Genomic DNA, 72,089 nt, shown 5'->3' on the forward strand with positions numbered 1-72,089 from the left:
TATCAGCGAGGGTGGAGGAGCGGACAGAGGTTCAGGGCACTCTCTTGCCCTAGAAGTGGGAAACTGTCCCTAAGGGCGGAAGAATCAGCAATGATCAGCGGTATGAGGATGCAGAAGGCAATGGAAACCATTGCATTAATGACACGTAGTGTGTATCCACAAAACATGATCATGATGATCTCTCCATTGGCAAAAGATTCCGGAATAGACCCCCAGTCGGATCTCCGGGGGGAGACTACCAAGGGGGAGGTTACCATGAGAAAACGATTGAATAATCAACGAAAGAGTAACGTTGTACGAGTCGGGGCGTGGAATCTCAGAAGCTTGAACGTGGTAGGGAGTCTAGAAAATCTGAAAAGGGAAATGCAAAGGCTCAAACTTGACATAGTATGGGCCAGTGAAGTGAAGTGGAAAAAATACAAGTATTTCTGGTCAGATGAGTATAGGGTAATATCAACTGCAGCTGAAAATGGTGTAAAGGGAGGAGAATTTGTTATGAATAGGAAGATAGGGCAGAGACTGTGTTACTGCAAACAGTTCAGTGACTGGGTTGTTCTTATCAGAATCGACAGCAAACCAACACCGACAAGGATAGTTTAGGTATACATGCCGACGTTACAAACTGAAGATGAAGAGATAGAGAAAGTGTATGAGGATATTGAAAGGGTAATACAGTATGTAAACGGGTATGAAAATCTAATAGTCATAGGGGACTGGACTGCAGTTGTAGGGGAAGGAGTAGAAGAAAAGGCTACAGGAGAATATGGACTTGGGACAAGGAAAGAGAGAGAAGAAAGACTAATTGAGTTCTGTAACAAGTTTCAGCTAGTAATAGCGAATACCCAGTTCAAGAATCACAAGAGGAGGAGGTGTACTTGGAAAATGCCGGGTGATACGGGAAGATTTCAGTAAGATTACATCATGGTCAGACAGAGATTCCGAAATCAGATACTGGATTGTAAGGTGTACCCAGGGGCAGATATAGACTCAAATCGCAATATAGTAGTGATGAAGAGTATGCTGAAGTTTAAGACACTAGTCAGGAAGAACCAACTCTCAAAGAAGTGGGATACGGAAGTGCTAAGGAGTGACAACACTCGATTGAGTTTCCCTAAGGCTATAGGTACAGCAATAAGGAATAGCTCAGTAGGCAGTACAGCTGGAGAAGAATTGTCATCTCTAAAAAGGGCCATCACAGTAATTGGGAAGGAAAATGTAGGTACGAAGAAGGTAACTGCGAAGAAACCATGGATAACAGAAGAAATATTTCAATTGATTGATGAAAGGAGGAAGTACAAAAATGTTCCGGGGAACTCTGGAATACAGAAACACAAGTCGCTGAGGAATGAAATAAATAGGAAGTGCAGGGAAGCTAAGACGAAATGGCTGCAGGAAAAATGTCAAGACATTGAAAATGAAATGATTGTCGGAAGGACGGACGCAGCATGCAAGAAAGTCAAAACCACCTTCGGTGACATTACAAGCAAGGGATGATGACATTAAGAGTGCAACGGGACTTCCTCTGTTAAATGTAGAAGAGAGAACGGATAGGGGGAAAGAATACATTCACAGCCTCTATGAGGGGGAAGATTTGCTGACGTGATAGAAGAAGAAGCATGAGTAGATTTAGAAGAGATAGGGGATTCAGTATTAGAATCAGAATTCAAAAGAGCTTTTGAGGGCAAAAGATCAAATAAGGCAGAAGGGATAGATAACATTCCATCAGAATTTCTAAAATCATTGGGGGAAATGGCAACAAAACGACTATTCACGTTGGTGTGTATAATGTATGAGACACTGGACCCGCATTCGGGAGGACGACGGTTCAATCCCGCATCCGGCCATCCTGATTTAGGTTTTCCGTGATTTCCCTAAATCTCTCCAGGCAAATGCCAGGATGGTTCATTTAAAAGGGCACAGCCTTCCCTAATCCGGTGAGATCGGTGACCTCGATGTCTGGTCTCCTTCCCCAAAACAACCAACCAACCTATAATTTATGAGTCTGGTGACATAGTATCTGACTTTCGTAAAATCATCATTGTCACGGTTCCAAAGACGGCGAGAGCTGACAAGTGCGAGAATTATCGCACAATAAAAATAAAAGCTCATGCACCCAAGTCGCTTACAGCAGCAATTTTTGGTTAGCTTTGTTTTCTACGTGATTATCAATAAGGTTTTAAATGATCGATGAAACAGAATACAATTGTCTACAGATCTGGGCATAATTCTGGTTTTGTGCATCCATTGTTTTCCACGTCAAATAATTTTTCGGTGATTTTAAGCACGTGGTGAATAAAATCTTTAACGTATAAACACCGAAACGATAATCAACTCTAATAACCGTTTTTTTATCTACACATATGCAGCACTTAAAATGCAACACATTTCTACGAAATGCAGTTTCATGTGCACACGCGTAATTTTTCGCACGTAAACCCCGAATGATGAAGGATTTTTGTAAATGTTTCTTTCAGGTAGTGCCTACCATAAGAATACATTTTTGGTATAATCTGTATCACTTTAAACTGTTTCAGATCGTGCGATTCCGTAAAACTGTATTTTACCTGAATTTTACGTGAAATTTTAGACCGCTTTGTCGTGGCAAGGGATAAAAGTTTCAGAAAACAACAGCAAAAATGACAAGCGGAGATTAGCAGAGATTCGTGCGTCTTTGAAAGGACCTATACGCAAAGCATACAACAACTACCACCGTCGAAACTTAGCAAAAGATCTGACAGGAAACCCGTGACATTAATGTACTACGACGGTTGCAGAGAAAGTAATGCATCGCATTTTTTTTTTTTCACAGCCGAAACAACTCTACGAATGAGAAACGTTACGTATGTATTATTTGAAATCTCCTGAGTGAGCGCGCCAAGTTTCCGTGAATTCCGACAGACAGCGTAGCAGCAGGACAGTTTCAAAATGACGTCTGTAGGTGTGTTCGTTACAAGCAACGTGCCGTCATTGAATCTTTTACCGCAGAGAAAGAAACTGTGGGGAACATTCACAAACGCTTGTGCAATGTCTATGGAGCATGTGCTGTCGACAGAGGTACAGTTAGTCACTGGGCACGGAGGCTGAGGTCATCAGGATGATGAGGAGGCGATTCACGCAGCGAAGCACTGGTTCCGCCACCAGGACAAGGATTAGTGCCGACAGGGCATACAAGCCCTTTTTTGCGCAGGAGGAAGGCCATAGAACAAGATTACATGGAAAAATAGGATATTTAGATAAAACACCATTCTTTCGCGTATGTAATTCTCATTATGTTCAATAAAGAATTGCTGAAAAAATGCGGTGCATTACTTTCGGCCACCCCTCGTATGTAAAATCGCTGACTCCTTACAAGTCTCTTGTTGACCTGTCTTGTGTGGCAGCTAAACACAGCAAAACGAAATCCAAAGTTTTAAATTTCACGTTCAAGAAATCGTTCACACAGAAGAATCGTGGAAACATACAGTAATTTGACCATCGAACAGACTCGCGAATGGACTACACAGTAATCAGCATCCCTGGAGTAGAGAAACAGTTGGAATCCCAATTCTGTTTTACAGAGAGTACTCTACGTCATCGGCCATTGGCTCCTTATATAGCTTGCATTTATCGTGAATATCTGCCCAGCACAAAGTTCCAAGTGACTGGAAAAAACGCGGGTGAGTCCAGTATATAAGAGTAAAAGAACGGACCCGCAAAATTACAGATTAATTCCTAACTTTGGTTTGCTGCAGAATCCTTTAACATTTTCTCAGTTAGAGTATAACAAACTTTCTTGAGACTGAGAAGCTTATCTCGACGAATCAACATGGTTTTAGAAAGCATCGCTTGTGCCCTTTTCTCACATGAGATTTTGAGAGCTGTGGGTGAAGGGCAACAGGCAGAGTCCATATTTCTAGATTTCCGGAAAGCATTTGACATCGTGCCCCATTGCACGCTGCTAACGAACATTTGGAACAATTTCACAGACGTGTGAGTGGCTCGAACGCTTCTTAAATCATAGACTGGAGTAGGTTGTCCTGGACGGCGAGTGATCATCAGAGACAGGGGTATCGTCGTCAGGAATGCCCCAGGGTATTGTGGTCGGACCGCTGTTCTTGTACATATATGATCAGGCGGACAGGGTGGGCAGCAATCTCCGGTTGTTTGCTGATGATGCCGTGGTGAATGGTAAGGCATCAGACTTGAGTGACTGTAGGAAGATACAAAACGACTTAGACAAAATTTCTAATTGGTGTAATGAGTGGCAGCTAGCTCTAAATGTGAAAAATGTACGTTAGTGAGAGTGGTTAGGAAGAATAAATCTGTAACGTTCGTATACGGTGTTACTAGTGTCCTGCTTGACACTGTCAAGTCGTTTAAATATGTGGGCGTAACGTTGCAAAGCGATATGAAATGGGATGAGCATCTGAGTACTGTGGCGGGAAAGGCGAATACTCAGCTTCGGTTTACTGGGAGAATTTTGGCAAGGACTGGTTCACCTGTACAGGAGACCGCATGTAGGAACCCGGTGCTACGTGTTCTTGAGTACTGTTCGAGTGTTTGGGTTCCGTACCAAGTCGGATTGAAGGAGGACATCGAAGCAGTTCAGAGAAGGTCTACTAGATTTGTTATCTGTACGTTCGAACAACACATAAATGTTATGGAGATGCTACGGGAACTCAGATGAGAATCCCTGGACGAAAGACGATGTTCTTTTCCAGAAACGCTATTGAGAAAATTTAGAGACCCGACATTTGAAGCTGACTGCCACACGAGTCTACTGGAGCCAACATACTTTGCGCAGAAGGACCAAGAAGATAAGATACGAGAAATTAGGGCTCATAGGGAGTCGTTTCTACCTCGCTATGTTTGCAAGTGGAACAGGAAAGGAAATGATTAGTAGTGGTGCAGGGTAGACACCGCCACAAGCCGTGCGGTGTCTTAGATGTAGATATAGGCCTTACAAAATTTGAAGCGATTTGCACAAGTCTGAAACACAGAAGCGGCGCACGTAAAAACTCGCACAAAGACGTGTTTATCTGCTAGTAAACTCCGAATTAAGCTTGATTCCTGAGCGCGTTTTTTTCAATTTCACCGCAATAATGCACTGCTTATTTATTAGATCCACCTTACTGCACTGTTGTCATATCGTTACCAAGTTTTGGGTCTTGGTTGAAAATGTGTTGGTAGAGACATAATATTTTTCGAGCTGCAACAGCGTTGTACAAATGTATTCCTCGTCCTAAATATCCCGAATGGACATACGTTTCAACAATAAATCAAATTTCTTGAATTAAAGTAACTTTGAGTACAATGTTATCATTTTTTTGTTCCAAGAGCACGTGAGTAATAAATTGCAAAGAACGGTCGTAACAGTGCTTAACATCAGATATTTAAGACCGCAACGGTTGGGTCCAAATAAATTACTACGTGTGAGTGCAGTTGGGTAATTCCATGATAAAAAATTTCTTGCGCTCAAATGGCTGATTTTATCAAGTACAGGAAGAGGATAAGAAATGGATTATCCGTGTCGTGCTTTGTCTACATAGCTAAATGCAACACGAACTGCAGAATGTCGTGCACTTGAAAAAGCGAGAGAGAGAAAGGAGATTTTCGTGATGTAAATGACCTAGATTCCAGCCTAGTTGACTGAGTACCGCAAGGAAATTTAGTGCACAATCGAATACCAAGAAGGTGACTGCAAGACACCTCGAAAACTGGCGGCAGTGGATCAAGGGTATTCAGTGCAAATACTTCAAACTGCTTTATGGTTATACAGTGTCGGATAACGAACATCAACACAACAAAATAATCTTACACAGACGTTCGTTACGACGTACCAACAAGCACATTGCGGATTCCACAGTAAAATGAGTGTATGAAAAAAACTGTCAGAAAGGAAACGAACCTAAAACAAGATTTTGTTACGTACGGCGGAGAGCAAACTAGTTTCACTTTTGCAGTTCTGTAGAGCGATGAATAAAAAAAATGCAAGGACACGTGGTATTTAACGCTTAATTTGAGGTCGATATCATTAAACTCGGGAAACAAGGGTGGGTGGACAAGATGCACTAATAAGATATCGTCCACAAACTCATCTGTTAATATAAAAATAAACCGTGGAGCCGGCCGGAGTGGCCGTACGGCTCTAGGCGGTACAGTCTGGGGCCGAGCGACCGCTACGGTCTTAGGTTCGAATCCTGCCTCGGGCATGGATGTGTTTGATGTCCTTAGGTTAGTTAGGTTTAATTAGTTCTAAGTTCTAGCCGACTGATGACCTCAGAAGTTAAGTCGCATAGTGCTCAGAGCCATTTGAAACATTTTTTTAAAACCGTGGAAGAGTAGAGCACATTGACTGAACATTTACTTACGTCCTGCTCCTCCATGTAAATCTATCGATCTGATTAGAGGTTGTCGTGTGAACGGTAGAACTGGAAACTGCTGTTCGTATTTATTTCGTGGAAAACGTCATAGAAGATATAGAACCACATTCCGCCACAAAATCTTTCGTGGCGTATGCTGGCAGAAATGCGTCAGTACGATTTTTGTTAAACTCTGTGGGGATGTTCATCAGGTGACGGATATTAAACGATTAAGCTTTCATTCCTTTCGAAACTGATGTGTGTTGTCAACATCAGTATGAGGTATGACTCTCAAGAGCATGAATACACCATTATATTCGTCGTCAAAGGCATGCAAACAATCACCGAATGTCATCTAGAAATTTTTTTTTCATCAATGCCGTGGTGGTTCATATAATGAGTTACCTGGCTTTTGGTACTAAAATATACGGCTTTCTACTTCATACCAGACATGCAGTGTTGGTAAAATCAAGAAGCCGGGTAACCCAGTCATGAATCCGTACGTTCCCCAAAGCGTTTGTGGTGTGAGTTGCAGTGTGGGCTCTGTATTATCCAATGGAAATATTTGACTTGCTAGTTGCTAATAAAGATATGGCAGTATAATTTATCACGCATGCCACATGGGAGAATTCAGTCTACCTTAAAAAATTACGGAATCCGACCAAATGTCATATCCAATTGCTCCCTGCAGAATAGCGAAGTGGATATCGATAATTACTGCTTCTTGTGAATCTTCACATGGCCATCTACGGAGACAATGGTGGCGATGGCACCAAATTGCGAGGCTCATTGCTACATGTCACACAAATGTTATTCAGTGTTGCTGCTGCCTCTGGCTCCACGGCATGGACGTCTCTGGAACAGATTCAGGCGGAAACGAAGCAAGAGAACCTGAAATATCAACTCAGCTTCCAGAAAACTGTTCCCGAGGGCTCACGGAGGCATTACGCCTGTAACCCTTGCCCGGATTTCAGGTGTTGTCATCCATCCGTCAGAGCCAACGGAATAGTCTTACGATCTTTTCATGGTGACTCCGTCTGGAAAGGCTCCTGGCTACCGTTCCCGCCAGACTATTACCCTGGGCTCATGTCGTCCCTGCTTGCGCTCCATTAATTGCTAGGTAATTGTCTGTGCGATGTGTAGGCATGGTCCTCCCATGTCCCTCGTAGCATAGCTCGACGTTTTGGCGATAAGCGGCATATGCACCTCCTATAAGCATGCTTTTCTCCATTCTTCTCCTGGAAAATTCCGATAACCGAGATGGAAGTACTGGACTATTAGTTTGATAGTGTTCAGTCAAGGTGCTTATGCTGTAACACTTCATTTAAGCTGGTGTACTTTACGTAGAGAAAATGTGCAATGTGCTTCACTGATAAGCTGTATCACTTACTTCTATCATGTTGGTATCCTGTACATTACAAATGAAAACTGCATGAAGCTGATCCGAAACTGTATTTACATTCTAAAAATAGTGCCACTACCAGCAGTTACGTTCATTTGGCCCACGGATATTGCGTCCCGGTATGGGTATTAACGCAGTAGCCAACTTTGCTGTCGTACAGGTATGGAAATAGCGTCCTTCGTGTCCCCTCAGGCTGCAGAAAGGACAGTGAAGGTGCCAACATTGCAAATTTCATAATAACTGAAATGAGTAAACATTGCTTTTTATAGCGTTTGGATGATCGAAAGTAACTTCTTTAAACTGAATGGTACGACTTGCGTTCTTGGCTCATGTCCAGTGAAAACTAGTTAAGTATCTAATGGTACTACTTAAGCCTTGTTCATGTCAAAATGTTTCTGACTTATTTACATGCAACCACATCCGAATAGAACCATGAATACCCGCAGATATGATGCACTCTTATAAAGCTCGCTACGACACGACTATCCAATATAGGCCTAGGTTACGTTGCGGACCGACTGTTGAAATTACGAATGATGTAAATGAAGGTACCATCAACTTTTATGATCATGTGAAGAAGCCTGTTTGTACACAAACAAGTTCCATAATTTTTCACAGTTTTCGAAGCTTGCTAAGCATGTGTAGTTGAATATACTCGGAAGGACATTTGTGAAAGAGTCGTCATTGGTCGTGTGGTTGTTTCGATACGCGCGTCTGGAAAAGGTTGAAGCTGAAAACTACGCGATTGGCAACAGAGAGCGCTTTAGGAGACATTTGGGGGTGGGAGGCCCTGCTGCGTGCCAATCGCTGATTTCCGTCTCAGGTAAAGACAGTTACTCCAAGCACCATGCCCTCAAAGGAGTATGAATCGCGCGCTGAGGACAAAAATCCGATCTTATAACAGAATTAATCTTTCACTTTGCAGTGGCGTTTGAGCTGTTTTGGAACATCATGGACCCGAAATTGAAGAAAAACTATGAGGGAGGTTTGTGTCTGGGTAGTTCAGTCTTTCAGAACATTCACTACGAAAGGTGAGGGTCTTGATTCGAGTCCCGAAGCACTGTCTTACTCTATCAGGGCGTTTCCGTGTTCAAAATAATGCTCTGTTGTTTCGAGATCGTACTAGATTAATAAGAATTACAGACATGCTTGGCCACTTCACCTAATTTCGATGATATGGTATTCTGAGTTTTCGAGAAAGTTGGCAGCGGATGAGGTTGATTGTGAGTTACTAACTGGACTCCCTCGTGCATGGTTGTATGTGTTGTTCTTAGCATAAGTTACTTTAAGTAGTGTGTAAGACTAGGGACCGATCACCTCAGCAGTTTGATACATTAGGAATTCAGACACATTTGAAAATTTTACTAACTGGATAACTGGTAGGCAACCCGCACAACCGCACAACCGCACTTGGCAATACAGTACTCCTGTGTGTTGCGATACGCCATCGAGTTGCGACTGACAGAGATGCACAGATGTCCATGAGAGCTACAGCACCAAGAAGCGCTTCTAGGCTTTTGACAAGATATGTGTGTGGTTCTTTGCGAATCAGGGTTCTTTATTTATTAGTATCAAACTATCAAGAAATTGTATAGCTTCACATATACCGTAGGCTGCCCTTAGGTCTTGCATCATCTTTGCTGCAGGCGGTAGCAGCGAACAGCCTCATACCTGTACAGTCACACTGGACACGTAGCCCTTGCTGCGACTACGGCAGCGATTAGAAACAACGTTGTATCTAAGTTCGAGCTAGGATCTTAGGCAAACGTTTGTTATACACTGGGCTTCCTTTCACCATTCTACCAACACATGCCTCGAAAGATGTTGAGCGACAGACGCAAACGGACGTTGCAGTGTTAAATAATATTAGATTTCGCCATATTGGATACATATTACGTTGCTGTTTCCTGATGATGGGAGATGCGATCTTCCAACAGACCTAGCTTAGAGCACAGGCTTCCGCTAATCAGCCCAAGATTATCACGTCTGCCCCAAATCTGTGAGGGATCTTCTGGTAAAGCAACTGATCTGGGATGAATTAGTGCCTACATCGGTTGAGCAATTGCGACAGCAAGATAGCAGACATATTTATGATCGTCTCTGCGCAGGCAGCAGCTAGAGCTCGATATTATTACCCAAGAAAATTTATTCGTAAGTGTATCGTCCGAGAATTATGATAAAATGAACTGTTTATTCAAAAAAAAATTGTTCAAATTTGTGTGAAATCTTATGGGGCTTAACTGCTAAGGTCATCAGTCCCTAAGCTTACACACTACTTAACCTAAATAATCCTAAGGAGAAACACACACACCAGTGCCCGAGGGAGGACTCGAACCTCCGCCGGGACCAACCGCACAGTCTATGACTGCAGCGCCCAAGACCGCTCGGATAATCCCGCGCGGCGCTGTTTATTCCTCAGAAGTATTTCTATTAGTAAAGAATAGTTGTTTTTACAAAATGAATTCGAAATTGACAGTCTTTGGCAAAACTGAAACGACAGCAACTATTTTGAATAGACAATAAATGCAATCTACCTGGAAGTGCACAGTTACTCTGTTGTTGCTGTGAAGGAAATGGTTCACGCTAAGGCCGAGAAAAGTTGAATGAAATGTCTTCGATATTGCAAGTGTCACAGTCGTCATTTCTTCTCAGAACGAGCGGAAATTGAAAGAGCCCTAGGCTCGGCCTGAGCAGCGAGCAATATCCGGGCGAGGAAATTCGGCGCCCCTGTAAGGCGTCGCTGCGACAGGGCAGCGTGACCCGCATTTTGGGCGTAAGTAGGCTACGATCAGCGGCCGGCGTAGCGCGTTCTGCACGGCGGCCGCGTGCCGTAGCTCTGGAAATAGCCGCGGAATTGGCCTTGCGATTTGAAATTACAATCAGCAGCAGCAGCAGTAGACCCGTGCGGCGGACAGATGTTATCTGCGCCGCCATCGGGAATATGCATGAATCTCGTTAGAATAGCGGCCCACGGGCCGTCGGGTCCAGCCGCCGGCCTGGCCCTGGCACGCCGTGGACATCGATTAGCGGCCAGCGGCAGTGGCAGTGGCGGGACGGTGCTGGGCTGACCGCTCCCGCTGCCAGCTGCCAGCTGCCCGCCGTCCGGCGTCGCGATCGGACTGGCCGCGCACTGCCGTGTTCCCTCGCGCCGCAGCGGCCAGTCCTCGGGTTTAGTGTTTTAGGGGAGTGGAGACTGAGAAAGCTAGGAGGTGAAAACACAGGTGTAGGATGTCCAGCTCGGGGGACCGGTAAGGATGACTACCATATGCCCAGAATCCGTTAGCGAAACAGCGTTTTCTGGAAACGTCTTTGTTTCTCATGATCTTACAACATCGACTGTATTCTCTGGGGCGGTGAGAGGCGCTCTCAGTACACTCGTGTGTGGCGAGGAATGAGGATGCAACACCCTGGAGGCTGCGGATATTGCGAAGGCCAGGACCCAGCAGCGATGTCATGCAGATAGCGGAATCTGGAAATTGTCGCTACAAGCCAACAACGGCTCAATAACAGCATGCCAAGCCACGTCCAGCGCTCTCGAAGACAGACGCGAGTTTAAGAGTGTACCAAAGGTATACCAAGCATGACGACTGTCCTGATGGCGGAACCTCACGACACAAATCAGCAGCACAGCATACATCCGCGGAGGCAGTAATACGTGCCTCGCCCAACAGGTTTAAGGTGGCGAATTGCAGTTACTTGATACGGCCCTGCACCAGAGGAAGTCCAGCTCGTTCACATGCACTACTGACCATTCCAATAGCTACACAAAGAAGAAATACAGATGATAAACCGGCATTCATTGGACAAATATTATACTAGAACTGACATGTGATTACATTTTCACGCAATTTGGGTGCATAGATCCTGGGAAATCAGTACCCAGAACAACCACCTCTGGCCGTAATAACGGCCTTGATACGCCTGGGCATTGAGTCAAACAGAGATTAGATGGTGTGTACATGTACAGCTGCCCATGAAGCTTCAACACGATACCACAGTTCATCAAGAGTAGTGACTGGCGTATTGTGACGAGCCAGTTGTTCGGCCACCATTGACCAGACTTTTCCAGTTGGTGAGAGATGTGGAGAATATGCTGGCCAAGGCAGCAGTCGAACATTTTCTGTATCCAGAAAAACCCGTACAGGACCTGAAACATGCGGTCGTGCATTATCCTGCTGAAATGTAGGGTTTCGCAGGGCTCGGATGAACGGTAGAGCCACGGGTCGTAACACATCTGAAATGTAACGTCCACTGTTCAAAGCGCCGTCAATGAGAACAAGAGATGACCGAGACGTGTAACCAATGGCACCCCATACCATCACGCCGGGTGATACGCCAGTATGGCGATGACGAATACATGCTTCCAATGAGCATTCACCGCGATGTCGCCAAACACGGATGCGACCATCATGATGCTGTAAACAGAACCTGGATTCATCCGAAAAAATATTTTGCCATTCGTGCAACCAGGTTCGTCGTTGAGTACACTATCGCAAGTGCTCCTGTCTGTGATGCAGCGTCAAGGGTAATCGCAGTCATGGTCTCCGAGCTGATAGCTCATACTGCTCCAAACGTCGTCGAACTGTTCGTGGAGATGGTTGTTGTCTTGCAAACGTGCCCGTCTGTTGACTCAGGGATCGGGACGTGGCTTCACGATCCGTTACAGCCATGAGGATACGATGCCTGTCATCTCGACTGCTAGTGACACGAGGCCGTTGGGATCCAGCACGGCGTTCCGTATTAACCTCCTGGACCCACCGATTCCATATTCTGCTAACAGTCATTGGATCTCGAGCAACGAGAGCAGTAATGTTGCGATACGATAAACCGCAATCGCGATAGGCTACAATCCGACCTTCATCAAAGTCGGAAACGTGATGAGACGCATTTCTCCTCCTTAGATGAGGCATCACAACAACGTTTCACCAGGCAACGCCGGTCAACTGCTGTTTGTGTATGAGAAATCGGTTGGAAACTTTCCTCATGTCAGCACGTTGTAGGTGTCGCCACCGGCACCAACCTTGTGTGAATGCTCTGAAAAGCTAATCATTTGCATATCACAGCATCTTCTTCCTGTCGGTTAACCTTCGCGTCTGTAGCACGTCATATTTCGTGCTGTAGCAATTTTAATGGCCAGTAGTGTATTTTATGAGTCACGGATGTGACTTGCAGCTTTTAAGTTCCACCACAGCCGAATGGCTGTGGTCTCAGAGGCGTATCCTTCACATGGGCAGTAGGCAGCATATCAAATTTTGCTAATGAATCTACTCTGCAACTAGCAAGACTGACATTTCGTCGAAATCATAGAGGCCGATGGGATGACAAGACACTAAGACTGAGGCTTCTGAAATGGGGATATTTAAGCTAGACATAATGGCATCGCAGTAGGCAGTGTGGCAATTTCTCCTCATTAACAGGAGGTGTCAGTGGTCTTGTCCGTACGATCTTATTTCAGTTATTACCAGTTTTCTTTGCGTTCAAACTTTCCATCAGTGTTAGGATGCTGTGGTGTGGCTGTGCTCGGATGAAACATGTTGTTACACCGTATTGCTTGGCTCGCAGAATCACGTATTGAGTACTGTCATACTGCAACATGTCCACTACTCGCTTATGACTCGGCAATGAGATGTGAGCGGCGGCTTGTCGTTTGGAACAGTGACACTGTTGTCATGCTCTAGATTCCGACTGCGACACACGGTACGAGCCAGACTTGGTTCCCTGCCGTCTGCACCACGTAATAATTACTAAAATGTATACATGCATCTTGACACTGCATCAGCTGTGCAAGAGCTTGGTGCCTTCACGCACGGTAGAAAACATACAAAGAAAGTGCGAGATTGCACGCTGTGGCTTTCTAATTATGACTTATATGTCATGTGGTGTTTTCCCCTCACATACCAATGAGTAAATAGAAATCCGTCATCCAGAAATAGATGTCTACTCTTTATAATGCCTGGTCTTGTTGTTTATTCTGTCACAGTCAGAAGCAACATTTTCCCCCTTGTACGCCAATATTTAGCAAGTCTGATGTAGCTGCGAGTAGTGGGAAGATGGGGTGCGAAGGCACTTTTGATATCAAATTGATATTCAAATTCATTAAATTGATTAATCAATTACTCCCACCTGACCTACCCCAAACCCATCTACCACCACTCACCCCAACCATTCCCCCTCCCCCTTCTCCACCTATCCTACTTGTGGAAATTCCGAATTTTTGCCGGAATTTCAAGTTTTGGCGAAAATGGTGGGCATTTCTCTGTCCCAGGGGATAGAGTGGGCAGGGATCGAGCACATGAGGCCTGGCCACGGCGTCCCCAACACCACCAACCAACTAGAAGTCGACAAAATGGGACAGCAGAAAGGAGATTCAACGTGTGACACAGCAGTTGTTTGTAGGAGGGACGGGAAATGGAAACCAAGGACAGTGTTGTACCAGTCACTGCGCCAGCTGGGGGCTTGAAGTAACGTGAGCGGGCGTTAATAGTGCACCTCGACAGCATTCGAATCAACTGCGGCAGGCACATTCCAGCTGAGTTGGGGATCGCGCAAAACCCCAAGGAGGTAATTGACGATTTGGTGTGGTAGCGTGGACGTCGTTCAGTCACCGCTTGTCGGCATGTTCATTCTGTAGGTTGTTTCAAAGAGGAGCCGCGATTTGTCCTCGGCTCCTTAAAGGTAGGCGACCGTCCATCCTTAGACCCAGACTATCGCTGGAGTCTTGGTTGGAGGGAAACATGCGTCCTCTGGACGAATGAAAGCATCAGAATGGGGGCGAGGGGGGTTGGCGGAGGGCTGGGAGGAAACAGGCTGCTCCAGTGTCCAGACTGCACGAACACTGGCGTAAGTTAGGCGATGGGCATCATCTACCGAGTGTCAGGTTAGGCATAAAGGAGTCTACATCAAACCAATCGCATGTAAACGCTGGTTATTGGCGACGTGATACCAATCCTCTAGCACTGATTTCGGAAGGTATGGTGATGAAGGATGCGCTGCACGACAGGCCACGTCGTCAATGGATGCTTGATCTCAATGTTGTTGCAACATACACCAAGCAGCAATTGAATGCAGAAATACTGCCGACGTGTGGGCGCGTACATTGGAGGCCCGGATGGACATAGCTAACATAAAAAAGAAGGAAAAATATGTATGAATAGAGGCGCAACATGTCGTACAACGCCGGTGAGTATATGGATAGTGGCGTGTAAATGTCCATGAGTTGTTGCGTGACTTCCTTGTGCCTGATCTCTGTTTGTTCATGGTGTTCAGGTATAAGGCCACGGCACGGTACTGGACGTGGCGAGTCTAAGTCCCCGTGCCTTTAGGGAAAGAGTGTAATTACTACCAGGCGTTAGGAAGTAGCCCTACGCAGCATGTAGGCTGTGACCAATCACCGGTGACACTGGAAGGACCTGTGCTACGTACAACAACCAGGGCTATACATGGATTTTCAAATAATTCCTCACGTTACAATGCATTCAAGGCAATAGAAATGATGTTGCCCAACGGTCCCTTTAGCATGCCATTAGCTGACCACTGTGGTTCGACGGGTGGTGATCGTAAAGACGATGCCAAGGTACCAGAAGCTCTGGACGAAGGTAGGGCGCCAGGTCTTCTCGTGTGAGTCTGTGGCCAATCGGCATACCTGTAGATTTAGCAACGTCGACCGGCCAGACAAGCTCCACGTCAGACCCAAATCCCCAACGTTCCGCTCGCCGCACCACAACGATCCCTTCCGGTTATCCCCATTTCGCAGATTTCTGATTCCCGTAAGGGAGGTTGGTTGTGCAACTTCGCTGAAACATTTTCATCAAACAGCTGTCGCACACACACAACTGTAGACATAAATGGTGTCTTTACTGTTGTCCATATCCGACAGAAGAGACATAATTGTATAAGACGACAATTCTTCCAGGCACTTCTGCATCCTATACTGTTGCCACATGGTGCAAATGGCTGGAAATAGAATTCTGAGGGACGGCGAATTTTTGTGCTGTCAAGTACACAAAAGATGGCGTTTTCCCACTACCACAATTAGTGCTTCGAGATAGAATTGTTTTCACAGCTATATCTCACAAGGGAAGCAAACTGAGATATTTGATCGTTACTCACTGGGTCTCCTCGGCGAAATGGAATAGTATGCACAGTGTGTTGCTGACTAGTGTCATAAATTGATACGGTATGAGTAAGCAGAAAAAAAATAATTAGTTGCGATATAGTTGTCGCCACGACAAACCATCTGCAAGTGAGGGCGACTCAACGAACAACGATGATCTACACACAGTGGAGTGCGGTGACATTTGAACAAGGGGAAGCAGTTACGGTGAACAGAATTTTCTAGGACAGTTTTTAAAGAAAATTACACGTTAAACTGTTTACATTCCTTGAATGTTAAATTGTAAGTTAATATACACACGGTATACAAATTTGGGAGGCTGAGCTGTAATAGGCTGTTCAATATGAACTTTCTAAAACACAATGAATGAAAGATAGTTCTTTGTCTCACTGTCTTTGTTTTACTTGTATACTAATTCAGTTTTTCTTTCTTTCCTGCTGAATTCTGATCTTATACGCCGATAGAATTCTTCCTTAGTTTCAGCTGATTTTAGTTTCAGCAGCTTCTTTTGTATAGACACTACTGATTGATTTGAGAATCTTTGTTGGCTATGAGAGTTCCTGTAACAGCTATGGAATTCTTCTAGGCGCAGATAAAGAACGTTCAGCACTTACAGCGGTTACAGGTATCGTTATACAAGGGCGCAGAGGTCAAAGTTCAGCGAAAGCAGAGGCTGAGAAACCAATGCTCCTCAGGTAGTGAAGAAGCTGGTGCAGTTCGGCAGAAACGTGTTCTTCTGATGAGTATCCCACAGTGAGCTCGCTTTACTATTGATCATGGCTATATTTTAGGAAGTGAAAAGCTTCCTAAGGTAAATTTCCTTTATTTTTCTCTGCAGCATATACTAATTGAAGCAACTTGAGTTTTTCAAGCCCTTTGAACCAAACCTCCACATGTTGGTTTATAATTTCAATTTCGTAGTACAGACGTCGATAGTAGGTTGTGGGGTCGGAGTCTTAATTGCAACGTCTTATCTTCGACTCTTCGCAGATATCGTCACAGTTTGAGGGAACTGTATTAAAACCATATATTTTCTGACGAACATATGATTTTGTCTCTGCTTCGCCATACAGAAGTTTACAACCAGGATTTTAGTTTACAGAATGCAAAAAATGTCAGTCATCCAAAGTACTTCACTAAATGCCGCAATTAAGGGCTGGAACTAAAATTTTCGAAGAACATTGCTGAAATTTCGAGGTTCGTTATATTTATCACTGTCATATTCGTTAGGATTGTAAAGAATGCTGTGAAACAGTTTAAAAAAATTGAAGTGCTCTTTTACCGTTTTGAGTAGCTTTCCGTTATAGATCCAACGTGTGTAGCACACTTTCGGAAATCCTTCTTTTAAGAACCCTTTACAGCGCATCAGTTGTGTAATTAGAGGGAATTGTGTAATTAGAGGGAAAGGTTGTAAAACTATTTACTGTCACAAGTAATATTTTGCATATCTTTATAGAGAATATGGATTGAGAAAAGCTCTTTGTTTAACATACGAGCAAGACAGTATATGAAAACTGCGTCAGGGTATTTGTTCTGTTACTCTCATCTGAAGGCCACTCAGTTAATACAGCGGCGCCATCATAGCATGGTGCTGCTGGTTTTGAACTACATTCATACGTTTCTAATGTAAACCACACACGATTTTTCAGAGAAGTTGCGCCATGATGTGCATTCACACCATCGAAACTAAGATATCTTTCTTTCACTTCACCACTAACATTGCCTCAGTACAGTAGAGAGCTGAGTGCTGCGACACATTGGTTTCGTCCACAGTGATCGGAATGAAGGGCACATTACTTATATTTCTTAATTTGCTTCAGTAGAACTGTAGCGGAAGAATCATTTTGATCATTTTTAATGTGACTGGGTAGTCCAGAGAACACTGTTGTCATCTGTAGATGGTGGACCAGCGTTTCATAGTATTTGTTTAGGAGCAAAGCTAGTTTCCACGATATGTGGAATGTTCATTTTCTGCGTGACACTGAAATGGAAATGTTGTTTAGCGAGGAAAACAGCAACATCATAAATCGTTGAATTACTTGCCAGTTTTGTATTACAATCTCATTGTGTTTGAGGATGTCTTATTTCCACTACTGACTCAACTGGAAATCAGTTCTTCTTGTACCAGAGTTGTAAAAACTTTCAGCCCTTGTCTGATACTATGCTTAGTCATGATGACTGGCAACTTTTAGAAGATTATTCATATCATCGAATCCTGAGAAAGGCCATACACTGTTGCGATTTAATAAAATGAAAGAAAAGGAACACGCATAACTAACAACATAATGTCCATGTCCTTTTACATACATATAACCACTTTATTTTCACTGTAGTATTTGGGACTAAAATGTTCACCAGATTTTGTTGTTGTTGTTTTTGTATTTGGCTATGCAGGGGCCGTTCATCTGCAGGCCAGTGTTTCTTTCTTCTCCTCAAAAGACCTCGTTCCAAAGGCCCAATTATGAAGACTCACCAATACGCACCCACACTTCTCCCCGCTCTCTCCACCTGAGCCATTGTCTTCACTGTCCTTGGTGACAATCACCTTCAGTTGTAGAATGAGTCTTAGCAGTTCATTTCGTCCTCGCTTCTAAGCACCTGAGACTAAACGGAAGGAAAAAACTTGCAATTGTGTGGTGCTTTTCTGATCTATGTACACAGTTTTATTTGCAGAGAGATTTACGTATTACATACGAGGCCTATTCGAAGAGTAACGTCCGATAGGTCGCGATATGGAAACCACAGTGAAAAAAATATTTAATTTGCAAACAGTTAACTATACCTTCCAGCTGCGCCGCTCTGACAGAGATTTGTCTACCACTGTACCAACTTTCCAATGACCTTGTCATAGAAGGCAGCTGCCTGTGCTTTCTGCCAATTCTCTGTGTCTGTTGTCTGTGCCATAATGTTCTCTTCAAAGCCGTCGGTTCATGCGAGCAAAGATGAAAATCAGAGGGAGCCAAGTTCAGGGTGTGTCGTGGGTGATTAAACACTTAAAAACGCTGCAGGAGCGCCCCATTGCCCCTGCAGTGTGCTTCTGAGAATTGTAATGAAGAAGAAAGGCACGACACTCACGTGGTGTGGGTTGCATGAAATCAGGCGAAATCTCTCACAATCACTCATACTTTCAGGAGACACTATTTCCTAGGCATCTTTACGTGATCAATATGCTCTCAGAACTGGAAAGTGTGACATGACGCGATCGACAGGCATACGAGAGACACAGCTCGACACATCTATGCAAAGCAAAGCTACAACGGATTTTCACTGTGGTTTCCATTTAGCGACCGCCGGACCTTACCTTCCGAGTAACTGTCTAACTTACGGAAAATTACACATAGAAAAAACACGCACAAGTAAATGTTAACTCTACTTCTGGTGGTAACTGTAAACGTTGAAATGCTTTAGCAACTCGTTCAGTCCGAGGTTTTGCAGATCAACAATGCAGCGGTACTAACTGTACAACAACGAAGTCCACGCGCTGAACTATAGGAGCACAACTGAAATGCTGCGTGTATTATAACGAAATTTTTGTCAGCTCATTACTGCTGTTTGTTTAGAATGATGAGAAGAGCTTCTAACGCACTGCAATCACTGTATCATTAAAGCACTCAACGGCGCAACAGTATTATATGTAAAACTGTTCTCTAATAAAGTTTAAATGGGCCCCTAGGTAATTAAATTATATAATCTATGACTAAAATTTAAGAGAATGACTCATTCTCTTCATTCCATGGAATGACCACCACTCGTTGCACATTTTCTGTGCGACAAATCAAAGTACGGCTGTTAGGCTGCGCAGCAAAACACCGCAGTGAGCGCCTAGTGTAACGTGGCTGGCGTGCAGCGCTACTTGCTACGCGCCCGTGACTTGACACCCCCGTGAGACAATGCTCCAGTTACATGGCTGGGGGTACACTCTGAAGCGCACTTCATTGAAAGCGCAATATGTAACACTAATCTGTGTATCTCAATATACAAGTATAGATACAAAGCATCAACATTATAAACCTATTTACCGAGAATGGATTCGCCTTTTGCAAAAGAAGTCTTATTTCTTTTATTGAAACACGTTTCACCTCTTTTGTTATTTCATCATCGGTTATCTCAATATTCATTCCGAAACTAGCCTTAGTTTACACGGTTTTCCAGTTTCTTCTTACATACTGGCCTAATGCTACTTGCATTAGATAAATCTTCCTTTCTTACTATTTTACCGCGGGTACGCCGCAATAGTTAAAATATTCGGGAGTGATAAGTTGGATGAGGGGTTACCGGATCATTCATAGTCAGTGCTGCATCTCTAGTGACGAATATATCAATAAATGGTGAACTCTATTTCTTCACAAAGTAATGAGTCGTAACTGATGCCTGTACAGTGTAGTCCTCCTCGAGGCATTTTCCTCCTGCTGTATTTTCTCCTGTTACACTTTTAAATGGTGTATTAGACCTAAAGTAGTGAGATAGTTTTCTAGGGTTATTTCAGGTAAAATGCCGTTTAGGAAAATCTCCAAGGACAAAATGAACTCTAATTTCAAATACTGCCTATAATTTGGCAGAAATTAGTGGATACCAACGCAGCTTCATAGTTTCAGTTGGAAAGATAGTACCAAAGTAGCACAAATTTTTGTATTTAAAGTTATTTGGAATATCGAACCTATTCTAAGATGCTGAGAAACTGTGATGGTGCTTAAAAGCTCAGCAGCATACAAGAAAACAGGAATTTTGTAGAACAGTAAATGGACTGTAAATCTCTTTTCAAAGCTGCAATGAGAAAAAATTCGTTCATTTAAATATTTATAATTGTCATTTTTGCAGTACGAAAATTTCATTATAATAATATAACTGTCTGCAGATTATTATGTAAGAAAACATTTGTTCGTTTTGCGCTTTATGTTCCGAACGTTTTCATCTTACCACATAAGTACCCCGGATTATTCATGAAGCCGGAAACGACTAAAATGATGTTCATACTCGTTATTACGTTTCTTTCCATCCTACAGCTCTTACAATTCTTCCTCAGTTTCACTGAGCGTAGAAGTGCACATTTATATGAGTTTTAGGTTTCCTTAGTGTGGCATTGGTACAACAGTTTCAGTAATGAACACGTCACCAAGCAGAACCGTAACTAAATGCTACGCAGGCACATTACAATTGCACTCACTTATAATGAATATTGTTCAGGCACATCATTCGTGTGTTTCGAGTGTCCAGCAACTCAGTAGTCCATCGAGAAGATATACCAAGGCTATTTCAGAAAAAAGAGAAATTAAGGACAAAATCGCTTACAATATCATTAGTTGTCAGTTGTTGTTGTTGTGATCTTCAGTCCAGAGACTGGTTTGTTGCAGCACTCCATACTACTCTATCCTGTACAAGCTTCTTCATCTCCAAGTACCTACTGCAACCTACATCCTTCTGAATCTGCTTAGTGTATTCAAGCCTTTGTCTCCCTCTGCGATTTTTACCTTCCACGCTGCCCTCCAATACCAAATTGATGATTCCTTGATGCCTCAGAACGTGAACTACCATCCGACCCCTTCTTCTAATAACGTTCTGCCACAAATTCCTCTTCTTCCCAATTCTGTTCAGTGCCTCCTTATTAGTTACATTATCTACCCATCAAATCTACAGCATTCTTCTGTAGCACCACATTTCGAAAGCGTCTGTTCTCGTCTTGTCTAAACTGTTTATCGTCCATGTTTCACTACATGGCAACACTCCATACAATTACTTTCAGAAGGACTTCCTAACACTTAAATTCATACTCAGTATTAACAAATTTCTCTACTTCAGGAAACTTTCCTTGGCACTGACAGTCTACATTTTTATCTTCTCTGCTTCGTCCATCATCAGTTATTTTGCTCCCCAAATACTAAAACTCATCTACTACTTTAAGTGTGTCATTTCCTAATCTAATTCCATCAGCATCACCTGATTTAATTCGACTACATTCCATTATCCTCGTTTTGCTTTTGTGGATGTTCATCTTATATTCTCCTTTCAAAATACTGTCCATTCCATTCAACTGCTCTTCCAGGTTCTTTGCTGTCCCTGACGTAATTACAATGTTGTCGGCAAACTTTTTTCTTCTCTATGAATTTTAATTACTACTCTAAATTTTTCTTTTGTTTCCTTTACTGCTTGCTCAACACACAGATTGAATCGGAGATATGTTACAAACCAGCCTCACGCCCTTCTCAACCATTGCTTCCCTTTCGTGCCCTCTCGACTCTTATGCCATCTGGTTTCTGTACACATTGTAAATAGCCTTTCGCTCCCTATATTTGACGCCTATCACCTCCACAATTTGAAAGAGATTATTCCAGTCAACATTGTCGAAAGCTTTCTCTAAGTTCGCAAATGCTAGAAACGTAGGTTTGCCGTTCCTTAATCTAACATCTATGAGAAGTCGTAGGGTCAGTATTGCCTTACGTGTTCCAAGATTTCTAAGGAATCGAATGTGACTTTCCCTGAGGTCGGCTTCTGCCAGTTTCATCATTCGTCTGTAAAAAAATTCATGCTAGTATTTTGAAGCCGTGACTTATTAAACTGATAGTTCGGTAATTTTCACATCTGTCAACAACTGCTTTCATTGGGACTGGCATTATTAAACTCTTCTTGAAGTCTGAGGGTATTTCGCCTGTCTCATACATCTTGCTCACAGGATGGTAGTGTTTTGTCAGGACTGGCTCGCCCAAGGCTGTCGCTAGTTCTAATGGAATGTTGTCTACTCCCGGGGCCTTGATTCGACTTACGTCTTCCAGTGCTCTATCAAACTCTTCACGCACAATATTGTCCTCAAGTACATCGCCCTTGTATAGCCGCTCTATATACTCATTCCACCTTTCTGCTTTCCCTTCTTTGCTTAGAACTGGGTTTCCATCTGAGCTCTTGAATTTCATGCAAGTGGTTCGCTTTTCTCCAAAGGTCTCTTTAATTTTCCTGTAGCCAGTATCTGTCTTACCCCTAGTGAGATATGTGTGTAATCCTTACATTTTTCCCCTAGCCATCTATGTTTAGCCATTTTGCACTTCCTGTCGATCTCATTTTTGAGACGTTTGTATTCCTTTTTGCCTGCTTCATTTACTGCATTTTTATATTTTCTCCTTTCATCAATTAAATTCAGTATATCCTCTATTACCGAAGGATTTCTACTAGCCCTCGTTTTTTACCTACTTGATCCTCTGATGCCTTCACTATTTCATTCCTCAAAGTTGCCCATTCTTCTTCTACTGTATTTCTTTCCCATGCTCCTGTCGATCGTTCCCTAATTATCCCTCTGAAACTCTCTACAACCTCTGATTCTTTCAGTTTATACAGGTCCCATCTCCTTAAGTTCCCACCTTTTTGCAATTTATTCAGTTTTAAGCTACAGTTCATAACCATTATATTGCCGGTCAGTCCACATCTGCCCCTGGAAATGTCTTACAATTTTAAATCTGGATCCTAAATTTCTGTCTTACCATTACATAATTTATTTGAAACCTTACAGTGTCTCCAGGGCTCTTTCACGTATAAATCTTCTTTTATGATTTTTGGTTCAAAAATGGTTCAAATGGCTCTGAGCACTACGGGACTTAACAACTGTGGTCATCAGTCCCCTAGAACTTAGAACCACTTAAACCTAACCAACCTAAGGACATCACACACATCCATGCCCGTGGCAGGATTCGAACCTGCGACCGTAGCTGTCGCACGGTTCCAGACTGCGCGCCTAGAACCGCGAGACCACTGCGGCCGGCTATGATTTTTGAACCAAGTGTTAGCTATGATTAAGTTATGCTCTGTGCAGAATTCTACCAGTCGGCTTCCTCTTTCATTCCTTACCCCCATTCCATATTCACCTATTATTTTTGCTACGGTCGCAGGTTCGAATCCTGCCTCGGGCATGGATGTGTGTGATGTCCTTAGGTTAGTTAGGTTTAAGTAGTTCTAAGTTCTAGGGGACTGATGACCACAGCAATTGAGTCCCATAGTGCTCAGAGCCATTTTTGAACCTATTATTTTTCCTTGTCTTCCTTTTCTTTGTAAATTTTCATTTCCCTTCTCTATCTGACTAATTTATTTTACCTCATCATACATTTCTTCTATCTCTTCGTCGTCTGTGGAACTAGCTGGCATAACTTGTACTGCTGTGGTAGGCATGGGCTCCGTGTCTATGTTGGCTGCGATAATGCGTTCACTATGCTGTTCTTAATATCTCACCCGCGCTCCTATTTCTTTTATTCATTATTAAGCCTAATCCGGCATTACCCCTATTTGAATTTGTATTTATAACCCTGTATTCACTTGACCAGAAGTCTTGTTCCTCCTACCACCGAACTTCACTAATTACCACTATATCTAGCTTTAAACTTTCCATTTCCCTTTCTAAATTTTCTAACCTAAAAGCACGATTAAGGGATCTGATATTCCTCGCTCCTATCCGTAGAACGCCAGTTTTATTTCTCCTGATAAAAGCGTCCTCCTGAGTAGTCCCTCCCATCCGAAAGGGGGGGGGGGGGGGCTATTTTACCTCTCGAACATTTTATCCATGTGGATAACTTCATAATTTAACAGTACAATAGAGCTGTGTGCCCTCGGGTTAAATTACGGCTGTAATTTCCCCTTGCTTTCAGCCCTTCGCAGTACCAGCACAGCAAGGCCGTTTTGGTTAATGTGACAAGGCTAGATCTGTCAGTCATTCAGGCTGTTGCCCCTGCAGGAACCATACTTTTGTCTGGCCTCTCAACAGATACCTCTACCTTGTGGTTGCACCTGCCGTACGGTTATCTGTATCGCTGAGGCACTCAAGCCTCTCCACCAACGGCAAGGTCCATGGTTCATGTCAGTAACTCGAGCATAATAAGGAAACGGGGCTCACAAGACGGTTAAGTCAACGATAAATTTACAGGACTATGCAACATTCCAGTACAATTCCCATCGGTTTCCACACTCAGCACCTACGTTTAACAACATCGTTTATTGAGCAGCTAAGTCCAACACTGCCAGAACAATGGACAGACACAGGTAGTACTGTTTCTTAGCGAAGATAGGAAAAGCAGTAATTTCAGGAATGCTGAGAGTGTTCCTCCATTACTGCAAACCCACGAATACTGAGATTTCCATTTAGACCTTAAGACTATTTCAACTAAATAGGTTTGACATATTCACTAAAATTATTCCCAGCGACGTTAATAACTGGCATTCCTTTTAAGGACGATGAAGATGTGAATAACTAAAGTATAGCGTAGTGTCACTCTGTAATCACTCCAAATTCGGTGACTCTGTTGGAAGTTCATTCTACATTCAAAGTCTGAGGTAAACTGTTTAAATCCAAATACCAACAAAGGCACACATCATGACTTAGGGACTCATGGGCTTGCTAGAAATACTAGATTTCTGTTCGCAGACGGCAAATGTTTCATATTATACACTACTTTACCAATACTCAAAGAAAAAGAACTCTATAGTCAGAGAGGCGGATACTCCTATTGCATATAGAATCATTGAACTGCAGTTCTCGATACAAACATGTAGCATTTAGAAGCGTGCTTCGTAACGAGAATGGAAGAGAACAGCACGCAACAGTAAAAAGTATCTATAATTTTCCTCTAGAATCCCTAGTTCATAGACAGTCTCCAAGATTTGGCATCTTTAACAGATACAAGTAGACATAATCAAGGCACTTTCGAAATACCTGTACAGGCTGCACATAATAGAGACGCTTCTTCAGTCTTCAGAAGAAAACGAATAAGATCATCTTTTACTTGGGTGCACCGGACAACACCAAGTAGTAAAGCTTCGATATGCAATCCTGTGTTACAATTTGATTAACAACTAAAGATAATACATCTGTACACGTGCAACGAAAAGGATATTTACAACGAACGTCTTAAATGTTAAACGAAACAGCATGCAGTCCATGCATATGTGCCTGTAAGAAACATGTCGCAGATGAATGGTATCAAATCAATAAGACAGATTTCTGCTGGGTGGAGAACAAGAACCCAATAACAAGGTTGGGACAGGAGTCCAATCGGGCAAAGTTTTCCAGGTAATCATAGATCGAAAAAGGACCAGTTTAGAGATATTGTCGGAAAACGGGAGCCAGCTGGTGACGATGATGTTCCAGACGCAGAAGCTGTAGCCTTAATTCATCTTAACTTATTGTATCCAGCTTGAATAATAAGTATTTGCAAGTAAATTTCTACATTTATACTGTAATGCACCTAGCGCAGATCACTTGCTGCCGTGCGGTTATCTGTATCGCAGAGGCATCAAAGTAGTAAACGTAATTGGACACTCTAGAAAATAATATCAATTATGTCAGCAAACCTCAGAAATCACGTATCTAGCGTTTCATTGTAGTGTGATTTGCCATTCTGTAGTGTCCTCGTGGGCACTTAGAAGACAAACAAGCTATTTTATATTCTGGGCGTCCGCAGCTGTTGAAATGTAAGATGTTAGGAAGAATTCTGCTAACGGATGTTAGCAGAATTCTATGTACCATCATGACTTCAAAGATTGTTCCAATATTTGTCAAGACAACGTAGAACATCAGTGAAATACGTCGAAGTTTGAATAATCACTGTTTTGTGTTAAAATGTCTTTAAACTTCTTTCAATATGAACTCATTCGATTTTACCGCTGAGAAATTTCGTAAACTTTTGGTGTAGAAGTTTCCCGAAACTTTGTAGCTGTTCGGAAAAGGTGTACGGATGTCTACTTCAGTATCATGTTTCGACAAATAACTGACGTTGACTAATAAATCTAGAATGCACGTGCATATACTACTATGACTCGGGTAGGAGTAGAATCGTTTACCAGATTTATTGGACGTAGAATACCTGTCTGTGTTGTCTTATCGTAAATGAAATAGCAAAGAAAAGATAACTAGCACCGTAGTATATTCTTAGCACAAGAACGGTAGAAGCGGAAACTCACTTATGCCTGTTGGCTGACACGAAATTTATGCAAAATTCCCTAATTAGTATTGTGCGAACGTTTATCTACGTAAGCTGTTTCCGACAGCCGGTCACGCACATTTAGTGCCGAAGCGAACAAGAAGAAAAAAAGACATCAGTGCACGATTTGCTGATGTGGCACAGCGATTCAAGACGCTTGATTTTTCTTTAGTAGGGACGAACTTCGAACCAACCTAAAACCAACGTGATTTGTGTTTTCCGTGACTCACTTCGTGTGAATTCTATGTTGGTCCCTTCAATATGATCTCGGCCCACCTCCTCTCAGTCCCATTTCCAACTGATTTACTAGTCTTTGATCTTGATACGGACTAGAGGCTACGGTATCTGTTAGTCTGCTAGCTAACAGATACCGCAGCCTCTAGCATATGGTAGAGAGGTTAGGCAGTCTGCGCGCTTTCCGCGAGGTCTGCTCACACATTTGTCCCTACCCTGCCCTTAACTGCATAGCATTGTTAACGGAACGACCGACCACTCGTGCACCACTCCAATCCGTGCCGCGGCCATCGGAGGTTAGAGGAGGCAGGTCGATAGGCGATGGGCGTGGGCCGACCGCGCCCTCTGCTCGCCCCTGCTTGACTGCATTAGCGGTAAACGGTTTGCCGACGTCGGACCGCCGCCTCCGCCGCTCTCGATAGGGGCGTAGCCGCTCCGCACGCCGCAGGCCCGTGTTTTCCTCCACCGCGTCCTCCATGACATTCGAGCCCGCCGCTTGCATGAGCTACGTCAAACGGACACGTCCAGGGCTTGCCAGAGCTACCATTGCGACTCTTGTCCAGAATAACAGTCCTATTCTGAACTACTCCTTTGGCATCTGACTGTTGGCTTCAGAAACGCGAACGTCTTTTTTTTTACGTTTTAACTGATTCATAGGACACGGAGTAAGGCTTTTGAAACTGTTGTTATAGACTTAAACAATCCATCAAACTATTCTTATTCCGAGATAGAAAGTGTCGTGGAGATCTTGAGAAAATCAGTTTTTTCTGCCCGGCGTAAAAATTGATCTTAACAGTTTAGCATGTGAGGCTCCAGAAACAAAAGCAGAATTTAGTTACAGATTCCTTAAAGCACAGTTGTCAACAAGAACCATTTTGTCTGCTGCGAGATACCAAACACTGGCAGGTGAGGCGGCCGTGGGCCTTTTGTTGGCCGGAAGACTGCAATGCTCCTTGACTTCCGCAAGGCCTTTGATACAGTTCCCCACAGTCGTTTAATGAACAAAGTAAGAGCATATGGACTATCAGACCAATTGTGTGATTGGATTCAAGAGTTCCTTAGATAACAGAACGCAGCTGTCATTCTCAATGGAGAGAAGTCTTCCGAAGTAAGAGTGATTTCAGGTGTGCCGCAGGGGAGTGTCGTAGGACTGTTCAAATGGCTCTGAGCACTGTGGAACTTAACATCTGAGGCCGTCAGTCCTCTAGAACTTAGAACTACTTAAACCTAACTAACCTAAGGACATCACACACATCCATGCCCGAGGCAGGATTCGAACCTGCGACCGGAGCGGTCGCGCGGATCCAGACTGAAGCGCCTAGAACCGATCGGCCATCCCGGCAAGCCGTAGCACCGTTTCTATTCACAATATATATAAATAACCTTGTTGATAACATCGGAAGTTCACTGAGGCTTTTTGCGGTTGATGCTGTAGTATATCGCGGGGTTGTAACAATGGAAAATTATATTGAAATGCAGGAGGGTCTGCAACGAATTGACGCATGATGCAGGGAATGGTAATTGAATCTCAATGCAGACAAGTGTAATTTGCTGTGAATACGTAGAAAGAGAGATCCTTTATCATTTAGCTACAATGTAGCATATCAGCAAATGGAAGCAGTTAATTCCATAAATTACCTGGGAGTGGGCATTAGGAGTGATTTAAAATGGAATGGCCATATAAAATTAATAGTCGATAAAGCAGATGCCACAGTGAGATACATTGGAAGAATCCTATGGAAATGTAGTCTGAAAACAAAGAAAATAGGTTACAGTACACTTGCTCGCCCACTGCTTGAATACTGCTCACCGGTGTGGCATCGGTGCCAGATAGGGTTTATGCAAGGGATACGGAAGATGCAACGGAGAGCAGCGCGCTTAGTTACAGGATCATTTAGTAATCGCGAAAGCGCTACGGAGATGATACATAAACTCTAGTGGAAGACTCTGCAAAAGAGACGCTCAGTAGCTTGGTACGGGTTTTTGTTGAACTTTCACGAACATTCCTTCACCGAGGAGTCAAGCAGTATATTGATCCCTGCTAAATCCAAGTTACGTTTCTCTGAGTCCATCAAATATGAAAAAAGTATAAATCATTTACAAAGATAGTTTTAGTAATGCACCAAGAAAAGAGATGAAACATAATTTTCAGGTACATCGATTCTCTGTCTTGAAATGTGTGCAACTTCCCTGAAATCCGACGACCTCAAACTAATGAAGGCACGTGTTTCCAGTTGTCACAAGCTTAATTTCGTTAACCAGAAGGTGATTTTCTGTATGACTATGTAATCAATGAATTGTTTCAACTGCAATATCATTTACTCCAAATTGAAAAGTTAAAAAGTCTGCTAACAGGTGAAACTATAACAGCAGCTGAGTGCTAAAGAGCTAGCAGTGTATGGACAGAATTTAATAGTAACACGGTAGGAGAGTATTCCGATTTATATTTGAAAATTGATGTGCTGCCACCTGCTGATGTATTTGTAAACTTTTATAGTCAATGTCTTAAAACATGGATTGGGAACCTGGTCATTACATTACTTCACCTTTCTTGGCATGGGATGCGAACCTTATTTCCTAAGCTGAACAACCCAAATTTGTTGAAACAGTCATTAGAGACGCTATTATCCATTGTTCTTGCAGACATGCCACTGCCAACAACAGCTTCATCAATAATTGTGATGACGAAATTGACGAATATTACATGACTTATCGTGATGTGAATAGTGTATGCAGTTGGACGATGTTACAGTCATTTCCTGTGTCTAATTTTAAATTGCTTCCTCGATAGAGGAAGGTGTGGAAAATGTACCAGACGATTTGCAACATATGTTACATTTCAGATTTTCCTTTTTTTTTTCTTTGTCATCAGTTTTCTGGCTGAAAGCGCCTCGCCACGATTCACGAATTTCTCTCCTGTGCCAACCTTATCATCTCAGAGTAGCACTTGCAACCAATGTCGTCAATTATTTGCTAGATGTATTCCAATCTCTGTCTTCCTCGACAGTTTTTGTCCTCTACAGCTCCCTCGAGTACCATGTAAGTCATTTTCTGATCTATTAACACATGTACGAACATCCTGTCTCTTCTCCTCGTGTTTTCCACATATTACTTTCCTCTCCGATTCTGTGCAGAACTTCCTAATTCCTTACCTTATCAGCCCACCTAATTTTCAACATTTGTCTGCAGAACCACAGCTGAAATGCTTCGATTCTCTTCTGTTCCGGTTTTCCCGGAGTCCATGTTTCTCTACGATACAGTGCTGTGTGCAAACGCACATTCTCAGAAATGTCATTCTCAAATTAAGGCATACGTTTGATACTAGCAGACGTCTCTTGGCTAGGAATGCCATTTTTGCCAGTGCTAGTCTTCTTTTGATATCCTCCTTGCTTCGTCTGTCATTGGTTTATTTGCTGCCTAGCTAATAGAATTCCTTAACTTCATCTACTTCGTGGCCATCAATCCTGTTGTTATGTTTCTCGCTGTTATCGTTTCTTGTACTTCTCTCTATGTTCATCTTCCTTCGATTTATTCCCAGCTCATATACTGTACTCATTAGATTATTCATTCCATTCAGCATATAACATAATTCTTCTTCACTTTCATTCAGTATAGCAATGTCATCAGCGAATCGTATCATTGATACCGTTTCACCTTGAATTTTAATTCTACTCCTGAACCTTATTTTTATTTTCATCATGTACAGATTGAACAGTAGGGCGAAAGTCTACAAGCCAGTCTTACACCCTTTTTAATCTGAGCATTTCGTTCCTGGTCGTCGACCCCCTCTCGCCCCTTATATATATTACCCGTCTCGCAATGTAGCTTAGCCCGGTTTTTCTCAGAATTTCAAACATCTTGTATCATTTTACATTGTCAAACACTTTTTCCATATAGACAAGTCCTACGAAAGTGTCTTGATTTTTCTGTAGTCCTCGTTCCATTTTCAACTGTTACGTCAGACTTGCCTCTCAGATGCCTTTTTAGCTTTCCTAAGGCCAAACTGATCGTCATCTAAGACCTCTTCAATTTTCTTTTCCATTCTTCTGTAAATTATTCTTGCAACCAACCTGGACGCATGAGCTGTTAAGCTAATTGTGCGATAATTCTCGCACTTGTCAGCTCTTGCAGTCTTCGGAACTGAGTGAACGATATTTTTTCCGAAAGTCAGATGATATATGGCGAGACTCATACATTCCCCATATGAATGTGAAAAGTTGTTTTTTGTTACTTCCCCCAATGATTTTAGAAATTCTGATGAAATGTTATATATCCCTTGATCTTAAGTCCTCCAGAGTTCTCTTAAATTCTGATTCTAATACTGGATCCCCTATGTCCTCCAAATCGACTCCTGTTTCTTCTTCCATCACATGAGACAAATCTTCCTCCTTAATAGAGGCCTTCAATTCACTCTTTCAGTCTACCCACTTTCTCCTCTGAATTTAACAGTGGAATTCCCGTTGCACTTTTAATGTTACCACCCTTGCTTTTAATTTCACCGAAAGTTGTTTACAATATGATGAGTCAATCCTTCCTACAGTAATTTCTTCTTAGATTTCTTCACATTTTTCATGCAGCTATTTCGTCTTGGCTTCCCTGCACTTCCTACTTATTTCATTCCTCAGCTACTTGTATTTCTGAATTTCCGAGAACATTATTCTACTTCTTTCTTTCATCGATCAACTGAAGTATTTCCTCTGTTATCCATGGTTTCTTCACAGTTACCTTATTTGTAGCTATGTTCTTCTCTCCAACTTCTGTGATTTCTCTTTTTAGATTTACCCATACCTCTTCAACTTCACTGCCTACTAGTCTATTCCTTACTGCTGAATCTGTAACCTTACAGAACTTCAAGCGTATCTCGTCGTTCCGTAGTACTTCTGTTTCTCACTTCCTTGCATATTGATTCCTCCTGACTAATCTCTTAAACTTCAGCTTATTCTTCGTCACTATTACATCGCGGTATGAGTGTACATCTGCCCTGGGTAAACCTTAGAATCCATTATATAGTTTCGGAATCTCTATCTGACCATAATGTAATCTAACTGAAATCTTCCCGTGTCACCCGGCCTTTCCCAAGTATACCCCTTCCCATATGATTCTTGAACAGAGTATTCCACTATTACTGCTCAAATATAGAATTTAGTTAGTCTTTCTCCTCTTTCATTCTTTGTCCCAAGCCCATATCGCGTAGTAACCTTATATTCTGCCCCTACCCTACAACTGCAATTCAGTCCCCCATGACTATTAGGTTTTCATCTCCCTCTATGTACTGTATTAACATTTCAGTATCCTCACATACTATCTCTTCATCTTCACCACGCGTCGTCGACATGTATACCTGAACTACATTTGTCGGTGTTGATTTGCTGTCGATTCTGATGAGAACAACCCTATCTCTGAACTATTCACACTAGTGCAGTCTATGTCCTATCTTCCTATTTATAACGAAATCTATTCCCGTTAAACTATTTTCTGCTGCTGTTGATATTACCCTATACTCATCTGACCTGAAATCCTTGTCTTCTTTCCACTTCACTTACTCGTATTTTATTTAGATTGGGCCTTTGCATACTTCTTTCCAGATTTTCTGGCTTCCTGACATTCCACGCCCCAACTCGTAGAACGTTATCCTTTCGTTGTTTATTCAATTTCTTCTCAAGGTCACCTGCCCTTTGGCAGTCCCCTCCAAGGAATTCCGGAATCGTTTACCAATGAAGAGAACATCATGACACTTTTTCAATTACAGGCCACATGTCCTACAGATGCACGTTATATGTTTTTAATGCAGTGGTTTCCATTGCCTTCTGCATCCTCATTCCGTTGGTCGAACCTGATTCTTCCTCCTTTAGGGGCAGTTTCCCACCCCAAGGACAAGAGAGTTCCCTGAACGACTTTTCACTCCTCCGCCCCCTTTGATTAGACTGTTGACAGAATGAGGGTGTCTTCTTAAGCCGGAATCTGTGACGGGTTCCGAAACCGGGACAGAGGATGTTTTGATTACTATCAAAGACGCTACCCCTGGATACGGGTCTTATGTCTCGAAAAAATGTCGCCATCCAGTAGCAATATTTTTGCCTTGAATAACAACAAAAAACTATATTATTCCATGAAACAATGTTTATAACATAAACTGGTTTTAAAGAAACCACGGATGAAGCCATGCTTTGAGACTGGTGCACAAAATGCCTGAGTGCAAACAGTGAGTTCGAGAATAACCTTTTCAAACTGATGGATAACAGTATGTTAGTGTAACAACCCAATATGTGCAAAAGATATGGCTCATAAGAGTGGCAAAGTGCTGGGAAGGCAGGTTCGAGGAGCTGCATTAACTTCCAACTCAAATTTTCAAAATAGTGTAACTTAAACGAAAATTTAGTTGGCATTGAACTGAGCGGGCTTAATGTAGTCTTTCATAAACCCAATGCAGTAGGATTGTCTATTTTTGATACTTGGAAAACGCTTATTTTCGACTTTCATTATGGATACACAAGAGTACTTAACAAGTTTCTGTAAATCATGTAAAACCGTGCTACACAGACACGTACAGTTTAATGTAAGAGATTAAAACTCCAAACATATACAAGGATATCGTGAGTGATATGAATACAAGGTTTGAAGCTTCGGGATTTCCTGCAAATAAAAGATACAATATTCCGCTGATGAATAAAAAAGAGGTTGGATTAATAAAAGACAAACTTAATGGTGAACCCATTACAGACTAAGTCGATATACGAGTAAAAATGTATGAACTTGAGACCGATTCCGGGCGAATAATGTACAGAGCCAAAGGTGTGATACGATCTTGTGTAAATAGAGCACAGAGCAAATGATATAAACCAGCCTTTGGTTTGATGATCACAGACAGTTTGTGCTCGGAAATACAAACAATTGTGCAGTTGTTGATTCAATCGAAGCAGCAAGTCGTTTTCCTATTACACAACATAAACTTGCTTTACCTGCGGAAGACGCAAATGTTTGATACTTCCCAATACGGTAAACGCAGAGGAATAAAAATGGGGACTGATTTTATTGTAAATACCTTTAAAATATAAAGACCTGAAAATTGTAAATACTTGGAACATTTGTGTGAAAAATCTAGATTGTAGATTTTTTTAAATTGTACCTATAGAAGGTAACTTGGATTCACTACAGCTTTGTAATTGATGTGAATTTATTGTAAACACCCGTAAAAGCGTAACTAATGTAAATATCCAAAATGTGTAAAAATGTAAATTGTAATTTGTGACTGTAATTTGAGGTCGCTAACAACTTTTCAGTTGATGTGAATCCATATTTTTCTATCTCGTGTTCCCTTTATGTTGATGGATATCTTTCGCTGGAAATTTAGTGATCTACCGTGAGTAGCTCGTCAGACGCACGTGTAAAATCATTGAATGTAAAAACAACGTGTAAATACATTGTATGTAAAAGCATTGTATGAAATATTTTGTTTTTGTAATAAATTATATATCTACACCACACAACATAATTAAAGGATTACTTTTTTGTTACTGTGATGTGTAAGGTGGGTTAACTATGTCGCATTGGCACCAGATTTTCCCCCAATTGTGGCCTACACCAGCGTGGAGGTTGTGACACTCCCCCCCCCCCCCCCCTGCCACATTTCACCTCTTCGTGGACTCCTCAGAGATGGAGATCAGAAATTCGACGGCGTATGACTGAGTGGCCGCGGAAAAAAATTCAAACAAGCCACTGTACAGAATCGATACGAAAAGGTCTCAGGAGGTGCATAAAGTTCGTGAATGACTCCACTCCATTTTCAAATATTCTGCGTTCGAAAACGTCAGTTCGCTGTGTTATGTACAACACGACGACGATAGTGATAAATCTTACTACCCGCTGGCACCTGCTCCCCCCTCCCCACTACCACGGACAAATCATCAATTTTTTAAGGACATCGCAGGGCTGCAGCCCCACGGTACATGACCTCATCCCTCGGGAGTATAGTGACACTGCAAGTTTTGCTTTGGTATGCAGGATGGAAGTATTAAGGACAGTTCAAAATCATTTGGCGAAATTGGAACATGATCCATAGCAGAAAAGCTTGTTTATCCTATTTCATCCTTCCCCTTGCGTGCGCTCCTTTGGCACATGTACAGAAGGGTGCGGCAATGATCCACTCGTGGATGGCAAAAGGTCCCTCTAAGATCCCCCGCCCCTCCACCCCCTCCATCCCTAGTTTGGCATCACCCTTTTTGTAGTCACTCGAACACCTGTGATGGATAGTTTATAAATGTCCCTGTGCATTCACCTATCCCTACCCGCAGACAGAACAACAATCCGTTCCACACTAGCGCCTGTACTATCCGCGTATGAAATCAGGTGAATGGATTACATACCTAACCAGGAGATAATGTTAGAAGGATGCCTCTATGCAGACTTTTTTAAAGTGCCTAAAAATGAGCGCATTTGACGCTGTTAGTGTTGCCAAATTAGGGGATCGTAGCGACACCCTTCGTTGTTTTGTTCACCTGCGTTTCAATATCACATCCCATCCTTGAAGGGGTTAAAAAGCATAAACACCTTTCCCTACTTCGTGTTACGTTCAATTTCCGCCGAATGATTTTCAATGGGCTCTAGTAGTATCACCCTGGATACCAATGCAAAACTATCGGTGACTCTACACACCAAATCGATGAGGTTACATTCCATGGGGATGCTGCCCTGCGATGTCTTTAGAAAAGAGTTTATTCATCTGGGGAGGAGAGGGGGGGGGCAGGTGCCAGCAGTAGTATAATTTCTTAAGAACGTCATCCTGTTGTACATCAAACTGCGAACTGCCGGTTTCGATCGCGAAATATGTGAAAATGAACGTCCCTTGGAGAGGTTTCATTGACGCCCTTCATGCCGCCGTCTGAGGCTCTTTAGTATCGTTTCCGAGCGGCGGTATGTTTAAAATGTTTCGCTCAGGCTTCCATAAAAACTGGCGTGATTTAAAATCTAGGAGCTGCGGTGCTGACCGCCTTTGCAAAAGTGTCAAACGAAGAAGTGAAATGTGGGTAAGAAGGGTTCTGACGACTTCCCCATCGTTTGACACGTCCACAGTGGTGTTGGGCTCAACTGTGGTGGAATTTGGTGTCAATGTGACATCACTGATCGACTTTATAGCTCACATGTACTTCTGAGCCCTGGGACTTTTCTCGAATGTGCCAACAACTTGCTTGAAAACTCTCCGAACCAGAGGATGATGACATAGGGTCCTGTGCTTTTGTACCGTCAGGGGAGAGTTTGGAAGCACATCTGAGCCCAATTTCAAACTTCTGCATAGGAATGGGAGACAATTACGGGGTTTGATTAAATGGATCCTCGAATTGTGTTGCGCGGTGTAGGGTATTTTTTGTATTTCCTTCCCATTCACTCTGCAATAGATTGCTGGTGATTCATGCAACAGCAGTGAATTGACATGCATCGTCTCTCTAATTTTCTCTGTTAGCGAACTCGTGTGGACAGTGGATACCTTTTTGCAACATGACACAAAATTCAAATGTGTGGTGTGTGTGTGTGTGTGTGTGTGTGTGTGTGTGTGTGTGTGTGTGTGTGTGTGTGTGTGTATGGGCCAACATTTGAGATGATGGCCACCATTGCTGCAACGAAAGTAAACTGATCTGCTCAGTAAAGTACAACGCGAAAGTTATTTATTGCTTGCATAAATGATATATCACTACAAGTATATAATACAATTAGTGATATTTGTATTTCTCTCATCTTCAGGGCAGTTTTACACAGTTTTTTCGAGGGGTGCGAGGGGGGTGGGGGCAAGTTGATGTATTTTCTGGGGCGAGCTGATACCTTTTTAGGCCAGCTTAATTAAGTTTTGGGGTGAGCTGATTCATTTACAGGACAAGTTGCTAATTTTTTGGGGCAAGTTTATACATTTTAGGGCATGTTGATGTGTTTTTGGGAAAAATTGACATACTTGTGGATTAGTTAGAACAATTTCGACGCACCTTCACACAGTTATCGCGTGGACACAAAATTCTGTACAATATTTCCACTCCTGCCTCATCATTATCATCATCATGATCAGTAAATTTAATTTCTCCGAATTGTAATACACAATACATTTCCTCTGTCTCTCACTTTTGAAACTGCAGCAAAAAATTCAGGGTGTTCACGTATTTTTGTGCACCCTATAAAGTACTTTTAAATACTGTAAGCTACATTCTTTAAGTAATTTTTGGGATAAATTGTGTGTGTGTGTGTGTGTGTGTGTGTGTGTGTGTGTGTCTGTGTGTGCGTGTGTGTGTGGGTGGGTGTCTGTGCGTGTGCGTGCACGTGCACGCAACTCAGATATAAATATCTTGTAATGTTTTACGTACATACCTTTAATCTTGGCGCTTATTCAAGTGAAGGTTGCGTAATTTAACACTTACATTCTGAGTGGTTGCCTCATTTTAACACTACACTGTGATTTGCGAGCGGGAATAGGGTAAGGGGAGACGGAGGGCAAGAGGAAGTGGGAGTGGGAGAGTATAGGGGGGGGGGGGGGGGAGGGGATGTGGTTTGCACATGCTGCTGATGATGATGATGTCATATGTAAGGAGGGTGATAACTGAGGGTCCCACTTGGTGATAAGTGCATCACAACAGGTGAGTCAAGGAGTTTGTGGCCCCACTGTTGCCGACACATCAGAAAGCAATAATAAATTGCCGCCTGAAAAGATCAAAAGTACGATAACGGTTTATTTGGTATCATAGTTTCAGATCAGTTTTATGTGATTACCTGTTTCAGTCTACGGGATAATCATCAGATCTCTGGTCATCCGATACAGTAAACGGTTTTACTTTAACAAATCACTTTGTAATGACTACTGAACTGAAGACGGTCGAATAAAGATAAACCGATTATCTAATAACTTCGTGCGACTCTATGGTAAATATCGTTATGAAATATGAAACAACGCTGGGCAATACAAGTCCTCTAATTAATAATAAAAATTGGTAGAGCTGTGGGAGGCGGGGGGCAGAAAGGGCATGGAGTACACCAAGTTATAGTTCTGGGTGGAGATTTAAATTTGCCGAATATAGACTGGGAGACTCAAACGTTCATAACGGATGGCAGGGACAAAGAATCCTGTGAAATTTTTTAAGTGCTTTATCTGAAAACGCAGTTAAACAGAGAACCGACTCGTGGCGATAACATATTAGACCTTCTGGTGACAAACAGACCCGAACTATTTGAAACATTTAACGCAGAACAGGGAATCAGCGATCATAAAGCGGTTACTGCATTGATGATTTCAGCCGTAAATAGAAATATTAAGAAAGGTAGGAAGATTTTTCTGTTTAGCAAAAGTGACAAAAAGCAGATTACAGAGTACCTGACGACTCAACACAAAAGTTTTGTCTCAAGTACAGATAGTGTTGAGGATCAGTGGACAAAGTTCAAAACCATCGTACAATATGCGTTAGATGAGTATGTGCCAAGTAAGATCGTAAGAGATGGAAAAGAGCCACTGTGGTACAACAACCGAGCTAGAAAATTGCTGCGGAATCAAAGGGAACTTCACAGCAAACATAATCATAGCCAAAGCCTTGCAGACAAACAAAAATTACGCGAAGCGAAATGTTGTGTGAGGAGGGCTATGCGAGAGGCGTTCAATGAATTCGAAAGTAAAGTTCTATGTACTGACTTGGCAGAAAATCCTAAGAAATTTTGGTCTTATGTCAAAGCAGTAGGCGGATCAAAACAAAATGTCCAGACACTCTGTGACCAAAATGGTACTGAAACAGAGGATGACAGACTAAAGGCCGAAATACTAAATGTCTTTTTCCAAAGCTGTTTCACAGAGGAAGACTGCACTGTAGTTCCTTCTCTAGGTTGTCGCACAGATGACAAAATGGTACATATCGAAATAGACGACAGAGAAACAATTAAAATCGCTCAAAAGAGGAAAGGCCGCTGGATCTGATGGGATAACAGTTCGATTTTACACAGAGTACACGAAGGAACTTGCCCCCCTTCTTGCAGCGGTGTACCGTAGGTCTCTAGAAGAGCGTTGCGTTCCAAAGGATTGGAAAAGAGAACAGATCATCCCCGTTTTCAAGAAGGGACGTCGAACAGATGTGCAGAACTATAGACCTATATCTCTAACGTCGATCAGTCGTAGAATTTTGGAACACGTATTATGTTCGACTTTTCTGGAGAGTAGAAATCTACTCTGTACGAATCAGCATGGGTTTCGTAAAAGACGGTCGTGTGAAACCCAGCTCGCGCTATTCGTCCACGAGACTCAGAGGGCCATAGACACGGGTTCACAGGTAGACGCCGTGTTTCTTCACTTCCGCAAGGCGTTTGATACAGATCCCCACAGTCGTTTATTGAACAAAGTAAGAGCATATGGACTATCATACCAGTTGTGTGATTGGATTGAAGAGTTCCTAGATAACAGAACGCAGCATGTCATTCTCAATGGAGAGAAGTCCTCCGAAATAAGATCGATTTCAGGTGTGCCGCAGGTGAGTGTCATAGGACCGTTGCTATTCGCAATATACATAAATGACCTTGTGGATGACATCGGAAGTTCACTGAGGCTTCTGCAGATGATGCTGTGGTGTGTCGAGAGGTTGTAACAATGGAAAATTGTACTGAAATGCAGGAGGATCTGCATCGAAGTGACGCATGGTGCAGAAAATGGCAATTGAATCTCAATGTAGACAAGTGTAATGTGCTGCGAATACATAGAAAGATAGATCCTTTATCATTTAGCTGCAAAATAGCAGATCCGCAACTGGAAGCAGTTAATTCCATAAATTATCTGGGAGTACGCGTTAGGAGTGATTTAAAATGGAATGATCATATAACGTTGATCGTTGGTAAAGCAGATGCCAGACTGAGGTTCATTGGAAGAATCCTAAGGAAATGCAATCCGAAAACAAAGGAAGTAGGTTACAGTACGCTTGTTCGCCCACTGCTTGAATACTGCTCAGCAGATGGGATCCGTACGAGATAGGGTTTATAGAAGAGACAGAGAAGATCCAACGGAGAGCAGCGCGATTCGTTACAGGTTCATTTAGTAATCGCGAAAGCGTTACGGAGATGATAGATAAACTCCAGTGGAAGGCTCTGCAGGAGAGACGCTCAGTAGCTCGGTACGGGCTTTTGTTAAAGTTTCGAGAACATACCTTCACCGAAGAGTCAAGCAGTATATTCCTCCCTCCTACGTATATCTCCCAAAGAGACCATGAGGATAAAATCGGAGATTAGAGCCCACACATAAGCATACCGACAATCGTTCTTTTCACGAACAATACGAGACTGGAACAGATGGGAGAACCGATAGAGGTACTCAAGTTACCCTCCGCCACACACCGTCAAGTGGCTTGCGGAGTATGGATGTAGATGTAGATTAGCTGTGTTGTTACGTAGGAGGAGAAAGACGCTGATACGCTCCCGTGCTCGTGGAGTCGTTCTGATGCTCACTTCACTCGAAATTTGACACTTGTTTCTGCCTGAGCAATAAATTTCCGAAGTATGGCTGCAGTCCGCTCGCGTATCTGATATTATTGTTTGGTTCGAATGGAACGTTAGTATGTATACGATGCGAGCTTAGTGGAAGTTGATTGACGCAGAAAGTATTTGTTCCACATTTCAATATAGATGTGCGTTGGTTCTGTAGCCTAATGGTTTCAGATTTGTCGTTTGAGTGTAATATGTGTGTACTGTACTTATTTCGTAGATATGGCACTTAATCTATCTCCTGTTGTTGGAGTTACGAAGTATCGCTAAACAGTGCTGTGCTCCTGTTGTTCACCATTAGTATTTGACTGGGAAGACGATTTTGTTTGTCTGGAATCGTGGTTTCAGCCAATTCGCTGAAAGTACGTGGGTCCACATGCAATGTCAAAAACTGATCTGTGTCTGTGGCTGATGTTTCGAAAAACGGCGTACCTTTTGTACAGATAAGCACGGATCTGCTGTGAATATCAAAACTTACCACGTGTACTATAACTGTTTCTGCGCCTGCGAGTATGTTCGACAGACGTGTAGCGATTTCTGTGAGATGTAAGGTGCACATCTACCAGAAGCTAAATTAAGATAACTCACAATAATGATGGGTTGTACATTCTAAATAAGGATATGTAATGAATACTAGTCAGTAATAAAGTTAAGTGTTCTAAAACGTGAAATTTAGTGACGACATAAAGGGTGAAGCTGTATTAGTTCGACAAAGTTTCGAACGTTGTAGGACTCTTCGTGAATGTTTAGGTGTGAGAAACCTTTGGTCTTCTTTAGATCGCTACAGAGTAATATTCTAGGTATTTGGTTTGATACCTTCATCACCTAGGCTAGGTTTCTGAGAAAATATCTTCACAACAATGAAAAAAACTTGTAATATACAGTCAACAAAACGTGCGACAGAAAACGCAGATTAATGGAACAATTATCAGACGAAGGTGGTAGATTTTTATCACAGTGTGTTCAGTAACAGTTTACAGTGCATAAAAAGTGTTGAACGGTGGAGTCACGGTTCGCCGTATGGACAGGTTGTTCATTTTAACTGGAGACACTCAACTTTCTCGAAAACTGGACGCCGGATCGAAAAAAGTTGTGATTCCAATTTGTTTGTCTCGGAGGGGGACATCCAACGAGAGCACATTTGGCCCGCCACCCCACACAGTGCTTTGGTTGTGGAGGGCAACTTTGAAATCTTCAATGGAAACTACGGCAAAATCTACTTACATTTAGTCTGAAGAATTTTCTTCGTTTCGCCGCTGATGGCACTGTAATCGGAAGAATTGAAACTGGTGCACAATCGTAATTTACGACTTGCTGCTTTATGGCTCTTTAATATCCAACAACAAATGGCACCCCACCTCCATGCTGCGGGGTAGAACAGGCTTTTCATAACTTCTAATTGGAAACGCCTTTCGCAACGCACTATTCCTTCGATGTACGGAACAGAGGACTACTCGACGAACCTCTGCCGCCGTGTTGCATACTTAATAACTTTACTAGTGGCAGTGCACCACAACGCACGGATAAGCGCCCGCCACTAAGACTGCGATTCCTGTATGTTCGTAGGTAGTATTATCACAATACTGCATCGTCATAAGTATCATCCACATCACGTGTCACCGTATCAAAAACTTCATGGCGCTGACTTCCGTACCCGGCTAGTGTTTTATAAATAGGCACGTCAGTAAATGCAAATGACCAGAACGTTCTTTTCCGAGGTACTATTTTCTGATGAGTCTATATTGACAAACCGAGGTAACGTTAACCGGAATAACACGTGTTGCTGGATTATTCACAATCCCCACTGGTTACGGCAAGTTGACCATCTACGTTCTTGGTCTGTTAACGTAGGGTATGCCATCTTGGGGAACAAACTCATTAGTCCATATTTTATCGACGGCACTTTGAGTGCACGCAAACAGCACCTAGAGAGCCTATATTATAGTTATTTATTAAGTAACACCCTGTGCCTCCTTTCTGATGTAGGTGCCCCATATCATCAGCCCGGCAGTATCATATCATGAGCTCGGGACTAACCACAAACCAACCAGGGGGAGTCAATCTGATTCCTCAGCTCAGTACCAAAACACAGCGGCCTCCTCGGCACATTATGAGGTGATTTGGAGAATGAGTCAAGACATCGCAGTTTGACGTTAAGTAGGGCAGCGCCCAAGTACAGGAGCTTTGAGAGCTTTCAGTGTTCGTCTACAGCGTTCTCCTCGATATGACGAAATGTGGCGCATTATCAGAGCAACGTGGTTTACTTCAAACTGAGGTAATGATTCAATGACAATATCCGGACTGTCACAGCGCCAGGAAACAAATACTATTGTAGTATCCTACAGTGTGATTTTTTAGGATTTTCTCTGCCTCGTGATGACTTGGTGTTGTGTGATGCCCTTAGGTTAGTTAGGTTTAAGTAGGTCTAAGTTCTGGGGGACTGATGACCATAGATGTTAAGTCCCATAGTGCTCAGAGCCATTTGAACCATTTTTTGTGATTTTTTAACCAGTAGCATGGCTTTCGCATTACCTAAAGTACTCGAAGAGGATCAGAACAAGGCCGTGTATCAGAAATTATAACCAGAAAAGCTATATGTTGCTTTTTTGCTGGCTGGAAGATGTGACAGTAGGCTACCCATCTGCTGTGGTATTAGAAAATCTTAGTACGATGCAGAAGATCAATCCGTAGTTGTTTTCGAGGGAACGGCTTTTATGAATTTAGGGTCAAAAAGCTAGTCAAGATTTTGTGTGGAAAAACTTTAGGGATTGAACAACAACGAATTGAACCATAGTTACTGCCTGGAGATTTAGCTTAGAGCACGGAAAGCAACACATCTTCTTTTTCTGTCACGTTGCTAGACTGCTTATTCCTCTGCTTTCAAGCTACACTGTTCAAAAGAATTAGGATAACATGTGAATCAAAGTCCGGTGTGTTAAATCTATTTTGAGACAGGCGGTACCAGTGGTCTTAATGCATGGTTTGAAATCTTCGCTTTCAGTTTATGCAACAATTAAGATCATTCGCCATCTGTTTGCTGTGTCATGTATTACAGTGTCAGGTGACCCCCTCAGAAGCAAGCGAATACCAGTGTCCAGCGCACTCTAGTGAGGTACACCGCTGACAGTTATCATTTGTGGACATTGTATTCAACCAGGTGAATGCAGAGAGACATCTCAATGCAGCGAAAGTTACAAGGGCGGTCTGTTTGATCAAAAAAAGAACGGACTTTCTATCGTGCTGATGCAGATGCCAAAGCCTCTCCATCTGTCAACTACAGGTTGTGGTCAAGCTACAGTCAGTATACAAGGCGAGTTGGACAAGGTCACCGATGCATTACAGCCCCTTGTGAAGACAGATATTCGGTTATCTCAGCGTTGCGGCGTGGAACAGAGGACGGCGAGTCGATCTCTGAATGACTCCAGGAGCCGCTGCATGCAATCACACTGTAATGAACAGCTTACGAGAAAGGACCGTGCGACCCAGACGTCCTGTTCCAGTGCCTCACTTCACACGACAACATCTTGCAGCTCGCCTTCAGTTCTGACATTCCCATGGCAACTGGGAGCTTCGTCACTGGCGCAACGTGTTATCCACAGACGAGTCCATGTATCCTCTGACGCAAAGTGATGGCCGTGTTCGTTGGGTAGACACGTGTTGAGCGGTCTCTCCTAAATGTTGTCCAGGAAATCGACAGGTTTCCAAGATTTTTGATTGTGTGGGGAGGCTTTAGTTTTGACAGCCACAAGAAAATTTGTCGTTGTCCATGGTCCCCTAGCGCCAGGGAGTACACTGAACAGATCATGTTGGACCATTTGGTGGATGCTGTGTATGGTAGTGGCCCTGAATGCGTTCTAATGCCAGAGCCTACATGACGGGCGTCAGGGGCGATGTCTTGCGAAGCCTGGACATTGAAGTAATGGAATGGCCGGCGATGAATCCTGATCTAACGGACGTCGTGCACATGTGGGACATGCTTGACAGACGTGTTCCACCACAGTCTTTCCAAAAACTCTCATCCCGTAGATTTATATGAAGCATGCCACGTAGGTGTTTGCCAGCGATAAATACTCACGCTCTTGAACGACTCAAGGTCCTATGAAAAGCACCCATAGTAGACCTCTCAAGTCATTGTCTCAATGTAGTGTGGTTCCAGAGATATTCTTATTCTTATTCCTATTCAAGAATATCTTTTCCTGTTGTGGTATTTAGTAAGTTTGCGATAATGGTTTGGAATCTATTGCAAAATTTCTACAGCACCTCTTCAAAAATTTTGCCCACTGTCTTATTTAAACGAGTCATTTACTTAAGGTGCAGTAGATCCCCATAAAATGCTCTTCCTCCACGAGGCACGGCGGGGGGCTGTAACAAACTCTATGCCACTTTACTTCCTTTGATGTCGAAGTGAGAATAAGAAAGTTCTCTTCCCACCTCTAGCGTTCCTTCTCTGACTTCCTCTAAGTGCCTGCGTTAGCTGCCTCTGCAAGGAATAGAACCAAAGGAGATACCGCAATACGTAAGAAGAGGAGGCTCAGGAATGGGTAGGCGCATGGTAACTACTGAACGAAGCTACATCACACTGAATTAGTTAGATTTTAATATCTGTTTCTCTTCGTTTGGACATATCGCCCACGGGAGAACTCATAAATTTTTCATCTTTGATTAATGTTATTATATTAATTTTATCTATTTTATTGATTTTACCAATTAATATTTATTTCGTGATCGTTTCGTATGTAGAATTTCGAATTGTAATTCTCCACGTTTTCCTCAATTGGGATCCATTTTCATATTCATAATTATAGACATTGGAGTTACGTAAATTCGTTTGATCCTAGTCGTTACGTCGTAGTTTCCTACGTGTAATTTTCTGGTTTATGTATTCCGTATATGGCCAGTACAGAATTTTGATTTCCAAGAAGTTGCGCTCTGATATAAAATCGTGACATATTTTTTCCCCGCCCTTCGTAGACAGTGTTGAGCGCTTGTACTTTGGTAAATGTTGACAATAATTTTTCCGGGAATAACAACGATTAATTATTCATTTTACTGAATAATTTATTTGTCCATTATGTAGCTCAGACTCATCGTCAGATAGCAAGACATCTTGCGCCATGAACAGTTCCAAGAAACCACAAACGTTGTAGCATTGTGAGAAAGGAGATGTTTCTATAGAATATGTTCCAAGACAAGGGTATGAAAATCGTGTGACTGAAAAATGAAAGAAAAACAGATGAAATTCCGTTAGCAGATATGAATAATACACCATAGTGGGTAGACAGTGTCGGTAAAGCGCGTGATAAGCTGAAGTGTAGTGTGGTGGTTAAAAATTTACAAGTACGGTACGATACTCCAGCTTTTCGTAGTCTTCGTCAGTTTTCTTTATCCGGTCCAGAAGAATGCCACGTGCTGTATCGATGACAACACAGAATTTCGCATGTCATCTTCAAGATAAGTGATCGACAGTCATCGATTCCCATTTTTGATACCTTTTGATTCATTAAAATTATTTTTAATGATCAATTACTACTTCTTAATGACTCCTTCATTTTTAATTAAAATTGCAGTTGAACCTAGGACTGTGCCCAGCAGATGTGGTTAATCGAGAAAGACTTAATCTGTTGGGTACCAGAAACCATTGGTTATGTGAATTAGTAGTTCATAATGGGTAGTTCATTTTGTTGGTTGAAATGGCTAAACGTCGTGACGTTAATAAAAGCGTGCAATGCTGAAACAAGCTCTGAACTGTCCACTGACTGATCTCCATGTATGGATCTGTGAACAATCTTAGTAACTTATAATTTTTTTAAGATATTGGGGTAACTGCTTTTCCAAAAGTCTGTGAACGTATTCAACACCAGTATATTGTTTGTAATGTAGCATACACACAAATACATCACAGATTTGTTAAGCTGCATAATACGAATGTAAAAATAGTCTATTTTTATTCTTACGAGCGTCAGAATTAAAGGAGCTTATTTTACTTGCACAATGTGGATGCAAATGAGGGATGTTTGGTTTTATTACGACGGGGCTGGAACACGAAAGCCCATTCGGAGCGCAGAACGGCCGCGAATTTTTCGCTTGCGGCAGGGGATGGGGGAAGGCTTCGGGCGAAGGATGAGTTCCAGGTCACGCAAAGAGTTGAGCTGAGTGTTAGGAAACACGACCCGAGAAAGGGAAAAGACTCAGAAATATTACACCACACCTACATTCAGCTTGTTTTCACACTTTGTTGTTTGTATGAAATGTTTCCTCTCAAACTATTTCTGGAATAGGCTATTACTATGGGCAGGTTATACCAAACAAAGAAAAACAAATTTTTTTCTTTACGAAAACGATCCACGCCCTGTACAAAATGTACGAAAAATTCTTCTAAGTACTAATTTATTCGGGTCGAAGTAGAGGAAACTGACTCCTTTATTCACTTCTTTTGTAATGCGGTGTTTACTTAGACTGACCGCGGAAAAGTGGCATCTAATGCATCCTAGTGTATGACGTTCGACGAAGAGAAAGCCAGCGGAAGAATCCCGGAGCTGGTAAAAATTTTTCATAACCCAGCTTGGCCGTCAAAAGTAAGAGAGATGGTGCCTACACTTTATCAAAGTTGGACTATCAGGCCAAATTCTCCGTAATCTGTCAGGGAAAAAGGGTAAGTGACCCAGTCGTTGATATTTCTTCAGATGGGTCGGGTCCTTAACGCTGAGTGACCGCTTGGCGCTGATCTAGAGGAGTGGTTATGTGCCGTTTCTGGATACCCCCTCTCTTTAGCCATAGTTGTCGACGTCAGTAACAGAACACAACTGTCTAAAAACTGTCAAAACTATACCGCTGTACTTAAGACTCAATAACCACATTTCATTAAGTGTCAATGCACTTGATAAAACTCCCCCATTTACGTGCCTGAATCTAATTCTTGGGATTTACCAGCCAACACCGGCATTTCTTTATCTTTACTACGCATTTCCTTCATATCTGAAGATTCTTCGAATTTAATATCTTGAGTAATGATGATGATGTTTGGCTTGTGGGGCAGTCAACTGATCGGTCATCAGCGCCCCTGCAAAGTCCCAATTTTTACTCAGTCCAGTGGAATCGAACCCGGGACCCCATGATCCAGAGACAGCAGCGCTAGCCACTAGACCACGAGCTGCGGACTTGAGAAATGTGTCGTAACCAAGTGAACTGGCGCTGACTCTGTCAAGTTGCCTCCATTACCGACGACGTCTATACATTTTTTTCCAGATTTATTACTTTTCGTCTTCTTGTGTGTGTCTCTCTCTCTCTCTCTGCTCTCTATCTTTCGCAGTGGGACAGACAAAATCAAGTTGTTGTGCTGTTATTTACAAAAATTAGTTGGTATGGAATAAAAGGAAGTAAAAATTTTGAGAAACGAATGAATGGTATAAGGAGGGTAGGGTTGGGAGAAAACTTTACATTAAGAAGGATAAATGACTGAAGGGAAGTGAACCTGGTTGTGGGAGAGAATAGCTTCGATGTAATATTTAGCACGTAACCTGGGTGATGTGATGTAGGAAGGGGTTGGGAAAAGTGTTTATTTTTGAGGACGGTGATTTAGTGATGATTGACGTATTCTGTTGAAACTAAAGGAGCGAAGCATTTGTTTCGATGTTCGGAAAGCTTCTGTAGGCGGTACAGAGCTTCTTGTCTAAAAATTTCTTCTGTGCTTCACACAATTTTTATGGTAATTCCAGATTTTCTCGCTTTTCGTGCATATTATGCACACAGTTTCTGTTATCGATTTATAGAATGGTAGATTAGATTGTAAGATATATTTTTATGTGCCAGAATGAGACTGTCACTCTGCAGCGGGGCGTGCGCTGATATGAAATTTCCTGGCAGATTAAAACTGTGTTCCGGACTGATACTCGGCACCGCCTCTTGTGTCCCTGCCAAACAAAAATGAACTCTTACCTCTTCAGACGTTGCCTTCCTAATATACGAAACCACCCGCCATCTAAAATGTGAAGAAATTGTACTATACGGGACTAACGTGTGTGCGCCAACCCACAAAAGCACGAGGAAAGGAAGGAGGGGGGGAGGGGTATTTCTAGTGGGGTGCGGAAGGTTTTTTTTTTGTTATATAGATATCAATGTGCTAACAGTCACACATAGTAAAGCCTGGAAAACTAAAACAGAATGAAGATACCATCGAAGATAGTAAACATAAAGAACATGAAAATAAAGCTACCACTTCGTAGTCGCTTCCCAGCGACAGCTCCCACTGATAAAGATAGTTCATTGTATGATCGTTGGCACTTCGCTCTGACCTCATCTGCCACTGCCTGGAACATTCCAACTACACGGCGGGCTGTGAAAGGCACTCTATAGGTAGTTTACGAAGCATCGTCGATATCTGGTAAGCCTGGCAATAGCTTGATGTCTTTCTTGCAAATAGAGCCGGAAGTCAAGTAAATTATTGTGTCCGTCGCGATAGAGGTAATGGACCGCATGCCCAGGGATCCAGGTGATGGAGTTGGTTCGAGTCTTGGGGTAAAATGTCTTATCAGGAAACAATAACGTGCGTGCAGATATATGCTCCGGCGTAACTCGCAAGATATAGGCCAGCATCTGCCGCACTAGGTGCCAAACCGGCTCCACCTCTCCACAGCTGACGCGGTGCTCCTCAGAATCTACTGTACTACAACCCACACAATTGGGTGATTCTGCCATGTGGATGTTGTAGAGACGTTCCTGCGCCACCAGTTTCCCATTAACGACTTCGTACCATTGGGAAACAACATCAGAATCAAGCATGGCATCGTGTACAGTCTTTCCCACCATGCGCCACCGCACATCAGGATATTTTAGTTCGACCACATTTAAGGGGGCGGCGTTGCAGCATGTCGTGATAAATACGTCGAGTTGTGGCCATTCGTGGTGGGGTGAGTGCTACACTGCAATAGCTTTGTTTTAAATAGAAACGTCCTATATAAAAGAGGGGCGCTGGAATGTCCTGTAGTGGCAGCGGCGTTCTTAGTGAAGCAGGTCGTAGCGCCGTCAGAAGCAGACTCGTGAGGCTTGTAGGACAACGGCGCAGTAGACATAAATGTGATCTAATATAGAGGGCAATGGCCCTGTCATGGGCGTTAACTAGGCCGAGACCACCTTTTTCCTTTTGGAGGGTAAGAGATACGTATCTGATCTCCAGTAACGTACCAGAGCCGACGGAGTATCCCATCGCTGCCAGAATGCTACGCGCCAAGGGGTTCGGAATGGGTAGCGTTTGAGCGACATGCAGTATGTGGGACGCAAGGTATACATTGGCATAATGCGCCCGTTGAATATTGTTGAGGGACCGAAAGCGCTGATTTGTAATTCCGACCCGAATTTGGTTAAGATGGCGTTGATAATTGAGCGTCGTTGCGCGTCGCATGTCGTTCATGAAATCTAAGCCCCAGCAGCGGAGCAGACAGTATCACTGAAGCGTAAGGGGGCAATGTGTTCCTGCGGTAGCTCAATCCCGATGCTCAAGGCGACGGACTTGTCAACTTTGATTTGGCTACCAGAAGCTGCACCGTAGGTTGCAATCCAGTCCAAAGTGTCGTACAGAATGGCGGATCGCCAAGGGTATCGTCATTCTTTCATTAACATGAACTCGAGAAGTAGCACCATGCCGTAGGCGTGTCAACACTGTGATAAAGGGGTCGCGGTATTCCGTGCACCGTAGAACTCACACGGTCAAAAGCCTGGGTAAAGTCGATAGACGTCATGGCTGTCGGCAAACGTTTCACCCGTGCAAGGGAGATGAGATCTCTGTAACGACATAACGCAGCTATGATGTTGTTGGGTCCCCCCAAGGACGTTTGATCGCTAAACAGGATTTGCGATAGTGTGCCGTGAATACGTTCTGATAGCAGCCTCGGAAAGATCTTGACGGTGCTTGGCTTATGGATAGGTACAATCAGTCCTTTCCAAGAACAGTGCAGGCAACGGTATACCTTTGTCAATTCCTGACAAATTTCAACCCAACACGGTGCCAACAGTTGTTTAAAGGCTCGATAGAACTCTAATGGTAGTCCGTTGTTTGCTGGTGATTTATGGGGAGGAGCTTAACCAATGGCGTCGAGCACTTCCTCTTCTGTCACTTCTCTCAGTAACGTCAGTGCCATGTCTGGTGGAACTGTACCGTGGACATGTGCAGAAACGGTGTCTACCGTCGTCATATCAGGGAGCGTTGCAGAAGCGTAATGTCCATTGAATGCATCTGTTATATTTGCTTCTTCTACCACGTGTCGACCACCGTCCGTTATCACGTCGGTTACCAGCGCCCTACGGCGCCTCCTGCGCTCTAAGAGCACGTGGTGCATAGATGGCCTTTCTGACTGTAGCATGTCTGGAGCAAGCGATCGTATAACAGCGCACTGTAAATGATGGCGTGCTAAGGAGACGAGCTGCGCGATTGACAATGATCTGCCATAGGACGGTGTAATAAAAGTTTTCCGTGCCCCTCCTCCATGCCGCCGCTTCCCGGCCGTAAGCCATGAAGGTGCGCCTACGCACATTCAGTCTACCAAATGGGGGTCGACCGGTAACGACCAAGACGTTTTAAGGACGCTTTCCACGACTCTTCGATAGAATCTTAACATGCCAGCTCATCCAGATGGGTGACGTTCAGTTTCCAGGGGGGCCTACTGCGCCACACACGTGCAGGTTGGAGGGCAATGGTGCAAATATAGCCTGTGTGGTCGGTGAATGCAGTGAGCCAGAGATCTACTCCTCTCGTCGCCGTTGAAAGGGTGCTTGTGACGTAAATCCTGTCCAAACGATTTGACGAATGACTTGTATAATGGGTGTAATCAGGAGCTGGGCCATGGATGTAGCGCCACGTGCAAGCAGGTGGAGGACACTTACTAACATTTCCAATTCCGCACACGGGACGTGATGTGGCTGGTGACCAGACGGAGATAAAGTACAGTTAAAATCTCCTCCAATCACCGTATCGTCTATGCGGCCCATACAGAGACGCGTAATTTCTTCCGAAAAAAAGCGAGCCCGATCTCTGCGCCTCCCTGGTCCTGAAGGGGCGTATACATTGATGAGTCGTACACCGTTGACAGTTACTGCCATGGCTCTTGCACTCGGTAGGTACATTACGTCCGTAGCCACCAAGCCTTCCCGCAGCAGGACAGCCACACGACAGTCGGTAAAAGAGCCGTGGGAGATGTGGGCGGTATATCCGTAGAAGTCAGGGAAGCTAACGACACATACTTCCTGTAAGAGGGCCACTTCAAGGTCCGCCGCATCGAGCATGCGTTGTAGCATTATCAGTTAGTGTGGTGCCCTTATCGCATTGATATTGATTGTGGCAAGGCGAAAGGTGTGCTGCCTCGCTTCTTCACCTAGGGTGGGCGCCATGGCAATCGAAGATAACTGCAAGAGATGCCGGACCCACCGCACCCGTTACGGATTATGAATCTTTCACACTAGGAGTGGCATCTTCAATGCCACCCCCTTCCCTATCACCCGTGCCCTCTGCAGGAAGTTCCTCAACATCGTCCAACCACTGTGGGTGCAACACTATGCTGTGTAGCTGATCAGCACATAAATCTCTTTCACCCAAGTCGTCTTTGGAAGAGGTGGACGGAGCACCATCCATCGACGCGACCTGCTGCATCTAGTTAACTGGGCACTCGTGGTATGGGCAAGTGAACAGTCTACACCACTTAGATCCTCAGCAGCCGCAGCATCCATACCGTCTGACGACATGTGGAGGAGGAAATCGTCAGAAGGGGTCCGCCGACGTCGCTTGGGTCGTCGAGGCGAACGTGGGTTTCGAACGCGGACATCCGTATCCGAATGTGGGAGGCAATCCAGCGTCGTATAACCTTCCGCTAATAAAACCACGGTCGGGACAATGTTCGCGTCCACGTCCATCGCGTCCTGCCCACATCCGGAACAGGTACGCGGTTGACCCTCGTACATTATGATTGCACGACAGGCACCAATGTTCAAATAGGACGGCACATGTTCCTTGACCTCAAGTTTAATTTGGCGCACACCGCTCTAGATCTCATATGTCGAAAAAGTTTGCCACTTTTCTGAAACGTGGCTTATGACATTGCTATATGGACGGCAGACGTCCTTGACAACTTCCTCTGGGACCTCGAAGGGGAGCTCAGAAACCCTTACAATCCTCAGGCCTACGCGTGCATGATCCTCCGTCACTGCACCGATATGCCCGTCAGAATGTTTAAATCTGGATGAGTTCACGCATTTAGACACCACTGTCGCGCAGACCTCTGCACTGGTCATTTTAAAACACGCTCGCCGTTATAGAAAAATGTATTCCGACCGCAGTCGCCGGATCTAAACGTAGATCGTTGAGTGTAAACTAGCTCGAGGACGCGCATGATCTGGTTGGAAGGTAATTTCGTATCACGACGCTATGTGTGTGCCACTTGGAACAAATACAGCTCGCGCCGCGGGAAGGTAAACACAAGCCAGAGCTCACGGTCGCGCGCGGCAGGACGCAGCGGACGTCCTCGCCCCACCGCAGCCGAAAGCAGACTGACAGCTCACGTTCCCAATTGGTGGGTGAACAATCCAACGTTTGGCGTATTCTGCTTCGCAATGATAGGAAGAGCCGACATCGAAGGATGAAAAAGCGACGTCGCTATGAACGCTTGGCCACCACAAGCCAGTTATCCCTGTGGTAACTCTCCTGATACCTCTTGCTGGAAAATCTGAGCTACCCAAGCACGAGTCACGTCCCGACCTCACAGATTTACTTCCGCCAGTATCTCGTCTCCTACCTTCCAAACTTCACAGAAGCTCTCCTGTCAACCTTTTTATTTTTATTTGTAGTCAACAGGAAAATAGTCCCTAATCCCATTTACGTGCCTCGTTCTCAGTTTATAATCATCAGCATGATGTTGAGAATACAGTCAAGAACTGTGTCCCACAATTACTCGTTACCAAGCGAGAAAGTACAAACTTTTCATAGACAGTTATCAGAAACCATAATTTTTGGTACCGAGGTTTATATTCACGCTTTCATTCCTTGTATTGTGATTGTTCTTATTATTATGAACAATGAACAGTTTTTTACATCGCTAATTCATCTATAGGACTAAATATAATCTGGTATACCCACAAACGTAAAGAAACGATTAACCGTGTGTAACGATAGGTCAGTGGAAAAAGAGACGTAAGTAATGCATTGGATCCGCTTCCTGAACAATTTAGTGACATTTTTTCGAGACAATGTCGAAAGATATTCTCTGAATCTCAGCTTAGCGAATGTCGAACATATACATTACGAAGAAACGAAAATGAGTATACATGACACAGAGACAGATAACTTGCTCAAATCTCTAGTGTGCTTTCTACTCTCTAGATTAAAATGTAACTATAAACGCTACCCCATTCTTTTGGACGGCTTATTGTTCTGCTTCAACATTAACTGATATCATAATCGCGCAATAAATGCAATAAAACGAGGGCTATCTTACGTAATACATAATAACACAACAAAGTACGAAGCCTCAAACTTCTGGGACACCTCAGTGGTTTTGAATGGCTGTGAGGTATTTAATGCCACTGGTAAGACTTAGTCTTACAACACGTAAAATTACCTCGTTTGCTTCTCTGCGCCTAGGATATCTGATGAATGATATTGTAAGCCAATTAGGCACGTAGATGCAAACAATCCTTATTAAAATACGAACTCTTCAGTGAGCATTATACGTATTTGGCGGCGTTAGATTTGTTTTGTATTATAAATGAAAACCATAAAAGTGTGGATATTCTACATTATTAACTTCTTTCGTTAACCTCGATTCGGCTTAGAAGGCCATGATCAAACATAAACTGACTATGGTAGTCAAAGAGGACACAACACTCGTAGACAACGCTAAGAAAGATGTTACAAGTGAGACCCAAAAAACAGAGCAAATGTCATATTTGATAGTGAAATGATGTTTTAAGTGAAGATGTTCAAGGTAAACCGTAAATAAATGGAAAAGGAACAAACCAGAAAAAAAGACAATTTATGTGTGTGTTGTTATGTTGCTCTACCGAGAAGTAACGGCAGAAACAGTTGACATCTTTCCCTCGGGCTTGATCGAATCGTAAATATCCAACATCCTGCGTTCTGTGAGAAGTAGACAGCTGTGACAGAGAGTATGACAACCTAACCTGCTCCGACCGAATTAGTGGCGCTACATCTCATCTGTCGAGATGAAAGTTAGCAGCATAAACGATTCTCTATCGCATATGTGAATATCACCCACGTTCTCCATCCATGTTGCCCCCTGCCATTAAGTCAGTTTATACGCAGTACGTCTGGAACGGCTCTTCCACTTACGCACATCTGCGTGAATGACGGTATTAGAAGCTGCTGATTCCTAATTTCTCCAATGTCAGTCTCAGTGACAATCGAAGTCTCCAACAGCGGGTGTTTAATTTCTTTTGCGTTGCTCGTCGTCGGTCGGCCAGAATGTGACGAATGAACAACAGCCTCCATTCCGTCAAAAAACCATTTGGACCTGTTATAACATGTTTTCTGTTTATCGGTGCTGTTCCATACATTTGCAATAATGTCGGATATTTCTCCAGTGGCGTATTCCGGAGTATGCCTAGGTTCAGATGCTTCCAGCACCCACATAGATTTGATCATAGGCCATTTGGCGATACTTCACGCTTTTCCACATCACTCTCCATGGCCACGTGCATGCACGCATTTAGGGGGAGCATTTAAGATGTGAAGTCCTTTATTCCATGAAAAATATGTTTGTCAGAAAAGTTTTCATTGACGGTTCTAATGTTTGCCACAACCGTTCTTCACATTCCACATAATCACCGTTCACTTCAAAGCAAATTTTATAAAGTTGTTAATTGAATCAGCTGACATCGCGGCTTTAATTTGCATGTCTTTTACAAAATATTGGTGCCAAAACATAGTTTCAAGTGCAAGAGTAGGTGTTAGTTACTGTGTACGAGGGTGGAACTATAGGGTGGTCAGTCTGAAAGTTCGCACGTAAATGTTGATTCTTTCCCTCGATACGAGCAGCGGTGCGGGGACGCACTTTGTCGTGCAGTAATATCCTAGACGAAAGTTCAATTTTGGATACTAAGCCTCAGTAAGATGACCATTTATCAGTAGAACTGTAATTTTTCTACACAATTCTATAAAAGCAGACAAGAAAACGCATTTTCGTCCTAGAAAATATCAACCAACATTTTTCGACAAGAGTGAGGAGATTACTTCTTTTCCAGTTTTTGCAAAATTAAATAGCTCCTTTGTATTAATTATTGTTCAGATTCTGTGCTACGCATCCGTGTCTCATGGTGTCAAGGTATGGAAAATTTATCACCTATGCGCTATTGACAGCGATGCAAATCCTGTCGTCCGCTGCGTATTCTTTGCGTCTTGTGTTGATCCGTAAGTATTTTGGGCACCCACCTTGCATGCAAATTGTGATTTTCGAGCTTTTCCACGACAACATATAATTAATGGTGTGCCCAATATGAAAAAACCGTGAGATTTAGCATTTAATCGTCAGTCAACAATCAGATAGAAATTTTTGGACAATCTTTCCGCAGTTTCATCGTTTTGAATACACAGCCTGCCATGCTGCTCTTCATCGTACACACTGGTGCGTGCAAAAATCGGATTACAATATGCACATCGTAACAGTCAAACGACTACTACATGAAAAAAATTGTCTTTTGTCCCTCTGTGAATAATTGATAGCTGACGTTGCATTAGTGAAATTTTGTTCTGCGTTGCGAACATTTAAATACAAGCACATGGACTTTACGTTTCGAATATGTTTCCATTTTTATATTAGCGCGTTCACAAACCATTTACGACGCATACTGGGCAAGACTATGGCGATTACTGGAAAATGTAACCGTGGAAAATGTCACAAAACTACAAGTATAACTGTAAATTTTCTGCTATTCTCGTCTAAATTGAGTCTTCTGTGCCTACTATAGCTTTTTAAAGAGCTGTTACGTATAAAGTGCTGCCTAACTACTTTCTCTACATTTAGAACTCAAGAAGACGTTTATTATCGACGCATGAGCTTTGCTCGGACTTACCAGGAGGAGGTATATTCTTGTTGTACTTTTTGTCCAACTGGTATTCCTCTGCGTCTTCGTCCTCTCTGCAGAAAGGGTTGGATGTCGGAGGTGGTCCCATTACGCCGTCCAAGCAGCTGTAACACACACACACATAGTAATGAAGGGAACGTAGATAAGCAGACTACAAAGCGTTGATCATTCTAGGACTAAAGACGCAATTAGCAATTCTTGTATTTTTCTTTTTCTTTATACATGCAATGTCATTCGTTTTTGTTATTAGTGCTATTACTTCTTCTGATAAAGGTAAAATATAAACAGTTCTGTGTATCCAGAATGAGATTTTCACTCTGCAGCCCAGTGTGCGCTGATACGAAACTTCTAGCAGATTAAAACTGTGTACCGGGCGGAGACTCGAACTCGGGACCTTTGCCTTTCGCGAGCAAGTGCTCTTGTGCTGGCACACAGTTTTAATCTGCCAGGAAGTTTCAGTTCTGTGTAGATTTGTGGAAGTTCTTGTCTCTTATCCAGTAATCAGTGGATATTGTGGAACAGGTAAATTTCTGCTGTTATCTGCAGCACAGTGGGACAAATTAGTAATGATTCATTTGAGTTCCATGTATGACTGCGCGACAATTCTGCCAGAGAGTGCTCCCGGTACTGCTTCTACTGACACCGTTGTGAGATGAATGCACTATCGTTTATAGCGTTTCTTCTCGTGAACTTGCTCCAGGGAGTTCTAATGGCTTCATTTGTTTTCAGGCTGCGGTTGGCAAAGTCGGTTAGCGTGCGGAAGCGCTCGCGGCACGCGAGGGATGCCTCTCGAGGAGGCGGGGAGTGCCGTGCTGCGAGGCTGCGCCCTCGAACGCGCCGCCTACCCACTAGGTCGTCTCCGTAAAGGGTGAATTTCGCCCAGGGTGTACCCAATAAATGTACTGTCCAAAATTACGAGGTATTTAAAAATGAATGGTGCGATTTTAAAAATAAATAATAAATCGATTTGTTACCTTATATGGGCAAACTTACAGCACAAGAAGCAGCAACTATTCAAGTTTTTGATGTGCTAACTGTTGTTCATTTGTCGTGCTTACTGCGTAGGAGTAGTGTCTGTTTCGAAGGTGGCATCCCAACAGGAAAAGGATGTGTGCGTGCTCCGTTTTGAAGTGTCCAGATTTGTTGTTACAATGCAGGGTTGAGTTTCGGGAACGGTTTAGGAAAGACCCACCACTCAAGAATAACATAAGTACGTGGTACCAAGAAATCGTGAAAACCGGATGCGTTTGTAAGAATTAGAGTCCTGGTCGATCTCGTATGTCTGATAGAATGGTCGGAAGAGAGCGGTAGGGATTTCAACGATGTCCTCGAAAGCTACTTAGTAAAGCAAGCAGGGAATAGATCATGCCAAAGATTATGGTGTGGTAGATGTTGCTTAAGCGGCTACGTTTTAAATCATTCAAAATTAGTTCAAATGGTTCAAATGGCTCTGAGCACTATGGGACTCAACTCTGTGGTCATTAGTCCCCTAGAACTTAGAACTACTTAAACCTAACTAACCTAAGGACATCGCACACATCCATGCCTGAGGCAGGATTCGAACCTGCGACCGTAGCAGTCGCACCATTCCGGACTGCGCGCCTAGAACCGCGAGACCACCGCGGCCGGCAATGGCATTAGTTCAGGCCCTTATACAAGCGGGGAGAGTGAATAGATGTGACTTTTGCGAAGAGCAGCAGTTAAAAATGGAAGACGCTGATTTTGTAGAAAGACGTATCTTCAGCAATGAAGCCACTGTCCACATAATGGCAAGGTGAACACACACAATGTACAGTCATGCTCAAATGTATCCGAACGACTTGAATTGCATTTCGGCTTATTCGTATACAACCCGCATAACGCAGCTGTCTAGCTGGTCCTCTACTCGCTCCTTGGTAGAGTCGTTTGACTATTGAAAATGGTTCCAACAAGTCACCACTAGAAAACTTTTTTTTAGTTTTTACAGTTTCTGTATGACAAGTTAACGTGGAGTGGAAGTATTTAGTTCGTTGTATTTGAATTATTGGGAATTTAAAAGTAATTCGTTCCTGAAGAAGCATATACTGCGTTTATCATTTGTGATTACTGATAGTTGAACTGAGATCTGCTTTATGCATTTAGAGCTCTTCCGATTGAGCCGCAACCGGACTTGAACGAGAGTTCTTTGTACTGTTCTGCTCTCAAAGCGGATTCTTAGTGCATAGAAGTCAACGATGTCGTTTAATTAAAGAAAATACGCTTTAATAAATAATGGCATACGATGAACCAAAGAATTTTTAGACAACGTAGTTGTGTGGAGATAACAGCGATTGGTTTACTTATAATTAATTATTCAAAATGACAGTCACAATCGCAATATTTATTTTGCCGCCAACCGATTTCAACCCGCGATGGGGTCATCTTCAAGGCAATTTACACCATTTGGTCACTCGCTGGTGTCGTCACCCTACCTGTGCAGGCTGGCAGGATGACGGCTCCAGCGAGCGACCAAATGGCGTGAATTGCCTTGAAGATGACCCCATCGCGGGTTGAAATCGGTTGGCGGCAAAATAAATAATGCGATTGTGACTGTCATTTTGAACAATTAATTGAACCAAAGAACTTTGGAAACGGCTTATGAATGACGAAGAGTCAGTGACTCCAGATACAGATACGAAGGAAAATGGTTTCTCACATATATTTACGGGAGGTTTCTATTTCCGTATCGTGATCCACTACAGTAAGAAAACAACCTTATCTAGAATTTATTTGTGCATGCAGACGGTTTTTCGTATAAGTTACATCTGAACACGATTATTTATAAACTGAGATCTGTTTAATAGATTTCACTTCCAGTTGTTAAACGAGGTGGCTTTTAATAATTTCTGTTTCATGACATGTTTTAAAAATAAAGAAGAAAAAACGAGCATGAAACAATAACGGAAGAGGAAAGTGACAGTTCTGGCACTCCTCTTTTTAATCGAGCTGTTTTGGTTGGCGATTGTATTGAGACTACATTTGAAACCTTACTTAGTCGAACGTGAGAATTTTATCATCACAACAAAATCAAAAACCGTAAACTCTGGAAGTTAAAAAGTTGTAATATCACTACGATATCGATATTTGGTTCACAAAATTTTTGCGACGTCTTTCATTTTTCGTAGCTTACACCTTGCAGTGTTGACGAGCTCAATGCCTCACTGTCAGAAACATTAACAGGTGAAATCATATCTGTAACCTGCTACAACCCCGAGTTATCTGTTTCCTGATATACACAAATTTTGATTTTAACTAGTATAATTATTAATTACATTATTATCAGCTATAATTTTATTTCGGAAATTGTCTAAGCATTTAATGTTTCCAATTATGCACGTGGTGTTTCGCGTAAATCCATTGTGGTTGAGACGAAAAAAACATTTACATGTCTTTACTACCCGATAGCAGAAATGTATGTGTGGATATATGGATTATGGCAAAACGATGTTGTGTTTCATACAATGGGGCATGCTGTGCCTCTTCAACACGGGAAGGCAGTTGCAGTAAGGCCGTGCTGAGGTGAAAATCGCTGTTATACAATTTATACAAGTTCTGTGAAACAAGCCGCCGCCCTAGAAGTGCGCCAACCTCCCAGAAGAAATATTGTGATAGTAATATGATTAAGATTTGTTAAATTCCGAACAGTTGAGTTTGAGTCATATTAAGGTTCAGACTGGATTAAATTATCAACTGCAGTCAGCTTCTTGTACAAACTGGGAGAAGAATGTGTTACAGATAGCTGATTATGAAGAAGTCGTCGGCTGGAGTGGCCGAGCGGTTCTAGGCGCTACAGTCTGGAACCGCGCGAAAGCTACGGTCGCAGGTTCGAATCATGCCTCGGGCATGGATGTGTGTGATGTCTTTAGGTTAGTTAGGTTTAAGTAGTTCTAAGCTCTAGGGGACTGATGACCTCAGCAGTTAAGTCCATAGTGCTCAGAGTAATTTGAACCATTTTTTTAAAGAAGTCTTATCTAAATAAATTGTCGTATGGCAATGGTATGATCAGTTTAGACTAAGATGATTGATTGCCTGGAAGGTGAACAAACACTATGGCGGCGATATCCAGAGCATATCCAACTAAGGATGTACATAAAACGATCCCGGTGACGTCGAAAAATTGAACTGACTGGAAATGCAAAATGTCGAAGAAGGAGTGGCTGGAGGACCGACGTAAGGATTTAGAAGCATATTTCACTAGCAGAAAGACAGTTGTATCACTTACTGATACCATACTGCGGGCGTCAAAGTTGGCAACGGAATTGATACATTTCGCGAGACGCTGATAACGGTCATGTGGGATCTAGCAGCCAACAATTGTGCATGACCACAGAGCCTCGGCTACAGCGGCTCCGTACCAATGAGCGTCCACTGCTTCGAATATATAGGACGGCCACACAGCTCACTCACACTTGGAGATTCTTCGCTACCTGACGCTATGCATACGACACACAGTTATAGCTCCGATATCATTGTTAATTTAGAGAGACACGTACTTATTACTACTGTATTGGATGGACTCTGTTTCTTATTGAATTACTTGTAATGAATCTTCATACGCTTTGAGAAATACAAGTTAAGGAAATCTTTTGTTTATTGTGTTATTTCGTTCGCTAATCATTTCTGCTCCTGTCCAGCTTTTCTGCAACAGCAGTTGCCTTACCACTCTGTGGTCCACTTCTTACCGAGATACCACTTACAGGGAAATTAAAGAGACCTTTAGAGAAAAAGAAGTAACTCTATGAATATCAAGAGCTGAGATGGATAGACCAGTGCTAAGAAAGAAAGGGAAAGCTGAAAAGTGAAAGGAGTATATAGAGGGTCTGAACAAGGAAGAGGAACTTCAGGGCAAAAAGGGATGACGACGTCGATTAAGTCGAAACAATCTGCTGCAGTAGCTGACATTCCGTCAAAACTACTGATGTCTTGGAAGAGCCAGCCATGACAAAACTACATCGTCCGGTGTGCAAGTTGCTTGCGATAGGCGAAATACCGTCAGCATTCAAGACGACTGAGCTAATACCAATTACGAAGAAACCAGCTGCTGATGTATGTGAATATGACCAAACTATCAGTGTATTAAGTCATGATTGCAAAATACTAATACGACTTATTTACTGAAGAATGGAAAAACTTGTAGAAGCCTATCTGGGGGAAGTTCAGTTTGGATTCCAGAGAAATACAGCATCACGAGAAGCAGCCCTAAAACTACCACCTCTCATAGAAGATCTACACCTACCTACATATTCTGCAAGCCACCGTACGGTGAGTGGTGGAGGGTGCCAAGTACCACTAGTCGTTTCCTTTTCTGTTCCACTTGTAGGTAACGCGACGGAAAAATGACAGTCTATAAGCATACATGTTGTTGTTGTTGTGGTCTTCAGTCCTGAGACTGTTTTGATACAGCTCTCCATGCTACTCTATCCTGTGCAAGTTTCTTCATCTCCCAGTGCTTACTGCAACCTACGTCCTCCTGAATATGCTTAGTGTATTCGTTTTTTGGTCTCCCTCTACGATTTTTACCCTCCACGCTGCCCTACAATGCTAAATTTGTAATCCCTTGATGCCTCAGAACATGTCCTACCAACCGGTCCCTTCTTCTTGTCAAGTTGTGGCACAAACTCCTCTTCTCCACAATTCTATTCAATACCTCTTCATTAGTTATGTGACCTACCCACCTGATCTTCAGCATTCTTCTGTAGCACCACATATCGAAAGCTTCTATTCTCTTCTTGTCCAAACTATTTATCGTCCATGTTTCACTTCCATACATGGCTACACTCCATACAAATACTTTCAGAAACGACTTCCTGACACTTAAATCTACACTCGATGTTAGCAAATTTCTCTTCTTCAGAAACACTTTTATTGCCATTGCCAGTCTACATTTTATATCCTATCTACTTCGACCATCATCAGTTATTTTGCTCCCCAAATAGCAAAATTCCTTTACTACTTTAAGTGTCTCATTTCCTAATCTAATTCCCTCAGCATCACCCGACTTAATTCGACTACATTCCATTATCCTCATTTAGCTTTTGTTGATGTTCATCTTATATCCTCCTTTCAAGACACTGTTCATTCCATTCAACTGCTCTTCCAAGTCCTTTGCTGTCTCTGACAGAATTACTATGTCGTCGGCGAACCTCAAAGTTTTTATTTCTTCATGAATTTTAATACCTACTCCGAATTTTTCTTTTGTTTCCTTTACTGCCTGCTCAATATACAGATTAAATAAAATCGGGGAGAAGCTACAACCCTGTCTCACTCCCTTCCCAACCACAGCTTCCTTTTCATGTCCCTCGACTCTTATAACTGCCATCTGGTTTCTGTACAAATTGTAAATAGTCTTTCGCTCCCTGTATTTTACCCCTGCCACCTTTAGAATTTGAAAGAGAGTATTCCAGTCAACATTGTCAAAAGCTTTCTCTAAGTCTACAAATGCTAGAAACGTAGGTTTGCCTTTCCTTAATCTAGCTTCTAAGACAAGTCGTAAGTACAGTATTGCCTCACGTGTTTCAATATTTGTACGGAATCCAAACTGATCTTCCCCAAGGTTGGCTTCTACTAGTTTTTTCATTCGTCTGTAAAGAAATCGCTTTAGTATTTTGCAGCTGTGGCTTATTAAACTAATTGTTCGGTAATTTTCACATCTGTCAACATCTGCTTTTTTGGGATTGGAATTATTATATTCTTCTTGAAGTCTGAGGATATTTCGCCTGCCTCATACATCTTGCTCACCAGATGGTAGAGTTTTGTCAGGACTGGCTCTCCCAAGGCACTCAGTAGTTCTAATGGAATGTTGTCTACTCTCGGGGCCTTGTTTCGACTCAGGTCTTTCAGTGCTCTGTCAAATTCTTCACGCAATATTGTATCTCCCATTTAGTCTTCATCTACATTCTCTTCCGCTTCGATAACATTTTCCTCAAGTACGTCGCCGGCCGGCCGCGGTGGTCTCGCGGTTAAGGCGCTCAGTCCGGAACCGCGCGACTGCTACGGTCGCAGGTTCGAATCCTGCCTCGGGCATGGATGTGTGTGATGTCCTTAGGTTAGTTAGGTTTAAGTAGTTCCAAGTTCTAGGGGACTGATGACCACAGACGTTAAGTACCATAGTGCTCAGAGCCATTTGAACCAAGTACGTCGCCCTCGTATAGACCCTCTATATACTCCTTCCACCTTTCTGCCTTTCCCTCTTTGCTTAGAACTGGGTTTCCATCTCAGCTCTTGATATTCATGCATGTGGTTCTCTTTTTTCCAAAGGTCTCTTCAATTTTCCTGTAGGCAGTATCTATCTTACCCCTAGTGAGATAAGCCTCTACATCCTTACATTTGTACTATAGACATCCCTGCTTAGCCATTTTGCACATCCCGTCAATCTCATTTTTGAGACGTTTGTATTCCTTTTTGCCTGCTTCACTTACTGCATTTTTATATTTTCTCCTTTCATCAGTTAAAGTCAATATTTCTTCTGTTACTGCCTCCACTACTTCATCTCTCAGAGCTACCCATTGTTCTTCTACTGTATTTATTTCCCCCATTTGTGACAATTGTTCCCTTATGCTCTCCCTGAAACTCTGTACAACCTCTGGTTTAATCAGTTTGTCCAGATCCCATCTCCTTAAATTCCCACCTTTTTTCAGTTTCTTTAGTTTTAATCTACAGCTCATAACCAATAGATTGTGGTCAGAGTCCACATCTGCCCCTGGAATTGTCTTACAATTTAATACTGGTTCCTAAATCTCTGTCTTACCATTATCTAACCTATCTGATACCTTCTAGTATAAGCCTCCATATGATCTTGAATTTCTCGTATCGTATCTTGACGGTCCTTACGCGAAACGTATGTTGGAGGCAGTAGGATCGTTCTGCAGTCAGCTTCAAATGCCGGTTCTCTAAATTTTCTCAGTAGTGTTTTCCTATTTGAGTTCCCGAAGCATGTCTGTGTCACTAGCGTGTTCTTCGTACCTACCGGTAACACGTCTAGCAGTCCGCCTCTGAATTGCCTGGATGTCTTCCTTTAGTCCGACCTGGGGCGGATCCCAAACACTCGTGCAGTACTCAAGAGTAGGCTGCACTTGAGTTCTAAATGCGGTCTCCTTTACAGATGGACCACACTTTCCATAAGCTCTACCAATAAACCCAAGTCGGCCATTCATCTTCCGGACCATAGTCCTCAAATGCTCGTTCCACCACCTAGATATTGAAACGACTCTGTCAAGCAGGAAACCGCTAGTGCCGTATCATAACGGTACGGGTTTGTGTTTCCTACTTATTTTTCTACATTTAGAGCCAGCTGCCATTCATCACACCAATTAGAAATTTTGTTTAAGTTGTGTTGTGTCGTCCTATAGTCATTCATGTTCGTCACCTTTCGATACATCAGCATACAACCGCAGATCGCTCCACACCCTGTCCGCCAGATAATTTATGTATGTATAAAATAACAGCAGTCCTATCACACCTCCCTGCGGCAGTATAGACGATACCTCTGCCTCGAACACTCGCCTTCGATGACTACGTACTGGTTCTAATACTTAAGAAGTCTTCGAGCCACTCACATATGTGGGAATCTATTCCGTATGTTCGTATCTTCGTTAACAGTCATGGAAAGACATACCACAGTAAACTGGGACAACTTTACCAAGCAGAGAAACTTTGCCAATTTTTGAATAAGATTATATCTAGTGGCCTACCAAGTTCTTGCTTCATGTAATAAATGCGGCAATGCTTTCATGTGCAGGGAAAAAAATGAAATGCAGATTTACCACGTATTTTAGGTTTATTCATTGTTTCCTGGCCTTTGACGGTGCTTTTCTTTTCGGCTTGTGGAACACAAATTTTTGGTTGTCTGCGAAAGTTTCTCACCCTCTCCACTCATTCTAACGCAGCTGAAAACTATGTCTTCTTTTCAAGGCAACATCTTACTTAGCAACGTTGCACAACGCACCAGGAAACTAGGTAATGGCTCTGAGCACTATGGGACTTAAAATCTATGGTCGTCAGTCCCCTAGAACTTAGAACTACTTAAACCTAACTAACCTAAGGACATCACACAACACCCAGCCATCACGAGCAGAGAAAATCCCTGACCCCGCCGGGAATCGAACCCGGGTGTGGGAAGCGAAACTAGGTAAAAATGGGACTATTTTGCCAATATAGAAGTTCGCATTTTTCTTACATCTTTCACTCTTTTTCTTTCTTCGAGAATTTTTGAGTCTCTTTACAGGCTGTTAAAATGCCAAGGCCTACTACAACCAAACTGGGAGCACACATAAGAACGTTAACGTAATAAAATGAATGACACAGAGAACCAGATATAAAGGTTTGAATGTTTGTTGTAGTAAAATTCTTGACAAAAAAGTGTCAAGCGTTTTCTTGATAAACGTATTCAATTGTACAGAGACAGGGAGCTCGAGGAGTCGTATCTTCAACAGACAGTGGCAAAAGTTTTTCGTTCTAGATGTGCCATATGAATCTTCCCTGGTCGTAAACGACATTGTGCGCATAATGAATCCTCTTTACCATCAAAAGAGAAGCAAATTTTTATTTTCTGATGGAAATGTAAAAGTTTTCTTTTAACTCTGAAGATGTGAGTTTGTGTAATTCTTTACATAACGTTCTTTGTAACTACGTTTTCATGAAAGTGTATGACACGAATATGTAAATGGTTTTCAATATTTTTCTGTAATTTTGGCAAAGTTGCCAAGTTCGCCAGGTGACTTTACCAAGGATATTTTTCATATTCTAAGTGTATAAGTCCATAAGCAAGTTGTCATCTGTCCACGCATTATGAAACTAGAGATCAAGACCCACGTTGTAGGATAGTTTTAAAAATGGTTCATGCACTATTATCTAACAAAAAATGTAGGAGAAAAAAAAGTGACAAAGTTGTCCCAGTTTACGGCACCTTTATAGCATTTGTAGGCTTAGAGACAGCTTTTGACAATGTTGACTGGAGTACACTTTGAAATTCTGGCGGCAGGTGTAGAATACGGGGATCGAAACACTATTTACAAATTTTACTGAAACCAGACGGCCTGTCGAGGGGCATGAAAAGGAAGCATTGGTTCAGAAGGGAGTGAGACATTGTTATAACATATCCACGATGTTATTCAACTGTACATTGAGCAAGCAGTGAAGCATATCAAAGAAAAGTTTGTAGTAGGAAAGAAAGTTCAGGAACAAGAAATAAAAACTTTGAGGTTTGCGATGAAGTTATAACTTTGTCAGAGACAGCAATGGATTTGGAAGGGCGATTGAACGGAATGGGCAGCGTCTTGAAAGGATGATATAAGATGATCATCAACAAAAGCGAAGCAAGAATAATAGCATGTAATCGAATTAAATTTGGTGACGCTGAGCGAGTTAGATTAGGGAACGAGACACTAAAAGTAGCAGATGAGTTTAGCTATTGGGTTAGGGAAGTAATGATGGCCGAATTAGAAAGGATATAAATGCCAATGGAAAGAAAAGGGCTTCTTAAGAAGCGAAATACGTTAACGCCGAATATAGATTTAAGTGTTAGAAAGTCTTTACTGATGGTATTTGTCTCGAGTGTAGCCATGTATGGATGTAAGACAGGGGCGATAAACAGTTTAGATAATAAGTGATTGGAGGCTTTTGAAATGTAATGCCTCAGTAGAATGCTGAAGATTTGATGGGTAGGTCGTGTGACCAATGAGGGGTGCTGGGATACTGAACGGATCTTGGGACATAAGAAATTTCTTGCGCAAATTGAATAAAAGAAGGGCTCGGTTGATAGGACACATTCTGGGGCATCACAGGATCACTTACTTAGTATTTGAGGGAAGCGTAGGGAGCAAAAATCGTAGAGGGAGACCAAGATATGAATACCGTAAGCAGATTCAGAAGGATGTCATTGGAGTAGCTACTCGCAGACGAAGAGGATGGCACAGGATAGAGTAGCATTGAGAGATGGATCAATTCGGTCTTCGGACTGAAGACAACAACAACTGTCTACTCAAAGAAATAAAACTCCAATGAGGCTGAAACACTACCTGTTGTACTGCTGTCCATTGGGAGGGCAAGTAAATAGCTTAATTTCTTTTTTTAACATTGTTGCGTAACAGATGGGGAGAAGTTATTTTCAGAGCGCAAAGGTATCAAGTGTCCTTGGAAATTTATAAACATTTTTCACGTCTACGACCACGTACATGAGATTTGAAACATCTCACTCCTTGGCACCTGCATTCGTAGCTTTGCAAGATGTGTAGTGGCCCTGGCTGTTCCAGTGCTATCTACGTCTGTTGTACCCACTGGGGACCTCTTTGAGCAGTTTTGATTCACTTGGTATTTGACTAGATGGTGGAATGAGAGATGTATATGAGTGAGTAGATAGGAACTTCCAGCCATAAATATCACACAATATGCAAACTTACTACTTGTTTAACCAGACAAGCGAAAGAACCACCGAAGCGGATAAAGTGCCACTAGAAGCCTTCCTAAAAGACAATTTTCATTCCTTCCGAACTGACTATGCGAATGTAGACGAGATGTGGCTCAAATTCAAAGATATAGTAGCAGCAGCAATTGAGATATTCATACCTCATAAATTGGTAAGAGATGGAACGGATCCCCTGTGGTACACAAAAAAGGTCCGAACGCTGTTGCAGAGGCAACGGAAAAAGCATGCGAAGTTCAGAAGAACGCGAAATCCCGAAGATGGGCTAAAATTTACAGACGCGCGAAATTTGGCACGTACTTCGATGTGAGATGCCTTTAATAGGTTCCACAACGAAACATTGTCTCGAAATTTGGTAGAAACTCCGAAGAAATTCTGGTCGTATGTAAAGTACACAAGCGGCAAGACACAGTCAATAACTTCGCTGCGCAGTTCCGATGGTACTGTTATCGACGACTGTGCCGCTAAAGCGGAGTTACTGAACACAGTTTTCCGAAATTCCTTCACCAGGGAAGACGAATGGAATATTCCAGAATTTGAAACACGAACATCTGCTAGCATGAGTCTCTTAGAAGTAGATACCTTAGGGGTTGCGAAGCAACTCAAATCGCTTGATACGGGCAAGTCTTCAGGTCCAGATTGTATACCGATTAGGTTCCTTTCAGATTACGCTGATACTATAGCTCCCTACTTAGCACTCATATACAACCGCTCGCTCACCGATAGATCTGTACCTACAGATTGGAAAATTGCGCAGGTCGCACCAGTGTTCAAGAAGGGTAGTAGGAGTAATCCATTTAACTACAGACCTATATCATTGACGTCGGTTTGCAGTAGGGTTTTGGAGCATATACTGTATTCAAACATTATGAATCACTTCGAAGGGAAAGATCTATTGACACGTAATCAGCATGGCTTCAGAAAACATCGTTCTTGTGCAACGCAGCTAGCTCTTTATTCGCACGAAGTAATGGCCGCTATCGACAGGGGATCTCAAGTTTATTCCGTATTTCTAGATTTCCGGAAAGCTTTTGACACCGTTCCTCACAAGCGACTTCTAATCAAGCTACGGAGCTATGGGGTATCGTCTCAGTTGTGCGACTGGATTCGTGATTTCCTGTCAGGAAGGTCGCAGTTCGTAGTAATAGACGGCAAATCATCGAGTAAAACTGAAGTGATATCAGGTGCTCCCCAGGGAAGCGTCCTGGGACCTCTACTGTTCCTGATCTATATAAATGACCTGGGTGACAATCTGAGCAGTTCTCTTAGACTGTTCGCAGATGATGCTGTAATTTACCGTCTAGTAAGGTCATCCGAAGACCAGTATCAGTTGCAAAGCGATTTAGAAAAGATTGCTGTATGGTGTGTCAGGTGGCAGTTGACGCTAAATAACGAAAAGTGTGAGATGATCCTCATGAGTTCCAAAAGAAATCCGTTGGAATTCGATTACTCGATAAATAGCACAATTCTCAAGGCTGTCAACTCAACTGAGTACCTGGGTGTTAAAATTACGAACAACTTCAGTTGGAAGGACCACATAGATAATATTGTCGGGAAGGCGAGCCAAAGGTTGCGTTTCATTGGCAGGACACTTAGAAGATGCAACAAGTCCACTAAAGAGACAGCTTACACTACACTCGTTCGTCCTCTGTTAGAATATTGCTGCGCGGTGTGGGATCCTTACCAGGCGGGATTGACGGAGGACATCGAAAGGGTGCAAAAAAGGGCAGCTCGTTTTGTATTATCACGTAACAGGGGAGAGAGTGTGGCAGATATGATACACGAGTTGGGATGGAAGTCATTACAGCATAGACGTTTTTCGTCGCGGCGAGACCTTTTTACGAAATTTCAGTCACCAACTTTCTCTTCCGAATGCAAAAATATTTTGTTGAGCCCAACCTACATAGGTAGGAATGATCATCAAAATAAAATAAGAGAAATCAGAGCTCGAACAGAAAGGTTTAGGTGTTCGTTTTTCCCGCTCGCTGTTCGGGAGTGGAATAGTAGAGAGATAGTATGATTGTGGTTCGATGAACCCTCTGCCAAGCACTTAAATGTGAATTGCAGAGTAGTCATGTAGATGAAGACAGGTAACTGCATCCCTGGAAAATGTATTTCACGGAAATTTACAAAAATATATTTTTCCCGAAAATTTCATACTGCCTGGAAAAATACCAATCGTTAAAATTACCAGAATTATTATGAGTGAATAATTACGGAGGAGAGATAGAAAAAAATGCTTTGTAGTGTTACTTCAGTGTAAAAGAAAACGGACCGGGAGGATTTCATCACTGGTGTCCCAGTATTTTTCACGGGCGTGACCTCAAACTCGGCAGTTTAGCTGCTTGCACGCACTGATACGCTCAGCACGCGCAACTAAGCGTGCTGCAGATACTATCTGCTGAAATCACTGTTGCGATTAACCGCGTAAACTGACTGCCGCAACAACTGGTGTTCAGCCAGTGTGCACATTGGGACAGAAACGTCTGCACGTGTCAACTCACAAAATAATGATGTTGCTACGTTAATTAGTGCAGAAATGGCCCCCCGGCACGTAACTTGGCAAGTGTGAAATATGAAAGTCATGAATTTTCAGCTCTGCAGCGGGGAGTGCACCGATAAAAAAACTTCCTGGCTGATTAAAACTGTGTGCCGCACCGGGACTCACCCGGGACGTTTGCCTTTCACGGGCAAGCTACCCAAGGACCAGGCACGACCCGTTTTCTTGCTATTCGTCCGTTTTCCATATCGAAAATAACTAGGATGCAGGAAAATTACTGCTCGATTTTATTTATGGGTGTGAATAGTTTTGAAACTGAGACTTGGCTAACAGATTTCACTTCTGGCTGGTAAACAGTGTCCTGATATTTTTACTGATCCCGCTTTCCAAATTGTTCCACAATTTGAGTATTCTAAAAGGTAGTGTAAATGTTTCACCACGTTTTATCATCATTCACAACTATGGGGATGCAGATTCTTCACAACGTCTGTTGAGAAGACTGTTTATTACAATGCCCTGGAAGAAATTGTTCAAAACGGAATTGGAGGGAATTGACGAATTTTTAGTGCGTAACAATAACAAACATTACCATGCAAAACCTTGAAAAGGTTTTAAAACTAAAGCGATGATGTTCACTGCTGTTTTTGTCGAACAGTGCCGCTTGAAATACAACTGCATTGCTTTCTTAATTTCTGGTTGGTTGGCTGGGGGGAGGGGACCAAACAGCGAGTTCATCGGTGCCATCGGATTAGGGAAGAAAGTCGACCGTGGCCTTTCAAAGGAACCATTCCAGCATTTGCCTGTAGCGACTTGGGAAAAACACAGAAAACCTAAATCAGGGTGTAGGGACGAGGGTTTGAACCATTGTCATCCTGAATGCGAGTTCAGGGTGTTAACCACTGCGTCACCTCCCTCGGTGTTAATGTTTCGTCGTAAGACAGATAATACGCTAGTGAAGTATTTCAGCTCAACTCATGCAACCACTTCGACCTTCCTTTTGAAGCGTTTATTTCAGTGCAACTTCCCATTTTTCATACGGTAGTGGCCAAGCTAAAGAAACATTCACAATTTTCATTACAGACAATTGAAGAATCTAAACGGCAATATTAATGTGTCAGGGACGTATTGCAAGTTCAAATGGTTCAAATGGCTCTGAGCATTATGGGACTTAACTTCTGAGGTCATCAGTCCCCTAGAACGTAGAACTACTTAAACCTAAGTAACCTAAGGAGATCACACACCTCCATGCCCGAGGCAGGATTCAAACCTGCCACCGTAGCGGTCCGTATTGCAAGTATCTTCATTTGAGGTAAAAACGAAAAAATTACATACACTCCTGGAAATTGAAATAAGAACACCGTGAATTCATTGTCCCACGAAGGGGAAACTTTATTGACACATTCCTGGGGTCAGATACATCACATGATCACACTGACAGAACCACAGGCACATAGACACAGGCAACAGAGCATGCCCAATGTCGGCACTAGTACAGTGTATATCCACCTTTCGCAGCAATGCAGGCTGCTATTCTCCCATGGAGACGATCGT

Source organism: Schistocerca gregaria, chromosome 1 (genome assembly GCF_023897955.1).
Source record: "Schistocerca gregaria isolate iqSchGreg1 chromosome 1, iqSchGreg1.2, whole genome shotgun sequence".
NCBI lineage: Eukaryota > Metazoa > Arthropoda > Insecta > Orthoptera > Acrididae > Schistocerca > Schistocerca gregaria.